The 54,241-nt window shown below is 42.6% G+C and overlaps 1 protein-coding gene across 3 annotated transcripts; it reads right to left on the reverse strand.

The window, feature by feature from the left end:
• Positions 1-14,990: 14,990 nt before the first annotated feature.
• RCAN3 (RCAN family member 3) lies at positions 14,991-36,445 on the reverse strand. Of its 3 annotated transcripts, none has more exons than XM_068968719.1 (4): positions 36,251-36,445; positions 17,651-17,824; positions 16,424-16,565; positions 14,991-15,175 (listed from the first exon to the last, which is right to left on the reverse strand). In XM_068968719.1, the coding sequence occupies exons 1-4, from the start codon at positions 36,443-36,445 to the stop codon at positions 14,991-14,993; spliced, it is 696 nt and encodes a 231-aa protein (XP_068824820.1). The 3 variants fall into 3 exon arrangements, with proteins under 3 accessions (XP_068824820.1, XP_068824819.1, XP_068824821.1); XM_068968718.1 differs by having other exon boundaries at positions 16,424-16,595; XM_068968720.1 differs by lacking the exon at positions 17,651-17,824 and having other exon boundaries at positions 16,424-16,595.
• Positions 36,446-54,241: the final 17,796 nt, after the last annotated feature.

Raw genomic sequence — 54,241 nt, forward strand, 5'->3', positions numbered from 1 at the left:
CCCCAGGTTCCATGGAGACAGAAGTTTCTGTGGTCAGGACCCTTCTGGACCTCGCCCTGTGTGTCTATACATATGGCTATTCATTCGTATCTTTTAATACCCTTTCTAATAATCTGGTAACCTAGTAAGTAAACAGTTTCCCCGAGTTCTGTGAGCCACTGAACCAGATCAGTCAAGCCCATGGAGAGGGTCCTGGGAACCTCTGATTTACACCAGGTCATCAGAAGCACAGGTAATAACCTGGACCATTAATTAGCATCTGCAGTGAGAGTCAGTCTTGTAGGACTGAGCCCCTTGACCTGTGGGATCAGATGCTATCTCCGGGGAGATAGTGTCAGAACTGAGTGAAATTGTAGGGCATTTCCTGGTGTCACACAATTGCTTGGTGTAAGAAAACTACCCGCCCCCCCCCCTGCCCCCACCCCCTTTCCTCAAACACAATTGCTGCCCAGAAGTGTCAGAAGTAAAGCTGCTTATTGAGAGCGGAGGAGATATGAGTACATTTTTTGCATGAGTGCAGACACAGAAAATAAAAACAACACGTGCGGACTCTGACAAGTATATAAAACGAATGTCCATGTACTGATGAAGATTTGAAGTTTGGCAGAGTGTAAATAAAATGTGGGGATTTTCTGTGTTCTTTTTTCCCTGTAGAGAAGATGGTGTTTATGTTAAACAGTTTTCTAAGTGAATGAAAATGGCTCATGAAATTACCCAACAAACCACCCCTGTTTCAGATGTACCATATGGATCCTTAGGCTCTGGGAGATTTAAAAAGAACAAAAAAATCTGCTCTTTCCACAAAGAAGGTACTCAAATGCATGGAGCTAACCTTCCTTTTCTTGTTAGCAGAGGGTGTTGCTGCAAACCAGCCTTTGAGCACCTGGGTTTTTATCTCCTGGCTGGAACTGTGCAGTCTCTCACTTCTGCCCTCAAAGCCTTAATCTGCTACTTATGGCTTTTGAGATGGTTGCTGGGGAAACAAGACAAATGTCACAGAGGATTAGAATGCAATTTCGAGGGGAGACAAAGCACAGAGATTCATGAATCCAGAGACATCCAAGTCCACACTGATTCAGCCAGTACACAAAAAAGAGGAAGCAAACATACCCAGGCCAGTTGATTCTGAAATCAGTGCCTTGCCTCTCAGCCAAGGGGATGAAGACAGCAACAAAGGCCAAAAGACTCAGAAGCCATGATTCTCAACTATTTACAGTGCACCCTGTGTGACTGTCCATGTGACTGTTGCCCATATAAATAGCACTCTTTGGGGACTTCCCTGGTGGCCCAGTGGTAAAGAATCTGCCTTGCAATGCAGGAGGCATGGGTTCAATCCTTGGTCTGGGAACTAAGATCCCACATTTGTTGTTTTTCAGTTGCTAAGTTGTGTCTGACTCTTTGCGACCCTATGAACTACAGCATGCCAGGCTTCCTTATCCATTATTTCCCGAAGTTTGCTCAAACTCATGTCCATTGGGTCAGTGATGCCATTCAACCATGCCATCCTCTTTTGTCCCCTTCTCCTACCCTCAAGTTTTCAAGCATCAAGGTCTTTTCGAATGTGTTGGCTCTTCGCATCAGATGGAGCTTCAGCTTCTGCCTCAGTCCTTCCAATGAATATTCAGGCTTGATTTCCTTTAGGATTGACTGGTTTGATCTCCTTCCTGTACAAGGGACTCTCAAGAGTCTTCTCCAGCACCACATTTCGAAGGCATCAATTCTTTGGTGCTCAACCTTTATGGTCCAGCTCTCATGTCCATACATGACTACTGGAAGAACCATAGCTTTGACTAGATGGACCTTTGTTGGCAAAGTAATGTTTCTGCTTTTTAATACACTGTCTAGGTTTATCATAGCTTTTCTTCCAATGAGCAAGCATCTCTTAATTTCATGGCTGCAGTCACCATCAGCAGTGATTTTGGAGCCCAAGAAAACAAAACCTGCCCATCTATTTTTCCCCATCTATTTGCCATGTCATGATGGAACAAGATGACATGATCTTAGTGTTTTAAATATTGAGCTTTAAGCCAGCTTTTTCACTCTCCATTCACCTTCATCAAGATTTTTTTTTTTACTTCCTCTTCACTTTTTGCCACTTAGGATGGTATCACCTGCATAACTGAGGTCACAGAGCAACTATGCCCGTGGGCCACAACTATTGACCCTGTGCTCTAGAGCCCAGGAGTTGCAGCTAGTGAGGCCTCATCCTGCAACTTCTGGAGCCTGTGCCCCAACTAAAGAGTCCACGTGCCACAGTGAAATATCCCTCATGACACAACAAAAATCCCACATGCTACTACTAAGAGTCGACACAGGCAAATAAATAAATAAATTAAAAAAAAAGTGTATCCTGTGGAACCCAGAGATGTGACCCAGACGAGGCAGGACCCATTCCCCCAAGCTGTGGCCCTGCGTTTGGATTAATTCCCACTTGAGTTCTGGGAGCTTCTGGGTGATGGAAGGTGAAGAAAGGAGAGAGTGACCGAGACTGAGCCAGGCTTTTGGAACCCCCAGAAAGCCACCCGGCCTCTCGAGGCTTCTGTTCTCACATCTGTAAAATGGCAGGTTGGGCTGTTTCGTATCTGAGGCTTCTTCCAGTGAGTGTGACTCTCGTGACTGTCCCTTTAACCAGACAGCCCACATCACACCTGACAGCTTCCTCATTTTTATGATAATTTTTAGGAACCCTATGATTCAATCTCACTGGTTGCCAGGGAAGAATCTTCTGTTCCCAGAGTGAAAATGAGAGGCTGTAAATGAAGCCCTTTGGCCACCAGGGCAAGCTGCCTTTCCTCACCTTGGCAAGGAAACTGTCTTGGTATCTAGGATTCTAGGAGCACTTCCTGGCAGCAGAGAGCCTACCTGCATCTCTCTCTGCTGCTGGCTTCGCTCTCCCCTGGTACCTCCTGGTCCCGTCTAATATCACAGTCACCCTAGGAAACCCAGAGCAGCAGTAGAAGGAATATACACACACAAAGAAGCCACTCTGTTTCCTTCTGGGTGACCTCAGGCAGATCTCCCAACCTTTCTGGGTTTTAGTTGACTCTTCTATGATTCATTCATCCATGCAAATATTTACTGAGTGCTCGCTATGTGCCAGCAATGAATAAAAGAGACAATAAACCCTGTCTTGATGAAGCTGACATTCTGATATGAGGAGAAAACACTAAAAATAAATAAGCCAGCGATAGGGCGTGTTGGAAGGCGGTAAGTGATTTGGGGAAAAATGAAAGGAAGGTGGGCGAGTGATGTCTGCTGCCTACCCAAAGAGTTGCTGTGAGGACTGAATGAGCTGATGTCCATAAAATTACTTCCTCAAACAGTAATGGGCTACGCAAATATAAAGGACAATTATATCATAATGTTTTGTTCAATGAAAACATATTCAAAAGATCTGAAAGGCATGGAGAATGTGGTGACCCAGGAATGGAGAACCCAAGTCAGCTTGAATCATGGCTGGGGCCGGGAAGGGAACTTGGACATCCTCTAGCTCAGGGATCTGGCAGTCCCTCAGAGTCACCCACGTGCTTTGAAAAGAGATCAAAGCTGCTCTGCAGAGTCCCTGGAACCTAAGTCTCCGAGGGCAGGGCCAGACATTCACATCGTTTCTTGTAACCATCCAGGTGACGCTAACGTGTGACCAGGGTGGAGAGGAGCATCTGACCACAGAGAGGGGATGACTTACCTAAACCCTGAGATCTTTCCTCTCCCAGGCCCAGTGTCACCGCGTGTCACCTGGCACCTCATTCCCCTCCCTGCCGGGAGCCCGCACAGGGCTGCCGTGGCGTCTCAGCCCCTCCTCCCGCCTTCCCGAAGGCCGGAGTGGCCCTCTTGCGTGTGTGCTCACTCAGTCGTGTCCAACTCTTTGTAACCCTGTGGATGGTAGCCTACCAGGCTCCTCTATCCATGGGATTCTTCAGGCAAGAAAACTGGAGAGGGTTGCTATTTCCTACTCCAGGGGATCCTCCCAACCCAGGAATTGAACCTGCATCTCTTGTGTCTCCTGCGTTGGCAGGTGGATTCCTTGCCTCTGTGCCACCCGGGAAGGCCAGTGGCTCTCTTACCTGAAGGCTAAGAAACTGCGTGAGTTTTCAGCAATGGCCAGGCTGTTGATCACTCCAAATTCAATTTCTGTTATGGGCTGAGTTGTGTTCCACTCCCCCCATTCCTACCCTGTCCACTACCTGAAAATTCCTATGTTGGAAGTCCTAACTTCTAATATAATTTCTTCAGAATCTGATTGTATTTGGACATATGGCATTTAAACAGGTAATTAAAATATTAATAAAATGAAGTCGTATGAAAGTGAAAGTGTTAGCTGCTCAGCCGTGTCCGACTCTTTGTGCACTGATGGACCACAGCACGCCAGGCTTCCCTGTCCATCACCAACGCTTAGAGCTTACTCAAACTCATGTCCAAGAGTTGATGATGGCATCTAACCAACTCATCCTCTGTCATCCCCTTCTCCTTCCACCCTCAATCTTTCCCAGCATTAGGGCCTTTTCAAATGAGTCAGTTCTTTGCATCGGGTGGAGAAAGTATTGGAGTTTCAGCTTCAGCATCAGTCCTTCAAATGAATATTCAGGACTGATTTCCTTAGGATTGACAGGTTGGAGTTCCTTGCAGTCCAAGGGACTCTCATGAGTCTTCTCTAACACCACAGTTCAAAAGCATCAATTCTTTGGTGCTCAGCTTTCCTTATGGTCTAACTCTCGCATTCATACATGACTACTGGAAAAACCATAGCTTTGACTAGATGGACCTTTGTTGGCAAAGTAATGTCTCCGCTTTTTAATATGCTATCTAGGTTGGTCAAAGCCTTTCTTTCAAGGAGTAAGGGTCTTTTAATTTCATGACTGCAGTCACCATCTGCAGTGATTTTGGAGCCCAAGAAAATAAAGTCTCTAACTGTTTCCATTGTTTCCCCATCTATTCGCTATGAAGTGATGGGACTGGATGCCAATATCTTAGTTTTCTGAATTTTGAGCTTTAAGCCAACTTTTTCACTCTCCTCCTTCACTTTCATCAAGATGCTCTTTAGTTTTTCACTTTCTGCCATAAGAGTGGTGTCATCTGCATATCTGAGGTTATTGATATTTCTTCCAGCAAATCTTGATTCCAGCTTGTGCTTCATCCAGCCCAGCATTGCGCATGATGTACTCTGCATTTAAGTTAAATAAACAGGATGACAATATACAGGCTTGATGTACTCCTTTCCCGATTTGGAAACAGTCTGTTGTTCCATGTTCAGTTCTACCTGTTGTTTCTTGATCTGCATACAGATTTCTCAGGAGGCAGGTCAGGTGGCCTGGTATTCCCATCTGTTTCAGAATTTTCCATAGTCTATTGTGATCCACACAGTCAAAGGCTTTGGCATAGTCAATAAAGCAGAAATAGATGTTTTTCTGGAACTCTCTTGCTTTTTTGATGATTTAACGGATGTTGGCAGTGTGATCTTTGGTTCCTCTGCTTTTTCTAAAACCAGCTTGAACATCTGGAAGTTCACGGTTCATGTATTGCTGAAGCCTGGCTTGGAGAATTTTGAGCATTATTTTGCTAGCGTGTAAGATGAGTGCAACTGTGTGGTAGTTTGAGCATTCTTTGGCATTGCCTTTGGGATTGGAATGAAAACTGACCTTTTCCAGTCCTGCAGCCACTGCTGAGTATTCCAAATTTGCTGGCATATTGAGCGCAGCACTTTGACAGCATCATCTTTTAGGATTTGAAATAGCTCAACTGGAATTCTGTCACCTCCACTAGCTTTGCTCGTAGTGATGCTTCCTAAAGCCCACTTGACTTCACATTCCAGGATGTCTGGCTCTAGGTGAGTGATCACACCATCGTGGTTATCTCGGTCATGAAGATCTATTTGTACAGTTCTTCTGTGTATTCTTGTCATCTCTTCTTAATATCTTCTGCTTCTGTTAGGTCCATACCATTTCTCTTTTATTGTGCTCATCTTTGCATGAAATGTTCCCTTGGGATCTCTAATTTTTTTTTAAGCAATCTCTAGTCTTTCCCATTCTATTGCTTTCCTCTATTCCTTTGTGTTGATCATTGAAGAAAGCTTTCTTATCTCTCCTTGCTATTCTCTGGAACTCTGCATTCAAATGGGTATATCTTTCCTTTTCTCCTTTGCCTTTAGCTTCTCTTCTTTTCTCAGCTATTCTCTTGGCAAAACTCTGTTAGCCTTTGACCTGCTTCATTTTGTACTTCAAGGCCAAATTTGCCTGTTACTCCAGGTTTCTCTTGACTTCCTACTTTTGCATTCCAGTCCCCTATAATGAAAAGGACATCTTTTTTGGGTGTTAGTTCTAGCAGGTCTTGTAGGTGTTCATAGAACCGTTCAACTTCAGCTTCTTCAGCATTTCTTGTCAGGGCATAGACTTGGATTACTGTGATATTGAATGGTTTGCCTTGGAAACGAACAGAGATCATTCTGTCGTTTTTGAGATTGCCTCCAAGTACTGCACTTGGGACTCTTTTGTTGACCATGATGGCTACTCCATTTCTTCTCAGGGCTTCCTCCCCACAGTAGTAGATATAATGGTCATCTGAGTTAAATTCACCCATTCCCATCCATTTTAGTTTGCTGATTCCTAAAATGTCGATGTTCACTCTTGCCATCTCCTGTTTCACCACTTCCAATTTGCCTTGATTCATGGACCTAACATTCCAGGTTCCTATGCAATGTTGTTCTTTACAGCATCAGACTTGACTTACAACACCAGTCACATCCACAACTGGGTGTTGTTTTTGCTTTGGCTGTGAATCTTCATTCTTTCTGGAGGTATTTCTCCACTCTTCTCCAGTAGCCTATTGGGCACCTGCTGACTTTAGGAGTTCATCTTTCAGTGTCCTATCTTTTTGCCTTTTCATACTGTTCATGGGGTTCTCAAGGTAAAAATACTGAAGTGGTTTGCCATTCTCTTCTCCAGTGCACCACGTTTTGTCAGAACTTTCCACCATGACCAGTCCTCTTGGGTGGCCCTACATGGCATGGCTCATAGTTTCATTGAGCAAGACTGAGCAAGATGGTCCATGTGATCAGTTTGATTAGTTTTCTGTGATTGTGGTTTTAAAAGCATAAAAGCATAGACTTAGATAATTAAAAGCATATACTTAATTACATATACATTTAAAAGCATATGGTTAGTTATCCATGTTCCGATTAGAGCTTGAAAGTTTATTTCCACTACTGTTTTGTTGCAATTATGAATGGTATCTTATTGCTTACAGTTTGCCTATTGATAGTGGAAGAGAATGCTACCGAGTTTTGAAAGAAATTATTCTATTCAGCAACCTCACCGTAGCTTCTTAGAGATTCTGATAGTTTCACTTTGTTTTTACATTTATCAAACCATGAAGTTTCCTTCTGGTGCCCCAATCTAAGAATACTCTTACTTAGATTGGGGAGAAATTATTAAACAAATTTTAATTTGTAAGCCTATTCTTTAACTGATTAAAGTCAGGATTTTAGTAGAAAGTTTCTTTCAGTGTTCTTCGTGTATCAGTACAATGAAACTCTCCTAAGCAAAAGGGCTCCATAGCTGATCAGAGTTTTGGAGACTCAGAATGCACAAATTTGTAAGTTCCTAGAAGCACAACAATATAGAAGCTGTTTAACTTTTCCAGACATTTCAGACAACAAGCTTTTCCCAAATAACAAATTTTGATACACCCTATTTAAATACCTAACCTACAAATTACTTGTATTTATAGCCTCTATGTCTCAGAAGACCAGGGGAAGTTTGGCAAGATTTTAGATCTTTCCTGTAAGCTTTAGATTTAAATCTTTTTTTTCCTTCTAGATTAGAATTATATTTTGATGTGTTCAGTGAAGGCAGAGTGGGTTACTGCTCACTCCTCATATCTGTTAACATGTTTCTTGGTGATAATACAATTCCAATACAAACATTGTTGAATTTAACTTTTAAAGCAGTCTATTTTTTCCCCCCATTTCCCTTATTTAAGTCCGTCTACTATTATGAGGTAAATTACCTAAAGCTTAACTCTTGTATTCTCTATTCTGCATTACAACAGTGTTTTATTTTTAGGTTATTTGCAGTGTTTTTCCAACTTGCTGTTTCAGGAAAGAATTTTTAGCTCCAGTGAAATCTTATTTTAAGGTCATTATGTACAACAGACTGCCAGGCCCTGGTCACGTGGAGGCCCAGCTCCACCTGGAGGCCACCCCCCAGAACACAGCTTGAAAACATCTGGACAATGGCAATGTCCTCAGTAACTCTGAGTTAATGGTATTAAAACAGAAATACACTACTAATTTTAAGAAACTTTGAATCCTAGAATGTTTCCTCCTGAAAAACAAAAGAGTATCAGTTTAACAGAGTAGAAAAGTGTGGTAGAGAGAACCTGGGGACAGAGGCAAGAAACTCAGATCTCCCAAGTGGGCTACCATCCAGATGTGTGAACTTGGCGATGTCTCTTGGGCCGTTTGCTTGCAAAGGTGTGAGTAGGAGGCGTGGGGCGGGGGAGTGGAGGACACTGTAATACGTGTGTTCTGAACTGTTCTGTGAGCTCTCACAGGTGCTGTCTCCACTCTCCCCACCCTGCCTCCTTTCAAAAGAAGCAGCTTTGTTTACCTTTTTTTTTTTTTCGTAATCAGTTTTACACTGGGATTTATATTAGATTTTATTTGAACAAAGAGCAGACGGCTTAAAAACTGGTATGGGGACTTCCCTGGTGGTCCACTGGTTAAGAGTCCACCTTCCACTGCCGGGGACACAGGTTTGGTCCTTGGTCAGGGGACTAAGATCCCACATCCTGCAGGACAGCTAAGCTCCAGCGCCACCACTACTGAGCCCACGTGCTCTTCAGCCCGAGCACCAAAACTGGAGAGAAGCCTGGCAACTAAGACCTAATGTAGCCAAATAAATAAACAGATGAATAATATTTTTCAAAAAAGTGGTATGTATATATAAAAAAATCATTGTACTAAATAATCTCTACAGTCATTTCTTCTAGTTAAACATTTTGGAGTTGTGTTTTTTTTTTTTTTTAACTGAGACAGAAAATATCAAAATTAATAATTAAAAAGAAGATCGTTGCGGTCTGTGGGTTTCCCATTGCAGTGGCCTCTCTTGCTGTGGAGCTTGGGCTCAGGGGTGCTTGGGCTTTGGCAGCTGCAACACATGGACCCAGCAGATGCCGTGCACGGCCTAGCTCCCCCAGGGCGTGCAGGGTCTCTCTGGACCAGCAATGGAATTGGTATCCCCTGTACTGCATCAGTGGACTACCAGGGATGCCCAAAGGTCAACCATTTCTAGCTGAGGAGCAAACCAGGGTAAAAACTTTTCTTGGTGAAGAACATAAACCAGAGTGGTTATTTCCAGAGTCAGTGGCGACTCACCACCACCTTTAACTCTGGCACAAACATGTGCAGTGGGATTGGATTAAAGAATCAAACATAGTATTTCACTTTTCTGCCTTTTCTATGTTATTACCTAAACGTAAGTGATACTTATTTAAAATAAATACAAAGAAAACTCAATTCACAGGATTAAAAAAAACAACTAACTTTATTAGCTTTAAAAACAAAACTGTTACCATTAATCACAAAGATTTCCCCCAAAATTACATTCTGCTTTTGTCACCTTGACAAGACAAGGAATGTTTAAATGTCCTCAAAATACAGAAGCGCCAAAGTAGACAAATAACAAAGTACTACGCACTATGAATTGCCACTTTAAGGATACTAAAATGTGGAATACACACATATGAATTATCGACCCATTTTTGGAAGTACAGTAATATTCACTACAGATGATAGTAGCAGAAAGGTAACGTCCCCCAAAATGTAACACAAGGTAACAGACATTTGCAGATACCATAATAAATCTGACTCCTGGGTTCAGTTAACTCAGAAGTGAAATGGTGGAGAAACATTTCTTGAACTTGGAGGCTACGCACAGTATAAGAGGAATGAAATCACGGGGCCCTGCTTGGGCTGAGAAGCGGTGGGAGGAGTATGGCACACTAGCAGGACTAGCCACCTTTATCTCTCCTCAGTCCCCAAGCTGAGTTAGAAAGACTGGGGACTGAATAGAAAGCAACACAGAAAACACAGATTAGGTGCACAGATGTAAGTCTCCCCTTATGACAAGAGTGGACAGTCAGTCAAAGCCACGCAGGAGTTCCAAGGGCCTGCAGAACACAGTTTTGTTTCCAAAGGAAATGTAGGTTTACAGGATAGACCACACGACTGATTTAGCAAAAGGCCTTCAAATTTTTGTTAAAATGGACAGGGATACTTTGACTTAGCCCAAGATTAGTTCTTTTTAACCCTAGCTGGAAAGTTCTAATTTGACCCTTTTTATAATTTTTTGATCAGTGAATCTAGGAATTGGAAATTTCAGTTGCTTAGTTGCTTGTATATTCATTAATAACGACACTCTACACATTATTACAATTTCCCCCTGATTCATGGTTAAAAAACTATGGCATTCCAATGAAGGTACGCTCTGACTGACCCCACTCCAATGGAAGTTTAAAAAACATATTCATCAAATTGTTGGACAAGGTTCATAAATCTTATTCTTTAAATTTGTTGAACTTTTTAAAAGACACAGTTCTACAACGCGGACTTACTTCTTAAGCTAGACGGCAACTACGTCTCCAAGTCTTTAGTTTCTTTATATTAGCGTACTTATTGTAAGAAATTCCTTTCCTACAGGAAGATAAAAATGCAAGTGAGCCAAGAAGGGAAAGACTGACTGATCTCACCTGCAGGAGAGGTATGAAGTACATAACTCTGGAGAAAAGAAAGACATCCATCAGACAGTGAGCCTGACACACCGAAGAATTTTGTCGTTTCCAATGCTTAATTATGATTTAGATTTTCCCTTCTAAAAAAAAAGCCATGGACTATAGACAAGTCTATATAAAAACATGAAGCACAGGTCGGCCTTCAGTCATTAACAGAATTCCATCTCACAAACACTGAGTGAGCGCGCCCTTCCACTGCAAGCTCTTTCCAAATTGTATTAGATCTCATTCTGCTTCATTACAGTCATGTCTCAAGTATGCCTATTTCTATTTTGATCTGATTATTATGAAAATCTAGGAAAGCCTACATGAAATGTCACCACAATTCCTGGCTACCAAAATAACATTAAGGAGATTCCAAATCCAATGGTACAATGCCCACAAAAACATAAAACGTGGAACATTAAATTCCTTCATTGAAATTACGAAGTCACTGACTTCATCAGATAAGATTTTTCTTATTCATTGTACCTCATTGGGGAAAAGAAATTTTTTCCCCTTTGGTTTCTTATGACTGATTATCGTGGCCTCTGAGTGTCTTTAAGAAGTCAGTGCAAGAAAACAGCCTGGACGTTGGGAGTGCCGATTCGAGAACTTGGGCTGCCTGCTGTGGGCTTCGTAGCAAGTCACACCTCCTGCTTTCTCATCTAAGCAACACGAGGATTCGACTATATGATTCCCAAAGGTGCCTTCAGCTCTGTAACTGAGATTCTGAGAAATCAAATATTCCTACTTTATATCACAACATTTTAAAAAGATGGGATTAATGTGAATGGGAAAAACAATCATATTCTAGAAGAATGAAAGTGCTAGATGGACGCTATCTCCTGGCATCTCTTTGAATATCCCATAAACCAAAATGCTTATTTAAACTTTTATGTTATAAACAACGAAGTCCAATTGTATAGCACAGGGCACTATAGTCAATATCCTGTAATAAACCGTAATGGAAAAGAATATAAAAAAGAATATGTATCTGTATGTATAACTGAATCACTTTGCTATACAGCAGAAACTAACACAACATTGTAAAATCAACTATATTTCAATTAAAAAAAAATACCCTTTATGTTGAACTTAAAAGTTCCCAGTAGCTTTTCTTTGGCTCTTAATTACTGATAGGTTCAGTGTACAACATTTTGGAGAAGCAGAATGTGAAAAGACTAGTTTGCTTTCACCTGATTTTCAGCTCTCCAAGGCAAGGGAGCTGTTTCTACCTAAACTAGTAGATGCTCAGAGGCGTACACTTCTGAACATAACAGATTCACTTCTGGTTTTGTCAGGTGGGTAAACTGAAAGAACCTGGACCACAGGAGCCCACGCATTGCAAGTTCTGTCAACTGTTTTTACTCTTATAATTTTCTTATCTTCTACAAATGTTTTTCCTAACAAAAAGCATCATCTTCTTCCCTCACAACTGCCTAACCTGATCAGAGATCATGGTGTCTAAAGAAACCATGGCTATTATACTTACAGTTAAATCTAAGTGATGACTCAGTTTCAAGGAAGAAATGTACATAAACTTATTAAAAGGTATTTAAATAAAAGATGAATGAGACTCGTCTCTCACAAGATGGATACATGAATTGGATGCAGAATAGTCAAAAAAGATCAGAGATCATAATACCTGGGGAGATTCTGGTTGATTTCACAATATTAAAATGTTAATGGGCAGGAATTGCCTGGAGGTCCAGTGGTTAGGACTTGGTGCTTGGATTCAATCCCTGGTGAAGGAAATAAGATTCTCTCAAGCTGTGGGGTACAGTCAAAAATTTTAACAAGTTAATGGGTTTAGTAGTTTTTCTTTTAGAGCTCATGTTGTGGAAACACTATACTAGAAAGAACAAAAATATTAATGTTTTCCATTCAGAAAAGTTGCAGTAGAAGCTTGGAGTCTTAACCACTGGACCACCAGGGAAGTCCTCAGAAAAGTTTTACACATAATAAATTAAAAATATATTATTTAATATATACTTAATTTTGGTTTAAGTTTTTCTTCAATTTATTCAACATTGAAAAAAATAAAGAGAAAAAGAAATATTCAGGTAATTTGCATTGTTGAGGGGGCTTCCCTGGTGGCTCAGGCAGTAAAGAATCTGCCTGCAATGCAAGAGATCTGGGTTCGATCTCTGGGTTAGGAAGAGCCCCTGGAGAAGGAAATGGCAACCCACTCCAGTATTCCTGCCTGGAGAATTCCATGGTCAGAGGAGCCTGGTGTGCTATAGTCCATGGGGTCACAAAGAGTCAAATACAACCGAGCAACTAACACTTAAATTTGCATTGTTGGACTATAAAAGATAGTTTTAAGGTAGGGATAGAATATTCTTTAATTGGAAGGTACAGCATGAAAGCCAAGCCAAACAATAAAACATCATGACTTTTGATCACTTAGAAAATTACAGTGAATAAATATTATCTAAAACAAAATTCAAAAATTTCCAAACGTTGAAAATACATACATTTCCTGACTTACAGAGTTTGTTTTGCAATGATAAGTTAGTGCACCCAGATAAGATTAAAAACTGGCTGAATTTAGAACTGCAAAGTAAATTTATTAAGTGGCTGCCAGTTAAACTGCCAAATAATAAATTTAATAAGTTTAATAAGCTGCTTACAGAATCACAAATTTCAACTGAATTTGCATCGAGGCTTACCAGTGGTGGATATATACAAACAGAAGAGTTGATCATCTCAGCATATCTGAAGGCAAGGAAAATATAGAAAACTTTTTTTTTTGCAATAAAGTTTAAGTCCTTAAAAATAAATTCAACCCCAATAAGAACATCTAGACAGAAACACGTTACCAAAAATGTTTCGACAGCATAATCTGAATTTCTGCATTTTTCTTTCGTTGTCGTGGCAGCCACATTGGTTATTAGTCCAAACTCAAAAGTCCTTGCACAGACACAGCAAGGAGCCCCAGACACTTGCCTTACAAAGAAAACCTTGGGGGAGCAGAGAACCAGTACGGCCACCTGACCTGAAGCAAAGCATTTTCTACAAAAAGGACTTCGAGATTCAATCAGACCTCAAAAGAGTTAAGAAGATGTCCGTTCAATGATACACCCTCAAACACAAGTAGGAAACAATTCTGTTTTAAGGGAAAGTGCCAACTGGAAGCCACAGTAAACAAATTTCACCCAAAAGAAACTCTGACCAAGGAATTATCCGTATCTGCTCCATCTTTCCCTAATTCACAGAAAAACAGTGTGTGTGACTCCTCTTGTCAAAGCAAACAGAAGAATGTTCAAATGGACAATTTAACAACAGTCTTCAGAAAATCTCCTCAGTACTTTTTCTGATTTAAAGTCTATGAATGATGACACACAAACATGAAGAATGACCACTCAGCTGGTAGCTGAAGACGGGCCGAGCTACAGGCCAGGATGCGTCACAAATGGGAGAGCGTGGTAGCCGCCTGAGATCACAGTCATCAAGGTCACAGTCATCAAGCTCACAGGTGATGCGTCTCGCTTCCAAAGCAGCAGCTCTTTGCCCGGGTGGCCTTATCAGGAACTGGGGTCTATTACGTATCACTTTGTGATGAGAACAGTGTGCACGTAGATTTGGTCACCTTGATTCTGACAGTCAAAGGGAACTGGGCATTTCTTCCCCAAAGCTAAAGAAAAAAAAAAACCACTTGAGAAAACAAATGATTTTCTGTGAATTATTCTCTATGTCAGGTCTCTTTCTGGGCAAAAAATTCCATGTATATTGAATACCGATTAATCTTTGACCAAAAGATACATTGGGAGCCAATAGACCATTACAAACATACTCAACTAGATTATTAAAAATGTAATACTTTTTATTATTATTATTTTAAGACTATTTTTAAGTTCTCAAAAATGGAACTGCCCTGGGTGACTACCGTTTTCACTTTGGGGTACCCTGCGCTATCCAGAATCAGGGAAATCAACGTTTCTGGAGGAAGCCATTCTCCTAATTTGCTGTTTAAAAATGGTCAAGAGTTGCCACGTGGTGGGGGCTAATCATTTAAAGTAATATGCTGTTCAGAACATCAGTTAAAACTTGTGCTTTCAACTGATCAGTTAAAACTGCTACTCCATGCCCTACTGTCCCCAGTGTGGGTGCCCTGTGCCCCCCAGCCTCCCCTTGGCTGGGCAGTGGTCATGGTGTGGGTGGGCATGTCCCCGCCATCCCTGGCCAGGTGGGCAGTGGTTCCGCGCCACACCACCAAAGCCTCAAAGCGCACAGTCGAAGGCCCGGGGCTCGCCCAGCGCTGCGGTCGGAGGCTCTGGGCGCCGTGTCTGGGTGATTCTCTGTTTGGGGTTTTTTGTTCCTTCTTCCTCTTCAGTTTCACTTTCACAGACGTGAACCACCACGCTCGGTGTGGACTCGGTTCCTGCGTGAAGTTCGTATTTCTCTCCTGCGGAGGGAAACAGCAAAGGAAGGGTTCTGAACCTTGAAACTTCTTGTTCTGCTCATGTTTGCATTGCTGATTACTGGCTTTTCAATCTGTAAATCCTACGTCATAGTACTTTATCTTGTTTAGACATTAGAGAATTAATGCTTTTTAAGGTTCTTAAAAAATTCTGGCATTTCAAGAAATTAGTAGTGAGGAGTACTGAGTGAGGTTTTGGGAGTTAAAACGCAAGTGCAAATTACTGTTCTATGAACAACGCCAAGTGTTCCTGCTTAACTTCGTAATGGTTTCTGGGTTCCCCTTGGGAGACATCTGTAAGGTTTCAGGCAGCATCGGCAATCTCTTATAGGACCTCAGGGACCCAAGATACAGCTCTCCTGTCTAAAAACAATTTCCCCTCAAATGCCTTTTGTATCCCCTAATGTTAATGAAGACACAACATTATTTTAGGTGGATGAACCAACAATGGCATTGCTTTATTATATTATTTTGGAGGGATGAGAGAGAGAAATTAAACAGAAGGAAAAAAAGAGTGGAAAAGAAATACAAGAGAAGAATCTGAAGGGATGATATGGTATCCCCACCAATTCCTTGATAAACTAATCAGTGTAGAAAGTTGTCTGTCTGCTATTTTGATCGCAACTAATATTCTCTAATAATCTGGCATGTACTAGAATTTGGAGCAGTAAAAACTGCAGTTAGATTTACTATTACGTATACATCACTTAGTTCTTGTGTGTGTGTGTGTGTGTGTGTGCGTGCGCACGTGCGTGCACTCAGTCTTGCTCAGTCGTGTCCAGCTCTGTGATTCTGTGGACTGTAGGCCACCAGGCCCCTCTGTCCATGGGATTTCCCAGGCAAGAATACTGTAGTGGGTTGCCATTTCCTTCTCCAGAGGATCTTCCCGATTTGGGGATCGAACCTGCATCTCCTGTGTCTCCTGCCTTGACAGGCAGATTCTTTACCACTGTGCCACCTGGGAAAGCCCTTAGTCCTTATAACCATGTTGAAGGGTAGTTCCTATGATCCCTATTTTAGATGAGAAAACAGAGGCTCAGAAAATTGAAGCTAAATAACCTGCTCTAGATCACAAAGTTAGCAAAGGCTAGAATCTGAACCCAGGTTTGTGTGACTAACTTCCACGCTGATCGTGTTGCCACTAGTTGGCTAGAACACAGATAGCTAGATGAATGAGGGCTTTAAAGCAAAAGTTTCTTGGAGAAAAAAATAGGGGAGAGAGAAGTTTGTTACCTGGTCCCAATTTGGAAACAGCACAGAGTAAATCATAATTTATAACAGGCGTTGCATCTTCCCCTTGCTTCCACCCCACCGGAGGTGACGCAGGAGGGGAGATGAGGAACTGCTTGGCAGGCTGGGGCGGCTGTAAATACGCCTTGTCCCGTGTTTCACTGGACATCTGTACCTGCAGGGGGGAAGATACTCACAGTTTATGACCAGGCTATGTTTTTCACTTTCATCTTCCCATTAACTATAACACCTCTTTGGAGAAAATGTAAAATTTCTCTTTGACAGGCTACATAGCTTCCAGGGGCTGGGTCAGAGTCTGTCTGGTTCACCAATGAACACTTAGTGCATGGCACAGAGCATTAGGCGCCCAATAAATATTCGTCAAATAGAAAGAAAAATCGATGAGTAGACGAATGGACAATGAATTGTACTAAGCACTGAATTCCAGTTTTGGAAGAGATTAGGTTATACCATCACCATCGACTCCACCAAGACCTGTCCAAACATAGGTTTCATTTGTAATGTCAGACGGCAAACCCCATCTTAATTTTTTTTAATTTTGAAAGCTAGATCAAAGGGAAAAAAATGCTTTGTGAAAACTAAAACAGTACACTTAACAGCTGAGCTAATGCTTTTATTTCACTAATTCTTCCAAGAAGTGATTGGTTTGTCAGAGTCTTCTCAATGGAGGATTAGACTAATAAGGATGGCCAAGTCTCACTAACTTGCAGGATCCTCTGCAATTCTAAAGTCTAGGACAGCCTTTCTGTATATTCTGTCTGCTCCCTGCTCACCCCTCAGGCTGGGAGCCAGTTTCAACAGGGCGCCTCTTAGGAATCACAGCCCACGGAAATGAGTCCAGAGACTGCTTTTCTCACGTCTTCCAAGGAGGTCCCATCACAAGTGCCATTCTAGACGACAGGAGAAAAGTGACCTTAAGGTGTTACGGCTTAACCCACTCAACCCCAGTTGAGCAAAGCTGCCAGAAAAAAATGAGGCCCTCTGTTAGGCTATGCAAAACAAAGTTAGGAGGGCAAATATGCTTAATAAACGTATACGTTTATGTATCGGTAGAACAAAGGGAAAATATGTTTCCATGGTTTGCTGATGGGGATTGTTCATTTCAAAGACCTCTGATACGATAATAGAGAAGACGGAGAATTGACAGCATCATTGGATGGAGGAAAACAAGTCCAGCCCACTCTGCCCTCTGCACAATGAAGTAAGTACCTGTGCGAAATACAGCTTCAGCTTCCTCCCATTGAAGTCTGTCTCGTGGAGTTCTATTCGAGCCCGTGCTGCCGCCTCAGGCTTGCTGAAATTTATTCGGACTCTTCTAAAGCTTTTGAACAACTGAAATGTAACTTGGTCATCATAGATGGTGAAAAGCGCTTCGAATCTCTCCTACAAAGTGAGGGGCAGCACAGCAGAGAGAATAAGGGTGGGTGGGGGGAAGAAAGCTTTTACCAAGAGGAAGTTTAAATCATAGTGGAGTAGAATTCATTATAATTTTTTTTTTCCCCCTAGAAGCATTCTTTTCCTATAGGTGCACAAGAACAGGTGTCCTGTTAGTCATATGCTAAATTCTGCACTTTGCACTTATTTTAAAAATAACCATTCAATATCACAGTTGTCCAAGTCTATGCCCCAACCAGTAACGCTGAAGAAACTGAAGTTGAACGGTTTTATGAACACCTACAAGACCTTTTAGAACTAACACCCAAAAAAGATGTCCTTTTCATTATAGGGGACTGGAATGCAAAAGTAGGAAGTCAAGAAACACCTGGAGTAACAGGCAAATTTGGCCTTGGAATGGGGAATGAAGCAGGGCAAAGACTAATAGAGTTTTGCCAAGAAAATGCACTGGTCATAGCAAACACCCTCTTCCAACAACACAAGAGAAGACTCTACACATGGACATCACCAGATGGTCAACACTGAAATCAGACTGATTATATTCTTTGCAGCCAAAGATGAGAAGCTCTGTACAGTCAACAAAAACAAGACCGGGAGCTGACTGTGGCTCAGATCATGAACTCCTTATTACCAAATTCAGACTCAAACTGAAGAAAGCAGGGAAAATCGCTAGACCATTCAGGTATGACCTAAATCAAATCCCTTATGATTATACAGTGGAAGTGAGAAATAGATTTGAGGGCCTAGATCTGATAGATAAGAGTGCCTGATGAACTATGGAATGAGGTTTGTGACATTGTACAGGAGACAGGGATCAAGACCATCCCCATGGAAAAGAAATGCAAAAAAGCAAAATGGCTGTCTGGGGAGGCCTTACAAATAGCTGTGAAAAGAAGAGAGGCGAAAAGCAAAGGAGAAAAGGAAAGATATAAGCATCTGAATGCAGAGTTCCAAAGAATAGCAAGAGATAAGAAAGCCTTTTTCAGCGATCAATGCAAAGAAATAGAGGAAAACAACAGAATGAGAAAGACTAGAAATCTCTTCAAGAAAATTAGAGATACAAAGGGAACATTTCATGCAAAGATGGGCTTGAAAAAGGACAGAAATGGTCTGGACCTAACAGAAGCAGAAGATATTAAGAAGAGGTGGCAAGAATACATGGAAGAACTGTACAAAAAAGATCTTCACGACGCAGATAGTCATGATCACTAATCTAGAGCCAGACATCTTGGAATGTGAAGTCAAGTGGGCCTTAGAAAACATCACTACGAACAAAGCTAGTGGAGGTGATGGAATTCCAGTTGAGCTGTTTCAAATCCTGAAAGATGATGCTGTGAAAGTGCTGTACTCAATATGCCAGCAAATTTGGAAAACTCAGCAGTGGCCACGGAACTGGAAAAGGTCAGTTTTCATTCCAATTCCAAAGAAAGGCAATGCCAAAGAATGCTCAAACTACCAGACAATTGCACTCATCTCACATGCTAGTAAAGTAATGCTCAAAATTCTCCAAGCCAGGCTTCAGCAATACGTGAACCGAGAAATGCCTGATGTTCAGGCTGGTTTTAGAAAAGGCAGAGGAACCAGAGATCAAATTGCTGACATCTGCTGGAACATGGAAAAAGCAAGAGAGTTCCAGAAAAACATCTATTGCTGCTTTATTGACTATGCCAAAGCCTTTGACTGTGTGGATCACAATAAACTGTGGAAAATTCTGAGAGAGATGGGAATACCAGACCACCTAACCTGCCTCTTGAGAAATCTGTATGCACGTCAGGAAGCAACAGTTAGAACTGGACCTGGAACAACAGACTGGTTCCAAATAGGAAAAGGAGTAGGTCAAGGTTGTATATTGTCACCCTGCTTTAACTTATATGCAGAGTACATCATGAGAAATGCTGGACTGGAAGAAACACAAGCTGGAATCAAGATTGCCGGGAGAAATATCAATAACCTCAGATATGCAGATGACACCACCCTTATGGCAGAAAGTGAAGAGGAACTAAAAAGCCTCTTGATGAAAGTGAAACAGGAGAGTGAAAAAGTTGGCTTAAAGCTCAACATTCAGAAAACGAAGATCATGGCATCCGGTCCCATCATTCATGGATAGATGGGGAAACAGTGGAAACAGTGTCAGAGTTTATTTTTTGGGGCTCCAAAATCACTGCAGATGGTGACTGCAGCCATGAAATTAAAAGACGCTTACTCCTTGGAAGAAAATCTATGACCAACCTAGATAGCATATTAAAAAGCAGAGACATTACTTTGCCAACAAAGGTCCATCTAGTCAAAGCTATGGTTTTTCCTGTGGTCATGTATGGATGTGAGAGTTGGACTGTGAAGAAGGCTGAGCGCTGAAGAATTGATGCTTTTGAACTGTGGTGTTGGAGAAGACTCTTGAGAGTCCCTTGGACTGCAAGGAGATCCAACCAGTCCATTCTGAAGGAGATCAGCCCTGGGATTTCTTTGGAAGGAATGTTGATAAGGCTGAAGCTCCAGTACTTTGACCACCTCATGTGAAGAGTTGACTCATTGGAAAAGAGTCTGATGCTGGGAGGGATTGGGGGCAGGAGGAGAAGGGGACAACCGAGGATGAGATGGCTGGATGGCATCATGGACTTGATGGACGTGAGTCTGAGTGAACTCCGGGAGTTGGTGATGGACAGGGAGGCCTGGCGTGCTGCAATTCATGGGGTCGCAAAGAGTCAGACACAACTGAGCGACTGAACTGAACTGAACTGAAAGATTATATTATGTAGAGTTCATATTATAAAATCAAAGGTAAAGTATGATAAAATGAATGTAAGGTATAAAATGACAAAAACATGCCCAATGATAGAACAAGAACATCACTATCATTTTGAAGTCCTCAGCATGCCAGAGATTTTACCTCCATCCTATTCCTTTTTAGCTTCAAAGTAATTATTTTCTGGAATTTCAAGCTTATCTTTGTTTTTCTTTATCGTTTTACAACATTTATAAGCTCCTCTAAAGATTGAATCATGTTGCATATATTCTTCTATAACTTGCCTTTTTTTCCTAAGATTCTTCCTTGTTGCTGTGTGTAACTAACTGTGAGCCACCCTCTTCAGGACTGTATAATATTCCAGTGTACAGCTATACCACAATTCCTCTAATGCTGCTGGAATCTGGACTGCCTTCAGGTTTTGCTACTGCAATGCTGTTATGAACATCCTTGATACCCATACGCATGGGTTTCTCTGGTGTACACACTACAGGTAGAATTACTGGGCCTTTGCTGTTCATTCACTGAGTTATGAACCACTCTCTGAGACCCCATGGACTGTAGCACACCAGGCTTCCCCGTCCGTCACTATCTCCCAGAGTTTGCTCAAACTCATGTCCATTGAGTCAGTGATGCCATCCAACCATCTCATCCTCTGTCACCCCCTTCTCCTCCTGCCCCTAATCCCTCCCAGCATCAGGGTCTTTTCCAGTGAGTCAGCTCTTCATATCAGGTGGCCAAAGTACTGGGGCTTCAGCTTTCTCATCAGTCCTTCCAGTGAATATTCAGGATTGATTTCCTTTAGGATTGACTGGTTTGATATCCTTGCTGTCCAAGGGATTTGCAGGAGTCTTCTCTAGCACCACAATTCAAAAGCATCAGTTCTTTCGTGCTCAGCCTTCTTTATGGTCCAACTCTCACATTCGTACATTATTCCTGGAAAAAACATAGCTTTGACTATATGGAACTTTGTCGGCAAAGTCGCGACTTTGCTCTTTAATACGCTATCTAGGTTTGTCATAGTTTTCTTTCCAAGGAGCAAGCGTCTTTTAAGCAAGCATCCGGGGCCTCAACACTGACATATATTTTACTTTAGTAGATGATGCCGAATAGTTTTCCAAAGTGTTTGTACCAATTTACTGTTTAAGAGTGAAAGTGAGTTCTGGCTGCTTCATATCTATGCCAGCATTTGATACAGAACTTTAAATTTTTACCAATGCAAAGTAAGGAATATGAAATAGGCTCTAATTTTGGTTATTATTCACATTTCTTTGAAAAATAAAGACGTTGAACCTCTTTTCATGTTTATGGGTCTTCTGGGGTTCCTCTTCATGATATAGCTTCCCAGGTGGCGCTAGTGGGAAAGGGCCTGCCCGCCAACGCAGGAAACAAAAGAGAAGCAGTTAGATGCCTGGGTCGGGAAGACCCCCTGGAGGAGGGCACGGCGACCCACTCCAGTGCTCTTGCCTGCAGAACCCATGATATGCATGCTCATATCTTTTGTCCATTTTTCTACTGGGCTGTCTCTTTTAATTGAGGAATGGGAGTTCTATAGGGGTACTAATTCTTTGTTAATTATAGGTGCCATAAGTACTTTTTCCCAAATTTTTTTTGAGAAATACAAGTTTTAAATTTGAACCTTACTAAATGTATAAGACTATGTTTTTTCCTGTGGTCATGTATGGATGTGAGAGTTGGACTGTGAAGAAAGCTGAGGGCCGAAGAATTGATGCGTTTGAACTGTGGTGTTGGAGAAGACTCGAGGGTCCCTTGGACTGCAAGGAGATCCAACCAGTCCATTCTGAAGGAGATCAGCCCTGGGATTTCTTTGGAAGGAAAGATGATGAAGCTGAAACTCCAGTACTTTGGCCACTTCATGCAGAGGGCTGACTCATTCGCATCAGAAAAGACTCTGATGCTGGGAGGGATTGAGGGCAGGAGGAGAAGGGGACGACAGAGGATGAGATGGCTGGATGGCATCACCGACTCAATGGACGTGAGTTTGGGTGAACTCCGGGAGTTGGTGATGGACAGGGAGGCCTGGCGTGCTGCGATTCATGGGGTCGCAAAGAGTCGGACATGACTGAGCGACTGGACTAAACTGAAATGTATCCATTATCTTCCTTTTGTGTTGTGTTGTGTCTTGAGAAATCCTTGTATACTCTGAGATCACAATGATGTTCTCCCAGACTGTCTTCTTAAAATTTTATGGTTTTACCTTTCATATTTATCTTCCCTGGTGGCTCAGAGGTTAAAGCGTCTGCCTCCAATGCGGGAGACCTGGGTTCGATCCCTGGGTCGGGAAGATCCCCTGGAGAAGGAAATGGCAATCCACTCCAGTATTCTTGTCTGGAGAATCCCATGGATGGAGAAGCCTAGTAGGTTACAGTCCACGGGGTCGCAAAGAGTCGGACACGACTGAGCGACTTCACCTTCACCTTTCATATTTAACTCCGTACTCTCCATAAAACTAAAGTGTATGAGATGCCCACCCCACTCCCACCAGTAACCATCTTTTTTTCTATCACTCTAGATCAGATCGTATTTTTTTAGTATTTCATATCAACGTACTTTTGGCAGGGGGGAGGGCCCTGGGTTTTTTCCCCGAGCATAATCATTTTGAGAGTCATATTATTGGGTTGTCTTTTACGGTCCTTTTTATTATCAAGTAGAATTCCATTGTAAGGATATTTATGCATGTACCTGCTGACAGGCAACTGGGTTGTTACTAGTTTTGAACTATTTCAAATAAAGCTGCTATGTACATTCATGTACAGGTTTTGGGTAGATATATGATTTTATTTCTTTTGGGTAAATATGTGAATCAGATGCTAGGTATATGATCAACTTTTCAAAAACTACTAAACTGTTTTTCAGAGCTGTTGTATATTCACACCAACAACGTATGAGAGTTTTAGCAGCTCTGCATTCTCATCAGCACTTGGTATGGTCAGTCTTTTTAATTTCAGCCATTCTACTGGGAGTACAGAATTATCTCACTGTAGTTTTAATTCATATTTCCCTAATGATTCCTGACACTGACATCTTTTCATAAGTGTATTTGCCATCTCTATAACTTTGCCATCTCTAGGTCAAATCTTCCCCAATTTTTAACTTAAAAGTGAAAGTGAAGTTGCTCAGTTGTGTCCGACTCTACGACCCCATGGACTGTAGCCCACCAGGCTCCTCTGTCCATGGGTTTCTCCAGGCAAGAATACTGGAGTGGGTTGCCATTTCCTCCTCCAGGGGATCTTCCCGACCCAGGGATCGAACCCAGGTCTCCCACATTGCAGGCAGATTCTTTAACCTCTGAGCCACCAGGGAAGCCTAATTTTTAACTTAGGCTACCTTATTAAGTGGTAAGAATTCTATTATATATTTTAGATATAAGTCCTTTGTCAAATCTATGTGTTTTAAATATTGTCCTTGCTTTCCTTTTTCATTATGAACAGTATTTTTTAAAAAGCAAAAAAAAAAATTTTTTTTTAATGAAGTCCATGTGTAGACTTTAAAAAACGACTTTGTGCTTTTTGTGTCAAATTAAGAAATCTCTGCCATACCCACGGTCACTAGGATTTTCTCCCATGTTTTCTTGTAGATGTTTGATAGCTTAGTTTTTACATTTAGGTCTAGGATCCACTTCAAGTTACTTTTTGTATGTGAGACAAGAGTTAGAGTTCACTTTTTCTTTCCCCACATGGCTATCCCTTTGTTCCAGCACCCATGGTTGAAATAATTATCCTTCCCTCAGTACACTGAAAACTATTCAACATAGTTGAAAGAAATTAAAGACCCAAATAAGTAGAGACACAACCACTTCCTCTTCAGGGAATCACCTGTTTGACATTATTGATTCTATGTATATTTACTCTCAATTTCATTAATTTCTACTCTTTGTTCTTTGAGTTTTTCCTTTTTCTATTGCCTTAAGATGGATGCTGAGTCTATAATTTTTCAATTTTCTCCTTCTTAATAGAAACATTTAAGAAATATATATTTCTAAATATTATTTTTTAGCTATTCCCACAAGTTTGAATATATATTTTCATTATTATTTGATTATAAATATTTAGTTTAATTTCCATTATGATTTCTTCCTTGTCTCATGAACTGTTTAGATATTTCTTAAATTCCAAATAGGTGGGAGATTTTGCTTGCTAACTTTTTAACGTCTCATTTATTTTCATTATGATCAGAGGTTTTTATCCATAGAGATATCAATCCTTCAATATTTTTGAGACTCGCTTTTGTTACAATATTTCATCCATTTCCATAAATCTGCTATGTGCGCTTGAAATGTCTTTCTGTAGCTGTTGGGTGCCGGACCATAAATATGTTCAGTATATTAAGCTCATGTTCTTTAGAAGTTCTATATACTGATTTCTTTAAGATGGGGTGTCTGTTTGAACTACTGATTACCAATAGGCTTGTTAAGATCTCCCACTATTAGGTGGATTTATTTTTCCTTGTAATTTGCTCACTTTGGCTTCATACATTTTTACAGATATGTTAACAAATCTGTCTGCCAATGCAGGAAGCTAAGATTTGATCCCTGAGTCAGGAAGAGCCCTTGGAGAAGGAAATGGCAACCTGCTCCAGTATCCTTGTCTGGAAAATCCCATGGACAGAGGAACCTGGCGGCCTAGAGTCCAAGGGTCACAAAAGAGTCAGATACGATTTAGTGACTAAACAATGAGAAAAACAAAAAACAAGTTTAGAATTGTTTTGTCTTCCTTGTGGACTAAATCTTTTATCATTAGCAGCCTCTCTATTTCTCTAGGAAGTCTTTTGTCTTAAAGGCTGCTTTGTCTGATATTAATACAGCTGGTGTAGCTTTCTGTTGGTCATACAGTCGACTGCTGAACAACCAAGCGTTAGGGTCACCAACCCTGCCCAGCTGAAAGTCTGCATATAACTTTGCAGGGGCCCTTCGCATCCACGGTTCCACACCCATGAATTAAACCAACCATGCAGCCTGTATAGCACTACAGTTTACTGGGAAAAAAATCTGCATATAAGAGGGCCTGTGCAGTTCAAATTTGTGTTGTTCAAGAGTCAACTGTATATTGCACAGAACTCAATTCCTATCCTTTATTTCTGAACTTTATGTATTCTTTTGTTTTAAATATACCTCCTAAAAACGTGTGTAGATAATTAGTTACTTGATAATCACATCCTTCTTCCTATTTCCTTTCAAAACACTTGTTAAAAGCATTCCAGAAATACGCCATAACTGAATGTAACATGCAGATGACAGCAATGAGTTATAGGTATCTCTCTCTTCTAAATCCCAATATGTGTGCACCAATCAAGAATTATTCAAAAATGTAGCCAATCAGGAGCTGATGAGACTTTTTCTCAGTTTTGCTGTTTTTTTCCCCTCTCTTTCACATGCATTTCCCCCTTAATGTGGCATAAACTCAGCTTGTGGACTGTGTGACTCTAAGGTCCGAGGTGAGCAGAAGATATGAACCGTTAATGCAGAGGCAGAACTTTCCCTGTTTCCTATTTGAAGAAAAAGGTCAGCGCCCTTGGCTGGTGGCTCCGCCCCTCACTGTGTCCACAGACATCAGCACGTGGATTCCTGAGCTGTCCCTAACATCCCGGTAACAGCACAAAGGGGCTTTAGAAGAACGGAGACAGGAGGCGAGGGCTTTTTCTATGGACATGGGCTTGAAAGCACCCGGGACAAACAGAATCCATTCAGAAACCAAATTCTTCTTTTCCCCCTCCTTAAACTGTTTTAGAAATGATGCACTGGAGCTGCCCTGGGCCCTCACTGAGGCGCGTGGGCTCTCCATTGCTGGGTTCGAGCTCTCTCTGGTTGCAGAGGGCGGCTTCCTCCCCAGCTGCGGCGTGTGGGCTCCTCTTGTGGGGCAGGGGCTCTAGGGTCCCCAGGCTCAGCAGTTGGGGCACAGGGGCTCCAGAGCGCACATGGTCAGTCCTTGTGCTGAGCCGGCTTGATTACCCCACAGCATGTGGGATCTTATTTTTTGGCAGGCAGATGCTTAACCACTGGACCACCAGGGAAGCTGTAGAAATAATTCCCTTTTATAGGTTTCTGAATTCCCTAATGATATAAAAGTAACACCATCCTGTTAAACGGGGGACAGTTGCATATTTATTCCCTAGAAGATCGTGGGGATCCCATAAAATCCAGAGCATCACTGACCACTCTACTTCTTCAGAGGTCACTTATTGTTCATCTCTGGCAGTACAACAGTTATAAGGAAAGCAAATAATTTGGCCTAAAATCCCAGGCTTTTCCTGTTATGTAAGTTTTCCACAAAATAGAGACCAGAGCTGCCTTCATATGCAGAAATCACTCATGCAATAAGTGAGCAGTAAAAATGACTACAAACAGCTTGCACCTAAAATATGTTAAGGATAACACATAACCAACACAGTTTCTTGGGAACTCAAGGTTACTCTGCAGCTGGGCCTTGGGTGCACTAAAATCACTGAAGGGGAAAATGGGAAGGCCAGATAGGAAAATAGGCTTCAGGGAGTGACAGGTAAGGACAGCTGCTAGAGGCGCGTTTCTCAACCTTTCCAGAATTATGGCTGCTCTACCCTTTGGTCCCCTGCCCAAGGCAGAGAAGGCAATGTTTATCAATTCACTGAGGAACAAACTATGAAAATGACTGTGCTGCACCCGTCTGCCTTGAACCAAAAAATGCTGAGGCATCCATCATTTCTGTACATTAAGTTGGAAAGTGAAAGTCACTCAGTTGTGTCCGACTCTTTGCAACTATACAGTCCATGGAATTCTCCAGGCCAGAATACTGGAGTGGGTAGCCTTTCCCTTCTCCAGGGGATCTTCCCAACCCAGGGATCAAACTCAGGTCTCCCGCATTGCAGGCGGATTGTTTACCAGCTGAGCCACAAGGGAAGCACAAGAATACTGGAGTGGGTAGCCTATCCCTTTCTCCAGCAGATCTTCCCAACCCAGGAACTGAACCAGGGTCTTCTGCATTGCAGGAGGATTTTTTTTTTTTTTTACCAACTGTGCTATCAGGAAAGCACAGAAGTGACGTTTCAATCCATTCAGCAGTGAAATTATCTTTGGAGTCCTAAGGCAAGAGAATTTCACATTCTCTTTCTGTAAATCTGAGATAGAAAGTTCCACCCATCCAGAAGTCCAGTGGCTACAGGTTCACCGATGCCAGAGGCAAGGTTATTGGTTTTGCCTTTCTTCCCCATGGCTAAGGTGGAAAGGATTCTGTGACGACGCTTTACAGAAGATGTGTGCACAGTGCAGAAGTCATTTTCCAGCAGCTGAGCGGGTAACTGCTCACCCCTAACACCAAGAAAATGCAGACTGCCACTTCAGGAGGGGAGCGAGACCCACAACCACAGCCACCACCTGGTCACACTAACAGCTAAGCTCAGATGCATACACACATGTGCGCACACACACACTCACTCACACACTCCCTCACAAATCTGCAAGTCACAAAGGTACTGACTGCACTCAGTGAATGATACTCAAGCCCTGCAGCCCATCAATAAACAAAAACACTCCATTTGGCTTTTTTCATCTATTAGAGACAGTCTGTCTTCAAAACCATAACTATGAGAACTTCTAATGAGGTCCCAGCTGTTGACAGCCCCCCAGCAGCACCCATGGCTTTTGCCTTTTTTGCTTTTTTTCAGCCTAAAATTGTTTAGTTGTTTACTAAAGAGAGCAGGGAAGACAGAGTAGCAGATTTTAAGGCCTCCTGGAGGAAAGCACAGGTGGAACAAAAGTAGGGAGAAAGGACAAATCGAGAAGCAGAGAATTCTGTCTCCTGTGGTCCTCTGGCCACCCCACTGAGCTACTGTTTTCATGGGCACTTTGAAGAAGCAGTCTGATTACAGGGCAGTTAGCCAATCTAAGACTCAAAGTGGCCTGCAAAAACACTTCAGGTTTCCAAACGCATCCAGGTACCTGGGCTCAAACAGTTTTTTTCTAAAAACATTTATTTGCTTATTTATGCTACACTGGGTTCTTAGTTGTGATATATGGGGTCTAGTTTCCTGACCCAGACCCCCTACATTACAGCACAGTGTCTTAGCCACTGGACCACCAGGGAAGTTCCCACAATTTTGATCTAAAACATCAGAGGTTGAGGAAAACTACAAACATGAGTTCTTCCCCTAAAAACCAGGAGAATTTCCCCAGCAACAAGGAAACAGTTTCAGTTGCTCTGTTCCCAGTCCTCAGGCTGCAGCTGTCAAGGGCAGTACTGTCCACCGGTGCGACTGCACAAGGAAACCTGCAAAGCCCCTCTCTAGGGTGTCCACCCGGATCCTCACTTCCTCCTTCTTGCTCTCCCACGAAGCAGGAGAGACCAGGGAAGTTCAGGTTCAGCCTGCAGTCTCCAAGAGTGTGAGCATCCTGAAAGGCGGGGAAGACTAGGAACTGTTTTAGGCTGAAAGAGGCGAAATAAAAGAGACTGGATTTTTGTTGTTATAAAGGACATTACTGGAACCATGGGCAAACTTGAATGGGGTCTGAGGATTAGAACCATGTAATGTGTCAATGTTAATTTCCTGAATTTTGTTTTTGTTTTGTTTTCTTAGAATGCCCTTGTTTGTAGCAAATACATATTAAAATATTGGGGGTAATGGTCACCATGGCTGGCAACTGACTCTTGGAATGGTTTAGAGAAAAAGTCCTTTGTACACCCAAACTAGTGAAAGCAGTTCTATTATTCAGTGACCTCAAGTGTCACTTCTCCAGACAGGCTTTCCCTGACCACTCTGGTTGAACATCGTCACCCATCAAGCCAGTCTCTAGCCCTCCTCTGTCTTTATTTTTATTAAGTAATTTTGTTTATTTCTTTTTGGCAGTGCTGGGTCTTCACTGCTGGGTAGGATTTTCTCTGGTTGCAGCCGGTGGGGGCTACTCTACAGCTGTGATGCACGGACTTCTCACCTTGATGGCTTATCTCCTTGTGGACCACAGGCCCTAGAGTGCACATGGCCTCCGTGCTGGCGGAGCGTGGGCTCGACAGCACAGCAGGCTCAGTGGTTGCGGCGCACGGGGCTTCGCTGCTCTGCGGCTTGTGGAATCGTCGCGGGTCAGGGACTGCACCCACGTGTCCTGCACCAGCAGGTGGATTCTTTACCCCTGAGCCCCCAGGGAAGCCCCGCTCCACAGTGCTTTCTTCTTCATGTGTGTGTTCAGTCACTCAGTCATGCCTGATGCTTCGCACCCTGTGGACTGCAGCCTGCCAGGCTCCTCTATCCATGGGATTTCCCAAGCCAAGAATACTGGAGTGGTTGCCATTTCCTCTTGCAGGGAATCTTTCCAACTCAGGGAATCAAATCCATGGCTTCTGCATTGGCAAGCAGATTCTTTAACACTGGGCCACTGAGGAAGCCCATTTTCTTCATCGTACTTGTATTATCTGAACTTCTGATTCACTGGTTTGCATGTTAAATATTTTCCTCTTCTAATGTCCCGCTGGAGCTGGAGCTTCATTGTGTCCACCGCTGTCTCCCTAGAACCTTTAATCGTGACTGCTACAACGCTCATTAAACACTTACTGAATACACAAATCAAGGTCAGCTGTAGAGTCTGTAAACCGATGGTCTCTAAGAACGTGACAGCTCACCTGACTCTTCAGTGATCTCTTAATATGCCTGACAGTTAGGATAACTAAATTACTAACTAAATGATCTAAGACACTTTTCAACTCTTGTTTTTGAGACAAAGTATTCACAAGGGAAGCTACAAACATAATATAAGATAAATGAAGATAGCTTCATTTCAAAATCTTACATCTGAAAATTCCGAAATGTTCTATCTAAGACGGGGTGTCAGAGGACCCAGCACTAGTCCAGGAACTTTGCTTCTGGTCCACAACAATGCTTGGTACAGAAATTGAGAGGATACGTCTAGGAACGTTACAGAAAGTTTGCACTGCTATAATATTCTTACTGCATTTTATAAATCTGTGATAGTCTGGGGGAAAACCTGGTCCTTCACAAAGCAATACATTTGAGAAGGTTTTATCTACAGTTTATGCAAAAGCATGTTAAAAGGAAAACAAATGTTAACTACCAGACTGGCAAAAATGCTTATTTCTGAAAAAATAAAGTACTGGTGATGCTACAGAGCAATGGGAACTCTTTTGCAGGGCTGGTAGGAATGCAAACAGTTGTAGCTTCACAGACTATTTGACAGTCTCTGCTAAGATTGTGTAAAAGCACAACCTGATGAGCCAACAATATCATTCCTGTTGACATACCCTGAGAAGACTCCCCCACTTCCACCGTGATGTACACAAGACACACAGAACATTCACAACATCGCTGCTGCAAGAGCAACATCTCAAAAATAACCTAAATGTCCAACATAAGAATGAGTAAATAATGGTATATTTGTAAACTGGGACAGTATATATAGCAAGGGAAATGCAATATATATTTCAATATGGATTAATCTTATAGATACAACATTGGGGAAAAAACTGATCTAATTATGCCTTTTATATAAAATTTAAAAATGTAAAATCTTATGTATTTCACTGGTGTTAATAGTTTTCAGCATACGGATCCTGCATATACTCTGTTGGATCTAAGTATTTCATGGTGCTATTGTAATGTTTTTAAATTTCAATGTCCAAATGTTGACTGCTGGTAAATAGACATGTGGTTGCTTTTATATATTGACTCTGTATCCTGCAAACTTCTTAAACTCACTTCTTGTTGTTGTTCAGCCACCCAGTCATGTCTGACTCTTTGTGACCCCATAGACTACAGGATGCCTGTATAAAAGGTCAAACTCATTTATTAGTACAGTTTTTGTGTAGATTTCTTTCTAAAGAGACAATCATGTCAACTGAAAATGGAGCAAAATTTAAAAACTGTACATACATATACACAGAGTATTACATTTGAACTAGAAGAAATGCCAATACAGGTATCTGCCAGTTTTTAAAAGTTTGTTTTGTGCCACTTTGCTTTTACAAAGGACCTGCACTAGAACCTATTTTCTGTAACAGAAAGAAGTCCAAGGAGGATTTTTCCTTTTATGAAAAAAGGTGAAAATCACATTCAGCATCTGTCTTGCAGCAGCTGTCATGGAGGCAGCATGCCTCCCGAGTGGCGAGAGTGGCTCCACCAAGCTCCTTCCTAGGAAACTACCCTCAGCTTCCAGCATCAAGCACATTAGCCTGGAACTGGGACTGTGAGCATCTGTGCTTTACCTTAATTTATTTTGCGCATCTGCTAGCAAGATTGCCCCCAAGGAACTGCTTTTCTGCTTTATACCATTTCAGCTTATAAAAGATTTCATAGGAAAACTACTTTCAGAGAGAGGGGGAAAGTAGACCATTTTGGCCTACAAATATAGCAATTTCATATTCACTGGAAGGACTGATGCTGAAGCTGAAGCTCCAATACTTTGGCCACCTGATGCCAAGAGCTGACTCACTGGAAAAGGCCCTGATGCCGGCAAAGATTGAAGGCGGGAAGAGAAGGGGACGACAGAGGATGAGATGGTTGGATGGCATCACCGACTCGATGGACATGAGTTTGAGTAAGCTCCGGGAGTTGGTGATGGACAGGGAGGCCTGGTGTGCTGCAGTCCATTGGGTCAGAGAGTTGGACACAAGTGAGCGACTGAACTGAACTGAACTATAATAAAAGGTTAAAATCGCATGGGAAATGATAAACACAGAGTTCAGGATAATGGTTATCTCTGGGAGAAGAGACAAGAGGCTCAACTGTATTAGTAAGATTTTATTTGCTAAACTGGGTGGGCCCGTAGTTTTCCTTTACATTAGTCTTTACCTTTTCGCACAACCTAGAAACTGCCCCCTTTTTGAGAGGTTGAGATAGTGCCTCCGCACAGGAAGAATCACCAGACTTGGAAGTCATTAGCCTGTGTCTTCCCTGGGCTCCTAGGGAAAGTGGAATCCAAGGCAAGGGCACACACAGGAAGCTTGTTTTGGGAAGTAACCCCATGGGATAAGGTTGGAAGAAGGAAGACAGGAAAAGTCTGTCCTCCTGTCCAGGTTGTATTATCAAGCTGGTCACCTCTGTGAGCAACAGGGGCTTGATCCTGCTATGAGCCCTGGAAGGAGCCAAGGAATTGGGGGCTGGAGAGTCAGAGAAGGAGGGACTTACTCACTGGCTTCGGCCCCACACTGGTCAAGTCGATTTGCATTTCTCTAACTATTTGTGACGTTGAGCATCTTTCCGTGGTTACTGGCCATTCTTTGGAGAAATGTCTATTCAAATCCTTTGCCCAATAATTGGTCGTATATACCCAATTTGGTTTTTGTTGTTGAATTTTAGGAGTTCTTTATATATTCTGGGTATTAATCCCTTATTAGATACATGATTTGAAAACATTTTCTCCCATTCTGTAGGCTGCCTTTCCTCTCTATGAACAGTGTCAATTGATGCACACATTTTTAATTGTGATGAAGTCCTAAGGTGTCTGTTTTCTCTATTGCTGCCTGTGCTTTTGGTGTCCTACTGGAGAAATTAATGCCAAATCCAATGTCAAGAAGCTTTCCCTCTATGTTTTCTTCTAAGTTTATAACTTTAGCTCTCACATTTAGGTCTTAAATCCATTTTTAGTTAACTTTTGTATACCATGTAAGGTAAGGGTCCAACTTCATCCTGTTGCATGTGAATTTCCAGTTTTCCCAGCATTATTTGTTGAAGACTGTCCTTTCCCCATTGAATGGTCTTGACATCCTTGTTGAAAATCATATGACCGTATATCCAAGGATTCATTTCTAGACTCTCTGTTCTATTTAACTTGTCAATATGTCTACCTTTGTGGCGAGCTTTCCTTTTTTTAAATTTATTTTTTAATTGAAGGATAATTGCTTTACAGAATTTTGTGGTTTTCTGTCAAACATCAACATGAATCAGCCATAAGTGTACACATGTCCCCTCCCTCTGGAACCTCCCTCCCATCTCCCTCCCCATCCCACCCCTCTAGGTTGACACAGAGCCCCTGTTTGTTCATCTTTATGCCAATATACCACACTGTTCTTTTTTTAACTGAGATACAATTGACATTAAGTACCACACTGCTTTGATTACTATAGCTTTGTATTAAGTTTTGAAATCAGAAAGTGTTTGAGTCCTCCAACTTTGTTCTTTTTCAAAATTGCTTTGGTTATTCGGGGGTCTCCTGAGAGTCTACAAATTTTAGGAAGAGTTTTCCTATTTCTGCAGGAAATATCTTTGGGATCTTGATAGCGACTGTGCCAAATTTGTAGATTGCTTTAGGTAGTACTGACACTTTAACAATATTAAGTATTTCAGCCCACAGATATGAATATCTTTTCATTTATTTGTATTGTCTTTAATTTCTTTCAGCAATATTTTGTAGTTTTCAGTGAATAAGTGAAAAATGGGTTCTAAAAGCAAGCTCAATTACTCTGTTACTCTGAAATGACTGTATAGAAGACCTGATTAGGATTTCTTCTAGTTCTAAACTTCTATGATTCTCTAGTATTTAATCTAGCCTTAACGTTAACTAAATTTTTACTAATTCTTGGCCAGAATGGTACTACAGATTCAATTAAGTATTTACTGAAACTGTGTTACCTTCCAGGCACTGTTAAAAATACAGTTCACTAAATAGAAACATTCTTCCTTTGAATCTCCCTTTTCAATTTCCAGATTTCAAACAAATCAGTTTCCTCAAAAGACTTATTTCTTCTGGATTGAACGCTGTATTAGAACATTCAACAACTGATTAGGAGAATCAGAGGATTTCAGTTAACTTCTAAATATCATTTATTTTTCTTAAGTAATATGTTCTATTAATCTTTAAATGGAGGATATAGAAACCAGATGCTTGACAGGAAGATCTGTATCATGCATATGATTACACGGACCAGAGAGAAATTTGGGCCAGTGTATCTGAAATCATAATTTCAGGCTAAATCTCCTACGCACTACTGAACCTCACTGAGCTCAGTATGTCTGTCTCTCCATCACAACTCTGTATCACTAATCCTCAACAAATATCTTACAGAATCCATTCATTCAACCTAACAGGTGTTGCTCTGTACTAGGCAGCTGTATTAGATGCTAGGTGTCACTGATCAAAAAGCAGGACCAGGAGAGCAAGTAGAGATTTCCTAATATATCCCAAGCTTTGTCGTTAGAAAAACAAATCTACAATTGTATGGTAAGTAGATCAGGAGAAGCAGTTTTATGTACAAAGGGTAGTGCTTTGTGAACAGACTAATCCAAAAGCGACATGCATTTCTTTATAAAGTCAGGTCCCAGCTGGAGTGCTGCTTTGCATCAACATTTACCAAGATCCCTCAGACACAGAGACCAAAGCAGTAGGGGAAGCACTCCAATTTCCCCCACCAGGCCACCGTGGAATGAAACGCACACACACACTCTCTTTTTTATAGGTAAATAATGAATGAGCTAAAGAGTAGACATCTTCAAAAAAATAAATAAATAAACTCAATCATTTTGCCCTGGGGCAGGTTGCAGCAAGCAAAAAAAGAAATACTGAGAACTCTGTTAAAATGAAATCACTGCGCTCATACTCAGTAGCTAAGTCGTGTCTGATTCTTTTACAACCCCGTGGACTGTAGCCCATCAGGCTCCTCTGTCCATGAGATTTTCCAGGCCAGAAAACTGGAGTGGGTTGCCACTTCCTCCTCCAGGGGATCTTCTCTACCCAGGACTGAACCCATGTCTCCTGCATCTTCAGCACTGGCAGGAGGATCCTTTACCACTGAGGCACCTGGGAAGCCCCAAATGAAATCATAAACAGTCCTAATTATGTTATTAGCCTCAGAAAAAGGCTTAAAATAAGTTCTTCTTTTGTGAATTTACTACCAAGTAATAAGAAGTGAGGCTAAAAGTCACTTAGCTTTTCTTTAACCACAAGCTACAAAAATGAATGACCGAGTGTATCAATGGATGAACTTACTAAGACTTCATTCAGCATTCACTATAAACCAGTGCTTCTCAAAATATTTATGGGCTAGGGCTGGATTTTAAGCATTTTCTATCTGTTGCAGGCTGAAATTCTCATGCTGCTGCTGCTGCTAAGTTGCTTCAGTCGTGTCCGACTCTGTGCAACCCCACAGACGGCAGCCAACCAGGCTGCCCTGTCCCTGGGATTCTCCAGGCAAGAACACTGGAGTGGGTTGCCATTTCCTCCTCCAATGCATGAAAGTGAAAAGTCAAAGTGAAGTCACTCAGTCGTGTCTGACTCTTAGCGACCCCACGGACTGCAGCCTACCAGGCTCCTCCGTCCATGGGATTTTCCAGGCAAGAGTACTGGAGTGGGGTGCCATTGCCTTCTCCGATATTCTCATAAAACATAATAAAAATGCCAGAAGGCTGAAAGTGAAAGTCGCTCAGCCGTGTCCGACTCTGAGACCCGATGGACTGCAGCCCTCCAGGCTCCTCTGTTCATCGGATTCTCCAGGCAAGAGTATTGGTGTGGGTTGCCATACCCTAATCCAGGGCATCGTCCCAACCCAGGGATCAAACTTGTGTCTCCCTCATTGCAGGCAGATTCTTGACTGTGTCTGAGCCACCAGTGAGCCCCAAAACACTTCTCTACCTGCCATGGACCAATAACAAATTTTGCAGATAGGCAGCTAGCAACTGCTTCCCCGAATCCACACACATTCAACACACTAGCAAAGACAGAGAAAGGTAGGAGGTATGCCTACCTTCTGCTCTGGCACCTCGAACACTGCTTCATGGACTCTGCAAGCAAAAAGTGAGGTAGGCAGGTCACTTAAATCCATCATCTCTTCCAAGTCATCTTCATTTTCACCAAAAACCATCTCTTCTTCCTCTTCGTGGTCAGTGCTGCAAAGATCTGACTGGCTATCATTCCAAGACTTCATAGCGTCCCTCAGCATTTTCCTCTAAAAGCAGATCGTCTCCGTTTTTAAAGTTCGAGGATGTCTACCAGGCATCAAGTGTTTAAAAAAAGAGAAAACAACAGAGATAAGATATTGAAGGTCCAATAAGGTTCCAATCAATTCTCAAGACAGCAATTCATTAAAGGAGGCAATTTTATTCGGGAAAGATCAATCAACGTTGAAATCAACTCATCAGGGTCCTCAGCAATGAATTCTATATATACTAATTTGATTTGCTTAGCATATTTTACATAAGATATTTCACAGGCAATGACTTATTATGAAAAATAAAGGCTGGAAGTTTTCTAGAGAAATGAGGTGGTGGGGGCAGGGGGCGGATAATACAAAAGGAGATACTATCAACATACACATCTGTTTACAAGCAGGGGGAAGGAAAACGTGAACCAGAACCTCCTTCACATATTTGTTTTGGATTTAGGTCCACAACACTGAAACTTGGCAGAGCAGAAGAAAACCCACACGGATTTACTCACCATCTGCACCCTGAAATATGGCCTGCAATGAGCTGACTTCACCTTTTTTAACCAATCTGTTCTTTTGAATATACTCTCAAAGAATTAAGTTACACAGAACCAAAAGCTCTATATAAAGTCGGTCCTTGTTAATATCAGAAATATTAACTACAGGCAAAATCTGACATAGAAGACAATTTAAAAAATGTCCTTTCACTGAATGCTTAAAAATAAATCCCTTTACCAGCATGGAGTGGATAGTGTCCCTCTGTTAAATAATGAACAGCAACTGCCTTATAAGACTATTTTTACCCATTTTTATCTCTTCTGATGAACTGCACACGACACCCACCAGGCAGGTGCCTTGAACATTACACATTTCAAGATGCTAGAATTTAAGTCATTACCTATCAGGCGCAAGAAAATTAAATAAGCATGATTATTACTACCTCAATATTACCTAATCTGTGATTTTTCTCTTTTATTTCAAAGAACATGAAGTTGCAAATAGATTGCTTACAAACAGTACAATATAGAATGTTAATTATGGGGAAAAATAGTGATTTCCCCCCGTTATTCCACTATATCAATCAGGAAAGGCTAATTCTAAAAAGTAAATCTTCACTTGTTTTTATAAACATTTTCTGAATATATACTGCATGCCAGGTACAGGGAGCCATGAGATGAATAAAGCATGGTTCCTATCCTCAAGGAGCTCCCACCCAGCAAGAATTTCTCCTCAACGACACCAACCACCTCAAAAGGATCTCGGCACCTACACATTTTTTTTGTTTTCTGTGTGCTTTTTTTTTTTTTTTTTTTGGCTGCACTGGGTCTTAGCTGCAGCATAAGAACTCTTTTTTTTTTTTAATAGGAGGATAATTCCTTTACAATGTTGTGTTGGTTTCTGCCATAAAACAACATGAATCAGCCGTAGCTACACATAGGTCCCACCTCCTTTCCGATCCCACCCCTCTAGGTTGTCACAGAGCACCTAGTTGAGCTCCCTGAGTTATACAGCAACTTCCCACTAGCTATCTATTTTGCATACGGTAATGCATACGTTTCTGCTCATCTCTCATTCTTCCCTCTCTCTCCTTCCTCCTGGCCCCCCCGCCACCAGCCCCCGCTGTGTCCACAAATCTGTTCTCTATGTGTGCATCTCTATTCCTGCCCAGCAAATAGGTTCATCAGTGCCATTTTTCTCGATTCCATATATACATGTTATTATATGATATTTTTCTCTTTCTGACTTACTCCTCTCTGTATAAAGGCTCTAGGTTCATCCATTCCACTAGAACTGAGTCAAATTCGTTCCTTTTCACAGCATGTGAACTCTTAGTTGCGGCATGCGGTATCTAGTTCCCTGACCAGGGATCAAACTCAGGTCACTGTTTTAGAGCTCAGAATTTCCCCCCCCCCTTTGGCTGCCCTGCACAGCATGTAGAATCTTAGTTCCCTGACCGGGAATCGAACTTGTGCCTCGTGCATTAGAAGCACACAGTCTTAACCACTGGACCGCCAGGGAAGCCCTGCCTCCTATAGTTTTAATGTATCGGTCTCCACCCAGTCTTTCTTCTTCCTTAGCAAACATACTTCTACCCGAGTCCCTGCCCCCACCCCACCCCAGTTTTGAAAAAAGAAAGATTTTCCATTTGGAGTCTGCCTGCGCCTCAATCCACCTCCCTCTGTCTCTGCTTCCCCTTTTCTAGAGGCGTCCTGGAAAGAGGAATCTCCTTGACTCCCATCACTCCTGGATTCCCGGCAGCTGGACTCCTGTCACCACCTTCCGGCTGAACCGGCCCCGACTGGACAGCAGCAGCCTCCTCGGGGTTGGCACCTGCCTCCGGACGGCCCCGGTCCCACCCATCCACCGTGGGATGTCTCTGTGCCCCTGCCTCCCAGCTCTCCTTCCTCCTCATCTGTTCTCAAAGTGGCTCCTCTCTCTCCACTCAGCCTTTACAACTCTGTCTCCTTGAGGTTTCAACCCCATCCTCTTTGTCATCTTACTCTTCCTGAGCGCTTTCATCCACGCCCCAGCATTTAACTCCGCTGCCACCAGTGTTTCTCAACTCTGCTTCCTGCTTCCCTGTGGTTCACCCGCATGACATGTGTCTATCAAGACAGTCTCTTGCTTCCGACAATTATTCTTAAGCCAGGAAAGATGTCACCGAAGTGAAGGGGGAAGCAGGATCTTGGGCACTGGAGGGGATGGTGGTTTGAAAAACAACGTGACCCTGAGAGATTCTAATCTGCCCTCAAGTCCTTCCTGCCTTTGCACACGGAAAATCACAGGTCTGTGTGAGTTACATACCTGGACTCCGCCTCTCTCTCCTGAGATCTAGACTTGCAGACTCGTCTTTTTAGCTTTCCACTGAATATGCCTAACTGGGTAGCGCACAGGCAACTACAACTGTTTAAAACTTCTTCCAGTAGATTATTGTGCTGGAAATCTCCAATCTGGAAAGCGGCCTGATAGGGGGCACATGGTATCTCATTGTGACTTTCATTGTAACCTTTTCTTCAAGACCAAGTTGTGTAGGGTAGTCTGTAGGTTTCACAGCACTTTGTTCATTACGATTGTTTGTTCACAAATCACTCTTAGCCACCAGAGCGTAAGTGCCTTTGAATCCCTAGTCCCTGGCCCAGTTTCTAGCTCACAGTATATGCTTAATAAGGATCGCCGAATGAAAGCAGATAGTGTTGTGATACGGCAGCACAGACAAAGGAAAATTTAATTCTGCATGAGGATGAAAGACAGCGTCTCAGAAGAGAATCTCAGCAAGAAGAGAATGGGGTGCATTCCAGGTGAAGTCAACAGTCCATGGCCAAAGGCGGTGAGACAGAAAGGTCAGCAGGCACAAGACACGAGGTCTGCCGTGGCCGGAGCAGACCGTGTTTGGTGGGGATGGCGGGAAAGTCAGAAAGGTGGGCTTGGGCCGGGCTGCCTTGAAAGCAGGGTTGCAGAGTTCTGACATAGAAATTAGCCAAGTTTAGGGCTTCCCTGGTGGTCCGGTGGCTAAGAATCCATTGCAGGGGACACCGTTTTGATCCCTGGTCCATGAAGACTCCACACGCCGCAGGGCAGCTGACCCCGGGCGCCACCACTGCTGAGGCTGCACTCTAGAGCGGAGCTCCCCAGCTAGGGAAGCTAGCACAATGAGAACCCCACACCCCACAGCCAGAGAAAGCCCGTGCGCAGCAATGAGAGCCCAGTGCAGACAAAAATTTAAAACTCAGTCAATATCAGCATGGTAGTGAAGGTTTTAGGCAATTTAACTTTCAGTATGACTACAAGTGGGCGGTCTTTTTATCTCTTATCTCTTAAGAGACACTAATGCTTTATTCCCCGCCCCATTAAGAAGAGGCAAGGAAAACACTGGGCCTGGTTGGAGAGTCAGGGAGCTCTGAATGGCTAGATTTTAAAATTTGAGAAAGTCAAACTATATTTGGTAAGATTTTCTATTGGTCTCAAGTACCTTCTTCCAACCTCCGAAAAGAAAAAAAAAAAATCAGAGCACAAGAAACAATCCTTCACCTGACTTAAAAAAAAAATTCTTAGAATGTTACACCTTCATTTCCTGTTTTCTACCTTCATTTCAGGGCAACTTTTTCTTTTGATATAATTTCAAACAGAAAAACTATAAGAATAGTACGAGAAATTCCTGTATACCCTTTTCTCAGAGTTACCAATTACTTACATTTTGGCCCATTTTAAAAATCATTCGCTCATTTTTCTATATACACGTTTTTCCCTAGAACCACTGAGATTAAGACAGTATTGCTCCTTTCACTCTCAAATACTTCACTGTATAAGAACAAGATCATTTTCTTGTATAATCCACAGTTCAATTCTCACAACCAAGGACTTTAACAATGATATATCACTGTTACTGAAATCAGTCTGTTTTCAAGATTTGCCCATTATCCCCTATAATTTACATAGGTTATTTTACAGGTATTTCCCCTTCAGTTTTTTTAGATGATTGTTAAATTATTTGCCTTTCATCAAAAATTATTTCAATAATCTTTATAGTATTGCTACATTTTCTTCACCAATACATTAGTGTATATTTGATACAGTTTAAAAGGATGGATTAATGAAATCCCTACAAATAAGTCTGAACAATCTTTAAATATATATCTCAGGAAGATTCGGGCTCGATAATCAGAGTTTTCTAGATTTAAACTCTGTCTCCTGCCCTGAGTACTCCTGACCCAGGGATCGAACTCACGTCTCTTGTGTCCTGCATTGGCAGGTGGAATCTTTACCACTGTACCACCTGGGAAGCCTGCCCCCAGTGCTCGATGTTAGGCACATTAGTACGCCTCCTTTTCTGTTTCCTCAACTATAAAATGGGGGTAATAATAATCCTTATCCAATAAGGATACTAGAAGTTCTAAATCAGAGAATACATGTTGTGTGCTCAGAATGATGCTTTGCATATAGTTGGTGATCAATAATTAATTATTTTTACATAGGCACAATCTATGCCACGATATTTTTGGGTGGAAAGGATCCCAATAACATTAGAACCTTTGATGGAACTGATATTAAAATTATAAAATGAGAAAAATACACACCTAAATGATCTAATGCCAGGCAACATAAAGGACAAAAATAAAGCTAAAAAAACAAAACTAACACTTTGAATCATTTCAAGAAGACTGTTCAGTCGCAGCTATCAATAAAACCAGCTCCAGAGCAACCACTGGTGTGGTGATATAGCTCCAGTATGAAACCATGTAAACATTTAAAAACAGCTAGCTGAAAAAGTCCACGGTGCACTTTTCAAGGACCTCGAAGAACTTTAGGTTGTAATTCAGCGCATGCAGTATTAGAGACATCATCTTTCACCTGATGGTTCTCTTGCTAAAGGCCTGCTGTGAGAGTTTTTTTTTTTTTTTTGGATATAGCTTAAATCAACATTGTCAACCATTTCATAATTTTCTGATATCACAAACGCAGCTACATGTGAACAGAGATATGATCAGAATCAACCAGTGGAAAAAACAACCTTAGCACATCTGTAAAGAAATCATAAGTTATTTCAGCTGGTACTTAAGAAATAGCTTGATTTTACTAAGAAAAGAATTTACAGAAGTACACTGCTTCAATGTTGATATTACAGGTGTCTGTTAACTCTGCTCCGCTGCAACCCCTACAAGACTAAGGTGTCCCTCAATTTCCTAACTCAGGGAAAATGGATCGGAAAGGGCTGGACCAATATCCATCTGCTTTTATAAGCAAAAGTCTGTGGTAATCAGGGTTTAGCATTATCTACAGCACAACTGTAGCTGTGGCTGGCTTCTGGCAAATTGTTTCCTCATGGAAATATCAAATGAGTGGAAAACTCCAAGTAGCATGACCATCTGCTCAGATACAAGCCTTGTGACAAAAGTAATCATCAAGGGAAAATGTCAAGCATGTGAATCTGACTTTGCATTTTAAACTCTGATCAGGAAAACGTAAATTCCTCTTCCGGGATTAAAAAATAATAATAATTTTTCAAAACAGTATGCTTCTCAGCTTGGTGAATATTTAACATACCTTAGCTAGATGCAATTTATTATTTTCTGATGTGATCAATCAATACTGGAAGCAAACAAATACCTTATTTCCAGCTCCACAAGTGCCCTGCTGAATAAACTGGGAAAAGTCATCTGGCTTTTTGGGTTACATTATTCCTCTCAATATATAATGAGGAAAATACTTAGAGATGCTGTTGAACTACTAGATACCTTTTAAAATTTCCATATTATAAGTTTAGACTAAATTCCTTTTTTTTTTTTTTTCAAAAAAAGAACCCTCTGGATTGTCAGTGTGAGGGTTTCAAATAGCTTTCTTGCAAGTCTGTTATCTTTCACTTCCTCCCCATTCACTACTTACAGGCAGAAAATCTTACTACTTTCTAGTAGTTGTGGTAAGGAAAAAAAAAATGGTGCCATAGTAAAGGTGAAAATTAGATTTTTGAATTTTGTATGTTTCAACGGCCTGTGCCCTCTTTTCATATGTAATTCAGAAAGGGTCCTGTTATAATTACTGAGATGCAGTGAAGTACTTTTCAGCAGGAGAGAGAAATAACAAGAACAAACTGACAGAACAAATGAAAATAACTGGTTTTAAAGAACAACTGAAGTACAGATATAAGGACTGATGCTATTTCTTTCACAGCATGTAATTCATTTCCCTTCACTATAACCTTTACATTCGAGGGGAAAAGTGGAGATACACTGTCTGTCTGGCCTCCACCTCCTGTAGTTCTCTGGTCTAGATAATAAATGGCATTGAACTTTAGAGCTCCCATTATTTCACAGACTTCAGTCTAATGGATTTCCAGATCACACTGTTTTTCATGATGCTTTCAACCACTATATCCTCCAGCACCATACAAAATCTGTACTCACTTGTAACCATTAACATGCACATGTTTAGATGTTTTACAAATGTTATAATTCAACAGCGGAAAAAAAATCTTGCCTTCTCAAAAAGCACTGAGATCTCTTCCCACTCTAAGAAAGAAGTTTTGCTAACCCAGTAAAACATAAAGCTGACAGCGTGGCTAAAGATGGGGACCTGAGTTTTCAAGCCTTTCCCTGTCTTCCTGCATCAAAAGTCCATTTCTAGAAAACCAATACAAAATCCCCACCAAAAAGCACGACCGTCAGGTGATACACAAACATCTATATTCTGAGTCTCAATATTTTGTGTTTTATAATTTAGTATTTTGAATCACAACTAATGAAACAGTCTTAAAATTAATCATTTTAAATCCTATGTAATCACAGCTACAACGAGTCATGCGTGTGTTCTCCATCGGTTCTGACTCTTTGTGAGCCCATGGGCTGTAACCCGCCAGGCTCCTCTGACCATGGGACTTTCCAGGCAAGATTACTGGAGTGGGTTGCCATTTCCTCCTCCAGAGGATCTTCCCGACTCAGGGATCGAACCTGCGTCTACCGAGTCTCCTGCACCGGCAGGCGGATTCTTTACCAGGGAATCCCTCAACTGATTATCAAAGAGTACATGTGAGACTCCATGAAATGCAGAGACTTCAGCCTTCCGTGGTGGCTCAGCGGTAAAGAGTCCAACTGCCAATGCAGGAGACGTGGGTTCCATCCCAGGGTCGGGAAGATTCCCTGGAGAAGAAAATAGCAACCCACTCCAGTATTCTTGCCTGGAGAATCCCATGGACAGAGGAGCCTGGCGGGCTACAGTCCATCGGGTCGCAAAGAGTCGGACACGATTTAGAGACTAAACAACAGGTAACTTTCAATAAGAGGGAGTTAATACTTTTGAGCACTGCAGTAAAGCATTACGTTAAATAATTCTGTTAGTATCTGCAACACGGACCTGAACTGCTCCCTGCCCTAGGCTCCTAATCTCCTGAAGGAGATGATCAGATTTTGCACGGAAGCTGAGACGAAGCAAGCTGAAAACAGACCACGACTGCTCTATTGGGATTATCCCTGGTGTTGGCCCAGGCAGCAGAAGGAAGCAGACAGACAAGTTTCAAGAAGTTATCCAACAGGTAATGCGATGGTAACACACGCACCACTGAGAAAGGAGAGCAACCACAACAACAAAGATGGGCTTCCACCTTCTGGTAGCCCCGGAGCAGGTTGGACCTGTCAGCTTTTCAAAGGGTCAAACACTGTTGGGAGACAGATCCTTTCTCTTGGTTGTGTTCTGCAAATACATCATCCCAGAGCTGTCAGAGAAGACCCTGGGCGCGAGAAGGGCTGGACCTGGGAGGCAAAGGCGCACCATCTCTGGGGTCTGGCGCACAGGAGCGCCCACCCTTCCAGGGCACAGGCGGAATGTTTCTTTCTTTTCTTTTTTTTTTAACTTTCCACACCCAGTGCACCCCAATCCTCCCGAGCCGGGTGCAGAGCCTGCTCGGAGAGGCGGGGGCGGGCCCCACCCGGCGAAGCGGAGACTCACCTGCGCGAGTGGTCGCCGCAGCAGGCAGGCAGGTAAGGGAAGGAGAGGCCGGGGCTGCCAGACGGGCTACGCGGGAGCTCGGGGATCGCAAAGGGGCTGGGCCTCTGGGGAGACACGGCGGGAGATGGCCGCGGCTGAGTCTGTGCGGCGCCGGTTGCCGGGCCGCCACGCCCTCGACCCCGGCGCGAGCTACTCCCTGGGCGCAGGGCGCGAGCCGCCGCCGGGCGAGCTGGGCGGTTGGCGTCGGGCGCGCGCGCCCGGCCCCGCGCGGCTCAGCTCCGCCTCCGGCGAGCGCGCGCGGCGCAGGCGTTCGAGGTCTGCGCCCGGCAGGGGCGCGCCGGGCCCCTACGCCAACAGGAAGCGGCCACGCCCCTCGCGTGCGGCCGTGTGGGCTGGGAGCGGCCGTGTGGGCGGGGCGCGGCCGCGCGCTCTTGGCTTGCATTCCGGGGTTTTCTCTTCCGCCTAGAGCTTGGGGGCTCGGGCTGTCACGCTGGGTGGGTGGTGTTAAGGTTCCCTCGACGGCGGGACCTTAGGCGATCTTTGCGTCTTGCATCGTGACCAAAAATAGCTTATCTTTCTCTCTCTCTTTTTTTTTTTCCTGTTTGGCCCCATTATGTCGATGGCAAGAATAATTAGTAGGAATATTACGAACATTTACTGCGAGCCAATTACTATGTACACTGCACCGCTTGCTTTGCAGGATTTACCTCATGTAACCTCGCAAGCAGCGAACCGAACATTGTTATCCTCCTTTTATAGATAAGATGGGCTTCCAGGAGCTTAATTGCCCATGGAGAGCAGCTAGTTATGTGGGTGGCTGAGCTATAGGTTGCATCGGAGTGCTGTGCCTTATTCTGCGCTCTGAGCCAAGGTGGAATTCTGGCGCCTTCTCGCCTGCCTTTCCTCTCCACTCTCCCCTCCCTTCTCTCCATCGTATGTACAATACTAACAATATTTACATTTCTAATATTTTATTTCTTGTTTGCAAAACGCTTTTCATGACACAGTCTTTCTTGATTCTCCCTGAATTCTCCGGAAACAGTGGGGCATAATTATGTTCTTTTACAAATAGATCAAAGGCCTAAGCTGTTCAATAAGTTGTCCAAAGTTACAGTCTTAGAGGTTATTAAAAAAACCTTTGGTTATTAAAAAATCCTTTGGCAGGTTATTAAAAAAAAAAAAATTCCCCCCAGGCATCTGAGCCAAGCCTGGCAGGGAGACTGCCTCTCCTTCTCTTAGTTCACAGAGAGGTAAACAGTAGCACAGAACAAGAAGGGAATTTGTCTGAAGGATGTGAAATTAGAAGAAAACCAGTTTCTGATCTCTCACACATAGCCGCCTCTGAGGCAAAGTGAAGCAAACTGAGGGTCAAAATCAAGGAAGCCCTGCTGTTAGGCACTTAGCCTCTGGGTTCAGGGGACAGGAAGAAGGTTTAAGGTGTGTAGAATATGTGGATCTAGAGACTCATACAGAATGAACTAAGTCAGAAAGGGAAAAGAACTATCGTGTATTTGTATATATACTCTTCCCCTTGAACTGCAAGATCAAACCAGTTAATCCTAAAGGAAATCAACCCTGAATATTCCCTGGAAGGACTGTGAAGCTGAAGCTCCAATACATTGATCGTCTGATGAAAAGAGCCAACTCATTGGAAAAGACCCTGATGCTGGGAAAGATAGAAGGCAGGAGGAGAAGGGAATGACAGAGGATGAAGTGGTTGGATGGCATCCCCAACTCAATGGACATGAGTTTGAGTTAGCCCCGGGAGTTGGTGATGGACCGGAAAGCTTGGCATGCTGCAGTCCATGGGGTCGCAAAGAGCTGGACACCACTGAGCGACTGAACTGAACTGAATGGAAACCTACTATGTAGCACAGGGAACTCTATTAGGTGCTCTGTGGTGACCTAAATTGGGAAGGATATCCAAAAAAGAGGGGATATATGAATAGTTATGGCTGATTCACAGCAGAGGCTGACACGGCACTGTGAGGCAACTATATTCCAACAAAAACAAAATAAAAATTAAAAAATAAGATGTGTAGAATATATGTAATCTCTGTTAGATTTAAACTAAGGAAACAGGGTTGCGTTATGGCCCCAATCACTCTTAACAATTGACCTGGCACTATCACAGAGATGTGTCCAGGGGATCACCCCTCTGGCTTCCTGTTCATTGCTTCTGATGTTTCTGCTGCTTCCAACCTTGCTGCCTTCTACCCACTACCAAGTTCTCACTTTTATTTGCTTAAAAAACATCTACCAAGAGCCACTTCATCTGTTACAGTCCCCCTAAGAACCGCAGTTTTTCTTCTATAAATTTCTCGAACACAGCAACTTCAGCAAAAGTTGAGTTTTTTGTTTAAAATGAATTTGGAAACTGCTGCATTCTGTACCCCTGCATGGGGATCCATTAATGCGTCTTACCACAGAAATGGCTTTGAGAGATCCTAAAGTAAAAAGACTGGTTTATTGTTGTTCAGTCACTCAGTCACGTCCAACTCTTTGCAACCCAACAGACTGTAGCAAGCCAAGCTTCCATATCCTTCACCAGCTCCCTGAGCTTGCTCAAACTCACATCCATTGAGTCAATGATGCCATCCAACCATCTCATCCTCTGTTGTCCCCTTCTCTGCCTGCCTTCGATCTTTCCCAGCATCAAGGTCTTTTCCAACGAGTTAGTTCTTCACATCAGCTGGCCAGAGTATTGGAACTTCAGCTTCAGCATCAGTCCTTCCAATGAATATTTAGGGTTAATTTCCTTTAGGATTGACTGGTTTGATCTCCTTGATGTCCAAGGGACTCTCAAGAGTCTTCCCCAGCACCACAGTTTGCAGGCATCAGTTCTTCAGCACTCAGCCTTCTTTATGATCCAACTTTCGGGTCCATACATGACTACTGGGAAAACCATAGCCTTGAGTAGATGGACCTGTTGGTCTGCCTAGTCAAAGCTAAAACAGACTGATTTAGCCTTGTTCGACTCAGGCTTTCCCTGAGATATTAGGCCTTGTGCTGGGTACTAGGCTTATACAAATCTACACTTCAGGAGTTCACAGGTAGGGGAGACCGGTAAGCAAACAACTAACCACAACACAGTTTTATATATACAAATAGAGACATTTGCAAAGTGCTGACAATGCAGAGGAAGACGAGAGCAATTTTACCTGGAAAACTGAGGAAAGGCTTTGCATTAGGAAGTTATTTGAGGAGGAGTTTTCTAGGTGAAGAATATGGAAAAGGACATTCCCTAGAAATAGTGGTATATTTAGAGATAAAGATATATCTTTGCATTAGTCTCTGGGATAAGTATTAGATATTATTCAAAAGTTTTTTGCATGCAATAAGCCACTCAAGTTGGATTAAACAATAAATGGAATTCATTAACTCATGTAACTCAGAAATGTGGGCTTCAGGCATGGCTGGATCTAGGAGCTTAAAAGTATGACATCAGAATTTGATTTCCATTTCACTCTGTTTTCCTTTGTGTTGACTTCATTCTGAGGCTGTCTTTCCTCAGGAGATGGCAGAATGACTGCTAACAACTTCAAATCGTATCTTACTGGCAGAGAGGTTTTTTCCTCCATGCTACGAATGAAAGTCCCAGAACTGCATTTTGTTGATCTAACTTGGGTTTCTTGTGCATCATTAAGCCCCTCTCTTCAGAAGGGGGATCGAGTACTCCGACAGCCCAGACCTGGGGCATGTGCTAACCTCCAGAGCTAAGGTGTGGTGGCATGTGCATGCCTGCACGCTCAGTCACTCAGTCGTGTCTGACTCTTTGTGACCCTATGAACTGTAGCCCACCAGGCTCCTCTGTCCTTGGGATTCTCCAAGAAAGAGTACTGGAGTGGATTGCCATTTCCTCCTCCAGGGAATCCTCCTGACCCACAATGGAACTCATGTCTCCTGCCTTGGCAGGTGGATTCTTTACCACTGAGCCACTGGGAAGCCCTTAAGGTGTGATCAGCAGCTCTTACATCTCTGAGAACTGGGGAAAGGGGACTTTCTCTGTGACCAAAAATGTTTTTTTGGGTCCTTTATCTACTCTACTTTTTTTCTTCCTAATTTGTGTCTCTGGAGGTGACCTGCATACACTGCTTCAATGGGTCCCTTATACTCTGGCTTATCGTCAGATTTATCCATAAAAGACATTGGAAGATCTCAGAGAGTTGAGGAGGATGAAGTAAGAGTATTATTCCACGGGACTTGCCCTTCTGAGTCACTGCAGGCTGGCTACATACCTCTGCTGAGTCTTCTGTTGTGTGCCGCTCTCCACACAGCTCTCGCTCCTGGTTCTGGTGGTCTCCCTTCTCTTTTCCTAAGTGGTGGTATTAATAGCTCCCTTCTGCTGGCAGTCTTGGGGTTTCATCCCATCATTCCTTCCTGTTTCCCTTAACCCTGCCCACACATTTGTACACACCCTTTACCAAACTCAGCTCAGATTAACCTTCTGCTGGAACTTTGACGGTTACACTCACCAAAGATAATTCAAGGTTTTTATTACCCAAAGAAAGGGAAATGAGTTAAGATCAGGCAACAACGATAAGATGGCAATACTGGTTTGGTGGTGTTATTACAATGAGGCAGACCAGAAATGACGGTGGCTTGGACAAGGAAGTGGTAAAAAATAGTATGTTCCTGGTGATATTTAAAGGCAAAGTTAACAAAATTTCCTGATGAATTAATGCAGGTTATGAGCAATAGGGATGGAAACAGGTAGAAGACACAGATCTGGAGCCTAGGAGTGGGCTCAGATGAAGGGCAGTGATTTTGGAAGGAGGTGCGCTGGGTAGTTGAAATTATTGACTCACATGAGATGACTCAGGAGGAGCAGGTGGGAAAAAAACACGAAAGGAGCAAAGAGCAGAATCCAAAACAACCTCAGTCTTTACATGGTGAGCAGGGGAAGAGGTGCCATCTTGTAGACATCAACTAGGCTGTCGGTAACTTGAGAGCAAGGATGGAATCTTCCACATTTTTCCTCTTACCATTGTGCCCCCAGTGTGTGATAAGTTATGAATGAACTTCACGTGGTTTTACATTTCTAACAGTCACTCCCTCTCCTCTGCATCACTGTGAGGTATGAGTTACAGGCAGAGAAAAACACGAGAGAAATTGATCCCTTGTGACTCAGTCCAATGAAACCTGGGCCAAGACTGATAAGCATTTTTCTGTCCTGAAAAATTCAAACAGAACCTGTCAGATCCTGAGTATCTCTTCTCTTGCCTTGGAGGAGAATTTCCAGACAGATCATTTTATTGCAGATTTGGTTATTCTTATTTAAGTAGACTTAAAACTCATAACTTTAAAAAGTTCTTATTGGTTTGTGCTCTGGAATTAATAGAAATGGTGAAAGATCTCCATCCCACACTCTAGTGTTGCTGGTGGAATGTAAAAGGAGACAACCAATTTTTGGAAACTTTGCCAGTTTTTTAAGCTAAATGTACACCTACCCTGTGATACAGAAATTCTACTTCTAGATATATATTCAACAAAAATGTTAGCAAATGTTCCCCCAAAGTGGGGGCTTTGTACAACAATTTTCTTACCATCTTTATTCATAATACCTCCAAACTTGGAATAGTCTAAATGTCCATGAAAAGAAGAATGGATAAACAAACTATGGTGTATTCAAACAAGGGAATACTATGCAGCCATAAAAAGTATAAACTACTGACGCACGTAACAACATAAATAAACCTCAAAACAATTGTTGGGCCAAAAGAAGGCAGACATCAAAGAGTTAAAGATGGACAATATATATGCACATGAACTTAAACCGAAGGTCAGACTATGGTGATCAGCCTCAGGATGGTGGATGGGCTGAAGGCTAGGGATTGATTGGGAAGGGATACGAAAGAACATTCTGGGAACATTCATAGTTACTGGATTTCTACTATTTGCCAGGCACCATTCTAGGCACTGAGAAGACAGCAGTGAACAAAACAAATGACGTTCCTGCTTTTATACAGATCTGCCTCAGTTCTTTACAGTGACTGCAAAGCATCTATGCATTTTAAATAGAAAAAATAAAAAGGTAGCTTTTCTTTAAATATAGCCAGTGACAAGCATGAGGAACTTTCTTCTCCATTTTTCAGTTGCTGGTGGAAAGGCAGCAAAATGCAGCGCAAAGAGCTGTGCTTCTGAAGCTGGTGGGCGTCAGGACGTCAGCTCCACCATCACTGGTGGCATGATCTCCGAGTAGTTTTTTAAAACCCGCTGAACCTCACCGTTCCAGTCTGTTGAATGACAGTGATGGTGTGTGCATTGCAGGCTTGCTTTTTAAAATTGACTTATTTGCGGCTGTGCTGGGCCTTTGCTGCTGCCCCTGGACTTTCTCTAGCTGTGGCACAGGGTGGGAGGGCACTCTGGCTGTAGTGCCCAGCTTCTCCTTGCAGTGGCTTCTCTTCTCACAGCGCAAGGGCCCTAGGACTCCCAGGCTCAGTAGTTGTGGGGTCCCAGCTTAGTTGCCTCACGGCATGTGAGATCTTCTGGGACCAGCGATCAAACCCGTGTTCCCTGCATGGGCAGGCGGACTTCCAACCAGTGCACCATCACGAAAGTTCGCAGGCTTGTTTTATAAAGTGCCAGACACATTACAATCGCTCAGTAAACATTCAGTTCAGTTCGGTTCAGTTCACTCGCTCAGTCATGTCTGACTCTTTGCGACCCCATGAACCGCAGCACGCCAGGCCTCTCTATCCATCACCAACTCCCAGAGTCCACCCAAACCCATGTTCATTGAGTCGGTGATGCCATCCAACCATCTCATCTTCTGTCGTCCCCTTCTCCTCCTGCCGTCAATCTTTCCCAGCCTTGGGGTTTTTTCCAATGAGTCAGCTCTTTGCATCAGGTGGCCAAAGTATTGGAGTCTCAGCTTCAACATCAGTCCTTCCAAGGAACACCCAGGACTGATTTCCTTTAGGATGGACTGGTGTTGCCTCCCTTGCAGCTAAGCATGAATTTTTCCTAGTGAGATACTGGCAAAAGGAAGCTGACTTAGGTCGGAGAGGTACCCTGTGCACTTTTTTTGTGGCCTGAAATATGAATATGATAGCTGGGGTTCCAGCAGTCATTTTGGACTGGGAAGTAACCTTGAAGATGGAAGCCACATTCTGGGGTGGTGGATCCGAAAGATGAGGGTCCTGGATCCCTTGTGACCTGGAGCTGTCATACCAGCCCTGGGTTACCTGTATCCAGACTGCCTTTACCCGGGAGAGAGATATTCCTTCTCTGTTTGTCCGTTGCAGCCAAACCTAATCCCAGCTGATACACCTTGTGTATGACCCCACAGTTCCCTATACTACTTTTCACGGCATCTGGCACAATTGTATTTAAGGAAATAATTATGCCATTACTGGTTTAATGACCTAAATTCATTACTAAAGGGGCTTCCCCATGGTTCAGTTGGTGAAGAGTCTGCCTGCAATGCAGGAGACACAGGAGATGCAGCTTCGATCCCTGGGTTGGGAAGATTCCCTGGAGGAGGAAATGGCAATCCATGCCAGTATTTTCCCCTGAGAATCCCATGGACAGAGGAGCCTGGACGTCTATAGTCTGTAGGGTCACAAGAAGTCAGACACAACTGAGCGACTAAGCTCACATTACTAGAATATCAGTTCTATGGGGGCAGGGAATAGTCTGTCTACTGATACATACCCAGCTTCTATAACAGTATCTGGTTCTAGTATATGGTAAGTAAGTGGTAAGAGAAAGCATTAGTTGCTAAGTCGTGTCCGACGCTTGCGACCCCATGGACCCCTGCCAGGCTCTTCTGCCCATGGAATACTCCAGGCAAGAAAAATGGAATGGGTTGCCATTTCCTTCTCCAGGAGATTTTCCTCACTTAAGAACTGAACCCTCGTCTCTTACGTCTCCTGCTTTGCAGGCGGATTCTTTACTGTCTGAGCCACCGGGGCTCTGTGTGTGGTAGGTGCTAATAAATGTGGAAGAGAGAAAGGGAGGGAGGAAACAGCTACTTCTGGGAGTACATACTGAGAAAGCAGGAGGCCTGGAAATAGAAGTGTGCCTGCCAGTTGAGCTCAGCCTCTGTCTCAAAGGCTCATAGTACCGGGGTATAGTAGGTACTTAAATTCATGACCTGCCACACACACTCGATGTCCTGTGGGTTTTGCCTCGCACATGGCACCTTTTCCTGAAGAGCCTTAAATTAGCCTGCTTCCCTGGTAACACCTTAATTTGTCTCCCCTTGGAAAAATCAGTCATTCCCCCAAGAAGGAGTTACAATGCAACCAGCACCGTATTCAACACTGGTTGGAGGATGAGTGATGTTAATTTTTAATATTTAGAAATTTCTCATTATCAAAGCTAGACTTGGCTTTTATGGGTAGTTTGAAAGCAAAAGGATAAATAAGAAAATGAAAATCACTTACAACCCCATGGTCTAGAGATTACTCAATAGTTTGCTATATTTCTTTGCAATCTTTTTGTAAGATAAGGTGTATTAGCAGTTTCTGAAGCCTGAATGCTCTGAACAATTTCATCCAGTTATGTTCTTCAAATCAGAAAGAATCAGTCCTATTTACCTGCAGACTCAAAGGCTGCAAAATTAACTGCAGATTGGTTCAGGAGAAGCAGAACTACTCCATGCTGGAAGGAGCCATTCTTTAAACATTTCATTCCTGGAATTTGTTAGGAGGAGATATTATTTCCTGATTCATTTGAGCTGCAGATGGGTGGAAGATAATAAGAACTATATGACCCTAATCAGAAAAGGGGGTGGGACACAGAGCAAAGGAAGAAAACGGAACATTATTATTCATGCCAGCAGCTGCATGAATAGGCCAGGAGTTCCAATTATTTTGATTTTGATTGACTATCAGGGTTTGATCAGGAGACAGAAGTCACACCAGTGATTTCAACAAAAAGAATTTAAGATAAAGTAATTGTTACTCAACATATTAAGATATTAACTAGTAACTTCTTTAGTTGCTAATTCGTGTCCAACTCTTGGGACCCCATTGACTGTAGCCTGCCAGAGTCCTCTGTCCATGGGATTTCCCAGGTAAGAACACTGGAGTGGGTCGCCATTTCCTTCTCCAGGGGATCTTCCCGACCCAGAAATTGAACCCACGTCTCCTGCATTGCAGGCAGATTCTTTACCACTGAGTCGCCAGGGAAGCCTAAATGGGTTTAAAAAAAAACAACCCAAAAAACCTCCAAGGGATCACAGAGGTAGCAACTGCAGGAAGCAGCTTCCCATTCCTATGGTGAAGGACACCAAGAGAAGAAGAGACTTAATTATTAATGCTTAGAAGATAAGAGGATATTCAGCCATAAAAAGGAATGAAGCATGGATACATGCTACGATTTCGAGGAACTGAGTGAAAGAAGCCAGGGACACTAGTCCACGTATTA

Source organism: Capricornis sumatraensis, chromosome 3 (genome assembly GCF_032405125.1).
Source record: "Capricornis sumatraensis isolate serow.1 chromosome 3, serow.2, whole genome shotgun sequence".
Taxonomy (NCBI): Eukaryota; Metazoa; Chordata; class Mammalia; order Artiodactyla; family Bovidae; genus Capricornis; species Capricornis sumatraensis.

What these genes read in the sequence shown, in the direction of transcription:
- RCAN3 (XM_068968718.1), bottom strand. Translation starts at nt 36,445, where the DNA reads ATGCTGAGGGACGCTATGAAGTCTTGGAATGATAGCCAGTCAGATCTT. An exon ending in TCGAGGTGCCAGAGCAGAAG is followed by an intron (nt 17,825 to 36,250) that starts GTAGGCATACCT and finishes CTCACTTTGTAG; the next exon opens with GAGAGATTCGAAGCGCTTTT. An exon ending in TGAAGCTGTATTTCGCACAG is followed by an intron (nt 16,596 to 17,650) that starts GTACTTACTTCA and finishes TCCCCCCTGCAG; the next exon opens with GTACAGATGTCCAGTGAAAC.